Source organism: Bufo gargarizans, chromosome 2 (assembly GCF_014858855.1).
Source record: "Bufo gargarizans isolate SCDJY-AF-19 chromosome 2, ASM1485885v1, whole genome shotgun sequence".
Taxonomy (NCBI): domain Eukaryota; kingdom Metazoa; phylum Chordata; class Amphibia; order Anura; family Bufonidae; genus Bufo; species Bufo gargarizans.
The window spans coordinates 517,765,922-517,835,311 of NC_058081.1; the positions used below are offsets into that span (position 1 = coordinate 517,765,922).

The 69,390-nt window shown below is 45.1% G+C and overlaps 2 protein-coding genes across 3 annotated transcripts; one reads left to right on the forward strand and one right to left on the reverse strand.

Moving 5' to 3' along the window:
- The first annotated feature begins 1,682 nt into the window (after window positions 1-1,682).
- Window positions 1,683-12,706, forward strand: ATP6V1E1 (ATPase H+ transporting V1 subunit E1). The gene is made up of 9 exons (XM_044277988.1): window positions 1,683-1,840; window positions 8,150-8,215; window positions 9,112-9,221; window positions 9,301-9,367; window positions 9,814-9,903; window positions 9,982-10,050; window positions 10,590-10,684; window positions 11,601-11,688; window positions 12,118-12,706. Exons 1-9 carry the CDS (start codon window positions 1,808-1,810, stop codon window positions 12,178-12,180), a joined length of 681 nt encoding a protein of 226 aa, XP_044133923.1. The 5' UTR covers window positions 1,683-1,807; the 3' UTR covers window positions 12,181-12,706.
- A 5,034-nt stretch (window positions 12,707-17,740) lies between these two features.
- On the reverse strand, window positions 17,741-59,275 carry SLC25A18 (solute carrier family 25 member 18). Of its 2 annotated transcripts, none has more exons than XM_044281356.1 (10): window positions 59,048-59,275; window positions 40,274-40,338; window positions 39,925-40,047; window positions 36,085-36,140; window positions 28,269-28,359; window positions 27,965-28,083; window positions 27,255-27,408; window positions 26,820-26,974; window positions 18,691-18,766; window positions 17,741-18,612 (listed from the first exon to the last, which is right to left on the reverse strand). In XM_044281356.1, the coding sequence occupies exons 2-10, from the start codon at window positions 40,288-40,290 to the stop codon at window positions 18,471-18,473; spliced, it is 933 nt and encodes a 310-aa protein (XP_044137291.1). In that variant the 5' UTR covers window positions 40,291-40,338; window positions 59,048-59,275; the 3' UTR covers window positions 17,741-18,470. The 2 variants fall into 2 exon arrangements, with proteins under 2 accessions (XP_044137291.1, XP_044137292.1); XM_044281357.1 differs by lacking the exon at window positions 59,048-59,275 and adding an exon at window positions 45,506-45,587.
- Window positions 59,276-69,390: the final 10,115 nt, after the last annotated feature.

Genomic DNA, 69,390 nt, shown 5'->3' on the forward strand with positions numbered 1-69,390 from the left:
GGGGAACTATGGGGGCATTATTACTTCTGGGGGCAAAATGAGGAACATTATTACTATTGGGTGCACTCTGGTAGAGAATTGTTACTATTGGTGGGACTTTTGGGCTTACATTGGGTTACATTGGGAGGCACCCTGGTACAGTATCAGGTTAGCACAATTATTTTTGTTTACGGCACTATAAGTTTTAGAGACATTATTTGCTGGGCACAGTTATTTTTTAGAGCACTGTGTGTCAATAATTATTGAAGGTGAATATGGGGCTTCTTGTATAAATACCGGGGTGACTGATGTATATGGGCTCCTTGTAGAAGGACTGGGTGACTGATGTATATGGGGCTCCTTGTAGAAGGACTGAGGGACTGATGTATATGGGGCTCCTTGTAGAAGGACTGGGTGACTGATGTATATGGTCTCCTTGTAGAAGGACTGGGTGACTGATGCGTATGGGGCTCCTTGTAGAAGGACTGGGTGACTGATGTATATGGTCTCCTTGTAGAAGGACTGGGTGACTGATGTATATGGGGCTCCTTGTAGAAGGACTGGGTGACTGATGTATATGGGGCTCCCTGTATAAGGACTGGGTGACTGATGTATATGGTCTCCTTGTAGAAGGACTGGGTGACTGATGTATATGGGGCTCCTTGTATAAGAACTGGATGACTGATGTATTTGGAGCTCCTTGTAGAAGGACTGGGTGACTGATGTATATGGGGCTCCTTGTATAAGGACTGGGTGACTGATGTATGGGGCTCCTTGTATAAGGACTGAGTGACTGATGTATTTGGGGCTCCTTATAGAAGGACTGGGTGACTGATGTATATGGGGCTCCTTGTATAGGGACTGGGTGACTGATATATATGGGGCTCCTTGTAGAAGGACTGGGTGACTGATGTATATGGGGCTCCTTATAGAAGGACTGGGTGACTGATGTATATGGGGCTCCTTGTAGAAGGACTGGGTGACTGATGTATATGGTCTCCTTGTAGAAGGACTGGGTGACTGATGTATATGGGGCTCCTTGTATAAGGACTGGGTAACTGATGTATATGGGTTCCTTGTAGAAGGACTGGGTGACTGATGTATATGGGGCTCCTTGTAGAAGGACTGGGTGACTGATGTATATGGGGCTCCTTGTATAAGGACTGGGTGACTGATGTATATGGGGCTCCTTGTAGAAGGACTGGGTGACTGATGTATATGGGGCTCCTTGTATAAGGACTGGGTGACTGATGTATATGGGGCTCCTTGTATAAGGACTGGGTGACTGATGTATATGGGGCTCCTTGTAGAAGGACTGGGTGACTGATGTATATGGGGCTCCTTGTATAAGGACTGGGTGACTGATGTATATGGGGCTCCTTGTAGAAGGACTGGGTGACTGATGTATATGGGGCTCCTTGTATAAGGACTGGGTGACTGATGTATATGGGGCTCCTTGTATAAGGACTGGGTGACTGATGTATATGGGGCTCCTTGTAGAAGGACTGAGTGACTGATGTATATGGGGCTCCTTGTAGAAGGACTGGGTGACTGATGTATATGGGGCTCCTTGTATAGGGACTGGGTGACTGCTGTATATCGGCTCCTATGGACTACGTGCACAGAAGGGGCGTGTTCTTCATTATTTAGGGCGTAATTAATCCTTAGAAACAGTCACCTGACCCGGAAGTGGGCGGAGCGCTGCAGTTGTCAGGTGACTGTCGTATAAGAGGAAGCAGCCGGTGCTCGCTGTCATTTTGTCGCCGCCTCTTCTCTCCGTCCTCTGTGGTGTCATCCTTCTCATCCCGGCTCCTAGAACACCGGCACCATGGCCCTGAGCGATGCCGACGTCCAGAAGCAGGTGAGCGGGGGAGGAGTGGTGGCCGCAGCCAGTGCTCCACTGGCTCAAGTTTATAGAGGAGGGGGATTGGGGGCCCCAGTACTGGGCTCGGTGGGTGATGAACCCCTGGTGTAGATCGGTAGGGGGCCCCAGTACTAGGCTCTGTGGGTGATGTACCCCTGGTGTAGATGGATATGGGGCCCCACCACTAGGCTCTGTGGGTGATGTACCCCTTGGTGTAGATGGATGTGGGGCCCCAGTACTAGCCTCTGTGGGTGATCTGACCCCTGGTGTAGATGGGTATGGGGCCCCAGTACTAGGCTCTGTGAGTGATGTACCCTTTGGTGTAGATTGATACATGGCCCCTGTGTGTGATGTAAGGGTCTGTATCCCCTGGTGTGGAGGGGCCCCTGTGCCTCCATCTGGGGGTGTGGTTTTGCCCCCTTGTCACGCTGAGCGCCCTTGTCCCCCAAAATAAGGCCTGGACCACACTGCCACTTTTTGTAGCGCGACTGATTGATTTTAACTGTTAAAGGACCACTGCAGCCCACAAGATTGCATGTACCTGAATGCACCTGTAGTTCTATAGTTAAAATAAATCAGTCGTTCTACAAAGTCAGTGTAGCTGAGGCTTAATGCTCCCCCCCTTCCCCCCGATGAATGAGCTTCTCCTCTAAGACTTCATTGTATCTGGTGTCACCTGATGTCTCCAGTCACATGCTGCGCCGCCACAAATACAGGAACTACTATTCCCATCACCCTCTGCCCAATGGTGTGTGGAAATCTGGGAGTCGTTCGGGTGAAACACTCCATTCAGCTCTTTCTTAGCTCCATCTATTCCTGGGAAAGCTGGGTGACCCCTCAGGGGTTGTCACCTTGTTTCTTGCAGCTGGGCTTTCAATAGGTAGTGCTAATGGATAGTGTTGAGCGAATTTGTGTTTTAAGTTCGGCGTCTAAAGTTCGGGTTCAGGTTATCGAAATATCCCGTTATGGATTCCGGGACAGAGGCCCTGAACCGAGCCTCCAGCACAGATGTGACCATGGACCATAACGGAATTTAGAATCCATAACGGGATACTTCGATAACCCGAACTTTAGACGCCGAACTTAAAACACCAGTTCGCTCAACACTACTAATGGACAGATCTGCCATAATGGCTGCAGTGTCACCCAGCTTTCCTAGACACGGAGCTAAGAAAGGTCCTAGTAGGACAACTCAAGGACTTGTATTTACTGGGGAGGGGGGCGGTTGTTGACTGTAAACTATGACATTGCTGCCTCAGGAGTGGGCTGTTGGCGGCCAGTGCTGGGCTGGGGGCAGTTCCTGCAGGATTAGGCTGACAGTTTGTTTAGATGAAAACGCGGCTTGTACCTGATGTACACAGAACTGTCCCGTGTCCTGTGTACATATCATCACCTCCAGAGCAGGACAGCCCAGTGACCACAGGGTACACGCTACCAGCATCCGCAGCGTAAAGGTTGTCACCGAGCTTCCCACAGACCCAGAGCGGCTTGTACATCTCTATTGTGTATCCCAATCTCAGACTGTGTGTCAGTCTTAACTGTACTCTAGTCATTGTATTTATGAACCAGGCAGCTCAGGATGAGCAGTGCTAGACATCGATTCTGCAGTGTTTGAACGTACACAATGAATCTATTTCCTAAATATCTGTCATCCAGTCACAGATCGATTTTAATAATTCTCCTCTTACCATTTTTGAGGAGTATTTTCAGCCAAAGAGGAGTACAACAGTTGCAGTAATTCAAATATATAATACGTCGGCCTACATAATGTTAAGGACTTGTTCACATCTGTGCTGGAGGCTCGGTTCAGGGCCTCTGTCCCGGATTCTGTCAAAAAGACTGGAGAGAGAGTGGGAAAAAAAAAGCCTTGCATCCAGGACTTGTCTGGAAACTGAATGGCTCCCATTAGGGTCCATTTACACGTCCGAAAGCTGGGTCCGGATCCGTTCCGCATTTTGCAGAATTGGTGCGGACCCATTCATTTTCAATGGGACCGGAATGGATGCGGACAACACACTATGTGCTATACGGATCCGCACTTCCGTTCCCGAAAAAAATAATAGAACATGTCCTAAGGCATTTTCTATTATAGTGCCGGCGATGTGCGGTCCGCACATTTCCGGTGTTCGTGGTTTGTGGACCGCAAAACGCCTATGGACATGTGAATGGGCCCTTATAGTCAGTGGAGTCTGTTCAGTGCCGTTCGGGTCAATTTATGTGCCTGATCTGGCGCTTCCGTCTAACAGAACAACAACAGAAATAAATAGCGGCGGGGTGAACATGCACTAAGAGGTGGATATTTATGCAGGGGAACAATTACTAGTCTAAATACTATCTCTCTCCTCTCTGTTCATCCCCATCCAACACAGTCCCATGTAAATAACCCCACCTCCTCTCAGTTCAGTCCCCTCCAACAGACCGTCCCATTTAAACCCCTCTCCAACAGACAGTCCCGTGTAAATACCATCTCTCTTCTCTATTCAGCCCCAGTCCAACAGACAGTCCCATGTAAATACCATCTCTCTTCTCTATTCAGCCCCAGTCCAACAGATGTAAATACCATCTCTCCTCTCTATTTGGCCCCCTCTCAATGTACAGTCCCATGTATGTACCATCCCCCCTACCTCCAACCCCTCCACTATGAGATACGGGGAAGTGATACATTTCTCAGCACTGTGCCACTACTTGAAGGTCCCTACGTTGAGCTACAAAGAAATTTTGAGGGAATTGCATGTATAACAATTCCCCTGTGTATTATCAGAGTTGAGTATTATTATTCCCCCCCCCCCCCCCCCTTCTTGCTGCCCTGACTGCACCCAGTGATAGAGATTGTGATGGTAGGACAGCAGTCATAGGAAACTGCTTATAAAGTAATTCCACACATGACAGTAGTTTCAGTAAGATCTGTTGCTTTATCTGCCTGGAAATCTGGCGCTTTCTCTCTCTCTAGAGGGAATTTAAAGGGGTATTCCCATCTGGGATCCGAACCCATCAGACACTCATGGTATATATTAGCCATATGCCAGATGGGAACACCCCTTTTAAAGGGGGTATTGTAGTTTTCATAAAATTGAGGACCTATCCTCAGAATATCCGTTTCAGATTGGTGTATGTCCCCCTGGCGCCCCTTCTGATCAGATGTTTGACGGGCCTGTGGCGGTGGTGAGAGCAGTGTCCTCTTCAGTGATTACCCGTTCGCAGTCTAGTGGAGAGGCAGGGTAATTACAGCTGTTTGTCCCATTCAAGTGAATGGGAGAGGAAGCTGTAACTACCATGCATTACCACTACAATGTAGAGGGCGAGCAGGGGGACGCAGCTCTCACACTAGCACCACAGCCCCTTCAGACAGCTGATCGGTGGGGGTGCAGAAAGCAGACCTCCACCAGTCTGCAATATCTCCGAAGGTCTTCATAGATTTTGAACTATTTTACAGAATATCAGTTTTGACAAGTGGCTGTGATTAGCCTGCCGAGCTGACTTCAGCTAGATCTATCAAATGGGACTTTTTAAAAAGTTGCAAAAAATTGTGGCAATCTGACGCCAATAAGAGGTGGTGTAGTAACCTCTCAAGACAGAAGTGTTAGACTTCAGTGTGCTGTCTCATCTGAGACATTGGAGGCTGTTGCTAGAATACGCCACCCATCTCCAGAACGGGAAACCCAGAAGTGAGCGGAGAGCAGCCATGCATGCGTGGCCACCCTCCATTCATTTCTATGGGATTGCCAAACTAGCCAGGCGCTGGCATAGAAGGCAATGGAGCAGTGGCTGCGCTTGCACAGTGTGCTCACCATTCTTCTCTATGGAACTTCTGAGAATAGCCGAGCACTCTTTTCAGAACTGAGTGGAGAGCACACCAGTTCTGAGTGGTGCACTCTCCTTCACTTTTGGGGGCCCATTCTGGATGGATGCAGGTCCTGCACCCTTCTGACATAGTGCTAGAATATACCAGTCTCAGATGAGACAACCCCTTTAAAGATAGGAGGAAGCGTAGGCGAAACGCGTGTTGGGGTTGGTGTTCCTGCTGCACTCCAGCATTATGTTATACCGATATATGATTATTTGGTTGCTCCTTTTGGTTATGGTTATAACATTAGATATTGTATCATAAGTGTAAGATGTAGGTTCCTTTTGTGGACCTGGATCAGTTTGGATCAACCATATTATTGTGTATTAGCTGGGTCAGGACATTGTGGTGTTATTGTGGTATATTTGTGACGATATATGTCCCTGTTGTCATTTCTGACCTTGTGGGTTCAGGGGGAACATCTAGTGTAATAACACCTCTAATGTATATTCGCTTTATGTGTATTGTGAAATTTGTGCAATAAAATGTCATTATATTATATGTGTCTTCATTTTGGTGTTTATTGATTTAGTGTACACTTCTTACATTTAGTCCTAGACTACTGATTGCCTCATCTTGCCATGTGTTTTTTTTGTATAACTGTACTAAAACTTTTATTAATTATTTTATTTATCTAGTCTTATCTGACCTACATTCTTTAAAACTGTCATCATATATACAAACAACAGAAAGAGAAGAAAATTATGAACTCCCCAGATAATAAGGAAGTGTATAAGAAGATCCTAATAATACTAACAATCAGATCCCAAGCTCAAAGTACAGCCGCATGCGCATAGTGAACACCCGCTAAGAAAGATGGAACGAAATCTAAGTCCCCGAGCATGCACAAAAAAGGGGGGGCCATCGATGCCAGATGCATCAGAGTACGGAGACATGCGCGGGATGGCGCAGATCATCGCGACATAGGGAGTGAATGAAAACAACATCAGAAAAAGCAAACTATCACAAGATCCTCTAAAAATCGACACGAATGATCGAATGCGGCACCGAAAATGTCTAAGTGTGGAGACATGCGAGAGATATTAGCTAGGATCGTGAGATAAAGCGCGTCATCAAAAGAGGAGGAGTCAATTAAGAAGAATCCAATAAAGTAGTGTGTACCTAACAGGATGAAACAAGGACCAATACCATTGGTCAGAGTGTGATCGTGACAAACAATAGGAGGTATTAAATAGATCTCGCCACGCCGACTCAATGCACACTGCCCGATCCCCTGAAGACGCCAGGTAGCTGGCAAAACATGTCGGGGGGGGGGGGGGGGGGGGGGCGCGCGCGCGCGTGCGCGCTAAGAGAACAGTGACTAATAATAACCATACAGCACAGCAAAAAGGAACACCTGATGACAGTTTTAAAGAATGTAGGTTAGATAAGACTAGATAAATAAAATAATTAATAAAAGTTAAGTTTTAGTACAGTTATACAAAAAAACACATGGCAAGATGAGGAAATCGGTAATCTAGGACTAAATGTAAAGTGTATTTAAGCCTCTACATGTGTAGGGTATATATGTAAAGCGGTATTGATTTAGTGTCACACACATCCAATTATTATTGGTTGTTTAATTGTATTGGATCCACTTACAAATTAAGGTAACAAAGATTCCTGCAAAACCTACTTTAAAGGGCATCAGCAGATTTGTATCTGACACTGGCTGACCTGTTACATGTGCGCTTGGCAGCTGAAGACATCTGTGTTGGCCGCAGGTTTATTTGTGCCCGCATTGCTGATAAAAAATTATATTTTAACATATGCAAATGAGCCTCTAGGAGCAATGGGGGCGTGGCAGTTGCAGAGAGAGCAAAGCCTTTAGGAGTAACAAACGCCCCCATTGCTCCTAGAGGCTCATTTGCATATGTTAAAATATAATTTTTCATTGACAACGAATGGGGACAAAACGGAATTGTTTTCCCCCACTATTGAGATCCTATGACGGATCTCAATAGCAGAAAGAGAAAGCACAAGTGTGAAAGTGGCCTAATATTACCTTCACTACAGTTTACATCATATTCCTTTCTAACAGGTCAGAGAATAAAACATTTTAGTAGGGGTGCTACTTTAAATGGGTTTTCTGGGACTCGTATATTGATATCCTATCCCCAGGATATCAGTTTCTGATTGGTCGAGGTCAAACCTCTGGCACCCCCAGTGATCAGCTGTTTGAAGATGCTCCAGTGAGTGCTCCATCCCTCTCTCTAGGCTAACGATGTCATGTTCATCAGTCACGAGGCTGAGCTGCAATACCAAGTACAGCCACTATCCAATGGACAGCACTGTGCTTGGTGAGCGGCTAGGAGGCCACAGCTAAGACCGGAGCACCGTGGCCTCTTCAGACTACTGAGCTGGACCCTCACCGATCACTTATTGATGACCGATCCTGTGCATAGGTCATAAGTATAGAACACTTGGAAAACCCCGTTAAAAATTCCCTTCCTGTCTCGTAGATCAAGCACATGATGGCTTTCATCGAACAAGAAGCCAATGAGAAAGCCGAGGAGATTGACGCCAAGGTAAATGGAACAGAATGATGCTGGTACAGTCTGGCGAATCGCACTTTTTTTTTTTTTTTTTTCTGTTACGAAGTTCACCACATAGGAGATATATTTTAATAATAATTTGCACTTTTTTCGGGCGTGGCGATATGTAATGTTTGTTTTTTTATTGTTTATATAATTTGTCAAATTAGGAAAGAGGGCGATTTAAACTTTACGATTTTTTTTTAATAACTATTAGAACCTGGGATCTTTTTGTCCCTTTTTCCTATTCACCCTGATAGAGCTCTATTAGGGTGACTAGGACTTCACGCTCTCCCTGCTGCCCTGTGCATAGTACACACAGCAGCAGGGAGATTACCATGGCAGCCAGGGCTTCAGTAGCATCCTGGCTGCCATGGTAACCGATCAGAGCCCCAGGATTACACTGCTGGGACTCCAATGACTGCCACTGCACCACCAATGACTGGGAGGGGACACTGGCCACTGCCACCAATAAAGGGGGGGGGGGGACCTGTGGCCAATGTGCCACCAATGATTATAATTAACACATTAATTTAAGTGTAGGCAGCGGGTGCCGGCGGCGGTATCACATATCCGGCACCCGCCCTCTATGACATGGTGCTGCGCTCCCCAGCAATTAACTCTTCCCCCTCCCCTCTCGGCTGAACTCTAGTACAGTGTGCAGTGACCCACTGAAGGGTCATCTTACTTTTCATTTCTCTTAAAGGGGAACTTCTAGAATTCATGTTTATAAACTGTATCTGGTTATTATCTGATGTCTGCAGGTCAATTGTATGCATGAGAAGGAATCTATTTTAGCAGGGTTCCTATTCACTTGAATTTCACCTGCTCCCCTCTTTTCCAGTTTGGAGAAAATAACAGTCGCTCTTGTGTTTTCATTCTTCTGTCAGGCGGAGGAGGAATTTAACATTGAGAAGGGTCGTCTAGTGCAGACTCAGAGGCTGAAGATCATGGAGTACTATGAGAAGAAGGAGAAGCAGATTGAGCAGCAGAAGAAGATGTAAGCTGCTGACTACAGGAGCATGTGTGTACCTGTATGATTGGCGTCCTCTGACTTGTGCTCACTTCTGCCCCTACAGTCAGATGTCTAACCTGATGAACCAGGCCAGACTGAAGGTCCTGAAGGCTCGAGACGACCTCATCTCAGTGAGTATCAGACCCTACTTTTACTACAACAGTTGCTAGCAAAGATCAGCTACCGCTAGGATTCCTGGGGGTCCGATAGACTGGTTTCTTCTCACGGCGGACACCTTGGCCTTACGGAGGGTGTGGCTCTATTAAAATCCATATAGTCACTACAGGACCCACCTTTCACTAATATTATCCTACCACAGCACAGGGATGGCAGAGAATATGACTATTAAAGGGTAGCCAAATGCAGGGAAAGAAGTATCACTTCAAGAAACCCAAATGAAGGTGAAAGCCAGGTCTCCACACTCTGGTCCCAGCTCAAGGTGCAGGCATCTTCTGATGTTTCCTGCTCATTGAGCTGAGCCGAGGAAGTGGAGACCAGCGTGTACCAGGTACGTGGTGCTGCAGTGGGTGGTTCAGCGAGGTGTGGAATGCTAAATCCCTATTTTTCTTCCTACTAGGATTTACTGAATGAGGCTAAGCAGAGATTGGCGCGGGTGGTTAAGGACTCAGCACGGTACCAAGCTCTTCTGGACGGTCTCATCCTGCAGGTAGAGATCAGTCAGAATAAATCAGAACAACATTCATGCCTTCTTTCTTATAACCGCCATCTTCTCTCCTCCCTTCAGGGTCTCTACCAGCTACTGGAATCTAAAGTGGTGATCCGGTGTCGTAAGCAGGACCTGCCCCTCGTCAAGGTAAGTCAGAGGATTAAAAAAAAAAATCATTCTGCATAACTATATTATACAATATATCTGTAAAGGGATTCTCTGTTACATAGCGCCAAATCTCCTGGATAGAGGTAGTTAAAGCATTCTAGCTGCCTGCAGCCACCACTAGGGGGAGCTGACTACAGATTTATTAGGGAAGACTTACTATTGTGGTTGTGTCTAGAGCTAATGATAAAATCTTCAGCTTTAGACCTAATGAAGGAAGTGCAGCTGTATATAAGGGATGTGGTAATGGGCGCCAAAAAATTGCACCGAAAATTCCACAACGTTAACTAAGTTGCTGTAAAGCTAGGCATAAGGGGTGATTTATCTTGAAGGTAATACAATGTACAGCTCTGTTCTTGGTATGCAGGGAGAAGGTGGCCGCGGAACTCGCCGGAGCTCCTGTGCCTTTTCTCAAACTGCTGATCGGCGGTGGTGTCGGACCCACACCAATAAGATACTGATGACCTATCCTGAGGATGACCTCGGAAAGCCCCTTTTAATTTCTGCCCTCTTTATTCCAGGCTTCTGTACAGAAGTGTATCCCCATATACAAGGCGGCCACAAAGCGAGAGATACAGGTGATAGTTGACCAGGATAACCACCTCGTCCCAGAGATGTAAGTAACCACTTTGCAGAATACCGTTAATTCACGCGGGGAAAATACTTGTCGGAAAAATCCAATGGGAACTTGCAGTGGAAAGCGAAAGGGCTTCTGCCACGCGTTCTGCACTCAGGATTATTAGTGTGTGGCAACCTCCCGTGGTCTCAGTCTTTCCGACAAGGATTTATTTTTATTTTTTGTTCCCGGCTCATCAAAAAACAGACGCTGGTCAATTCCTTCTATTGAAAACAATGGGAGACAAATTTCAAATTTTAAGCAGTTTTTCCCAGTGATTCTGACATTCCGACTCTGAATCGGCATCAAAAAGTATTGTGTGAGCAAGGCCTTAAGGCCTCGTTCACACTTCAGTGTTTAGTCAGTGATTTCCATCAGTGATTTGTGAGCCAAAACCAGGTGCAACTCTAAACACAGAACAGGAGCAGATCTTTCCCTTCTACCTCATGTCTGTGGAGGCTCCACTTCTGGTTTTGGCTCACAAATCACTGACCAAACACTGAAGTGTGAACGAGGCCTAAGGCTGTATTACACTGGTTGATAATCGCTAATGAGTGTTTGCATCTTGCAGTGTAATACTGCCACTGATTGCCTGACAAACGCTTATTCATCGGGCAATTCAGATTATTATTTTTTTTATATATATATTATAAATTTTTTTAGAAGCATGCTTAAAAATCTGAGTTTGCAGGCTGCAGATCGTGCTGTCTAATAGCGATCTTCCGCAAGTATGGGGACGAGCGATGACAGTGACTGCTCCTCCCCATGCAGCGGTCTCCTCCGCTAGCTAGCAAGCGATTTTGCCGGGAGTGAATGCTTCCCTCCAGACAATCACTTGCTGACATGCCTGTCTAATACAGGCTTTACAATGGTCCTGAGTACTAACCATAGAAATGGTTGAATCTGTTTCCCATAGCTCTGGAGGGATCGAAGTCTATAATGGAGATGGAAAGATCAAAGTAGCGAATACTCTGGAGAGCAGATTGGACCTGATGGCTCAGCAGGTGAGGCCTGATAGCATCTCATCCGCACACTACATAAAAAATAAAATAAAAAGCAGAAAGTAACCTGCGCTGCAGATTTCTGCTGTGGATTTCACCATTTGCAATGCATAGGATAAAATCCATGGCAAATCTACAGCAAAATCCATAACAAATATGCAGTGGAATCGCTGCAGTATTTTCACAATGTGGCTGTACCCCCTATTCTGTTCCAATCCTTGTGGAAAGGTGTAGAAATACTATAATGCCCACTGTGTAAATGGTATAACTGCTAGAATATTGCCGCCAACACTAGAGTTCATTGTGCGCTCTATAGGGGATTGGTTCTGTGTCAGGTGTGTGTGTGTGTATATAATATATTTCTCCTCACTGTAAATTCTACTTTTGTCCACTATAGATCTATATATGCACTTTTTTTCCCTCCCCTTTTAGATGATGCCAGAAATTAGAGTTGCTTTATTTGGAGTCAACACAAACCGCAAGTTCATGGACTGAGCGCCTCCTCACCACTGCCATATGCTGTACAGAGAAGAGAGAATATTCTGAATACTTTACGTTCCAGTGTTGTCATCCCATCTGTTGCCCTTCTTTATGTGCTAGATATGTGTCTTAGGAGTTGACGGCAGAGGGGTCTGGGGTAGTGGTGAGGATGGAGGCTTCGGGTGCTGGGCTGGTCTATGAGCCTTCACAGTAACGGTGCCTATTTCTTCACTACCGCTGAGACCGCCGGCTCCATAGCAGAATCTTTAGGTCTGCTCTACTCAGAATGATCTTCTAGGGTCTCTAATGGAAAGACCTGGGAGCATCAGGTGTATTCTTGTGTCAGAAGGGAAGAATTTCTGCCGCACACTGCTACCACCATCATTCCGCCTCAGCCCAGACCTGTGTTTGGTATGAGTCTCCTGTATGACCATGGCAGCCATTGTGAAGTTGTCTTTTATTTATTACAGTAAAAAAAAAAAAAAAGTCTTGGCCTCTTTTTTGTCAATATAAACGGGGTTAAATATTGAAATATATGGGTGACGGGGAAACAGCATGGCTGGCCTTAAAGCCTCCACCCACTCGGTTACATTTGAGTGGGGGAAGGGAGGGGTTCACCATGAGGCATATATGCTTTTGTGAGTCTGAAAACGGTCAGTGATAATATCCGTTGTGGGAGAAAAATAGACTGCGGCATCAAGATCACATGGAGATGTAAAGTCTAGTTGTAGAAACCACTTTATTAACCCCCTACTGTCGTGATGCTGATATCTATATTGTGTTTATGTATTTACCTGTATGTCATAAACCTAAATCTACAGTTATGGCCAAAAGTTCTGGTTTCATGGCTGTGTTCTTGGGAAGAATTGTGAGTGAGACGAGGACGTTCTACTGTTGGCATGACACAGGACTCGTGGTAGTGCTCGACCGTCTGACGGGGCTTCATCAGAGAAACTATCTAGACCCCAGTCCGCTCCCTCTACTTCCTGCAGACTGTCAGTCTGTCCTTGATGTTTTTCGAGGAGAGAAGTGAGATCTTTGCTGCTCTTCTTGACACCAGACCATCCTCCAAAAGCCTTTGCCTCACTGTTCATGCCAGTGCACTCGCAGCTGCCTGCTGCCATTCCTGAGCAAGCTCTGCCCTGGTGGTGAGCTGATCCCGTAGATCAGGCATGCTCAACCTGCGGCCCTCCAGCTGTTGCAAAACTACAACTCCCATAATTCCAGCGCCCGTTTGAAATGAATTGGTCCGCAACTGACCCACAAAAATGCTGATCAAATGCGGACAAAAATAATACATTCTTGTGTATGTGCCCTAAGGCAATGGATAGTCAGATGGAGTCAGTAACTTCTGCCACTAGGTGGTGACCTTGACATGCAACTGGATATTCAACTTCGGCAACTGATTCAAACAACTGCAGTCACTTCAGACCACCCACAAGATGGCGCTGCTACAAAACAAATACTTGTTTACCTAAGTGACTGGATAATCACACAACTGCAGTAACTTCTATCTTTCACTAGATGGTGCTTTTGCCCCGCAAGTACATTTCACGGTACAGGACGTTTCTAATTTGGAGTGCAGTGTGCACAATGTTTTTTTTTTCTTTTTCTTCGAGGGCCGCAAAAACCTAAAGAGGTGTTACATTCTATGACATATCAAAAGCCTGCCTGCTGGCTCCAGTTTCTGGACTTATAATGGAGTCCCCTTCTTCCCAGTTGGCACTTCAGAAAGTGTGTCTCTCTCCATTGTAGTTTATGTGAGATTCTCAAACAGCCAAATGTTTCACTACTACAATAAACTGCAATTAATAGAAAGCCAAATGCACACATGGCCAACTCTCCACTTCATATCCTATCCTGGGAGTGTCACACAGCGGAGCAGATTAGAAAGTTACAGGACTTTTCATGGTACAGTGATGATGCCTCATGCACACAATCATAGCCATTTTGGGGCCCACAAAACACGGGCGATATTGTGACGACTGTTGCATCCATAATTTTGCAAACTCATTGATTAAATGAGTCGGTGGTCGGCATTTTGTGGCCAAGAATAGGACTTTCTTGCTCGTATCATTGGGGGATACAGAAGACCATGGGTATAACTGCTGCCACTAGGAGGCGACACTAAGCAAAAAAAAAAAAAAAAAGTGTTAGCTCCTCCTCTCAGCTATATCCCTCCTGCAGACACTGAGCTAATCAGTTTTAGCTTAGTGTCTGTAGGAGGCAGACCTGCCGATTTATTTTTCTTCTCATTTTTTTCTCTTTTTCTGTCCTTTAGCTGGGCTGATGTCAGTCTCCAAGGTGCCTGTGTTCCCACCCAAGAGACGGGAGTCCAGGGGGTCCCAAAGCCCGCCGCTCGTTCCCGGTCTCCAGAAGACAAGGAGGACCAGAGGTTCCTAAAGCTTCTGTATCCCGCCAGCTTTTAGGTCACCAGGCCCGGCCTCTGTAGCTACCCTCACCAAGGGGTGTGAGGGATACCACCCCTCGTGCCCGCTTGTATGTGACTAATACCATACCCCGACTGATGTCAACTACGTAGAGCAATATACGGTATGGTCACGATTTACCAAGGTGTGACGTTACGCCCTCCTGGAGGAGCGGGTAAGGTCAGTCTTGGTACTGTTTTCACAGACTCCTCCTGTCCACACGGGCACAGAGAGGCAACACGCTGAGTGAGCCTTTTCACTGCCCCAGTGAAACAGCGCGTTCTCAGCCCGGGAAGACTGCCACCGTTTTCTTGTTTGATATAAACCCAGTCTGCTAACGGGATTATATAGGGTAAGAAACCAACCCGCGGTAGCATATTACTAGGCCGAAACATGGACGTGGGCATTCGTAATCGGGATACAAGACAGCACAATATTCAATTATATATTTTATCGCCTCAAGGGCTAACTATAACTAACACTTTACACACAAAGAATATATACAGTGGTCTGAGGTTACAAATACAGGTAATATGGTACAAACAAAATTAAACAGAGCAAAAGTCAGTTTACCAGATGGATGAAGTCCTTTTGGGTTGTCATGAGCCTTTTGCGGTAGTCACATGGAGGGCAGTGATGTCAGCAGGTTGCAGGTCCCTCTAAACACATGGCACGATGTGACCCTCCTTCAGAGATAAGACACGCCCACTTGCTGGCACAAGCCTTTTAAACTGTAGTCGGCCCCTCCTCTTCCCACCTCTGGGAAGGGTCCCGCCCTCCCTGCTGATACTGGCAGCCCAACGACCCACCAAACCCTTTAGGGCTCATAGCTCCAGACCAGAAGGTCACAGGGAGATGGTTCTGGGACCAACAGACCTGCCAGTTCCGGCTACAAGTAGAGTCCAAGCATGGTACCGTTATTTGGTTTCTGTGGGGAAATATGTGTATCTCCCCCTCCCTGGCATCCCACCGCCAAGCTATGTCAGGCCACCTTCTGCTTACTCCCAGAGATGCAGCATAAGTGCGTGAGCGTCTTCTGAGGGCTTGGTCCAACCCCTTGGTATGGAGAGGAAGGACTTTAAAAGCCATTGGAGTAGCTGTAGGAAAATGGCTACTCAGCTGAAACATTGCACATGCATTAAGATCCACCTTGTGGATATTTTGTGTGCTCTCCGCTTCTTCTGAAGTCTCCTAAGCTGTGACTTATATTCTCTGGACTGTTCTTTCTTCTGCCCAGCCGGAGCCTCTGCGTATTCAGCCGCTCTCTGGCTGGCCTTCCAGGGAATTGGTCTTCTGGTCCCTTTTCAGGGTTCCTGGTGTGTCTTTCCCCCGCATTTCTGTGCCTTGGATTCGTTCTGTTCTTGTTCCATCCCCATGGTACTGCTCTTTAACGTCCCATGGTCTTCTGTGTCCCCCAATGATCCAAGCAATAAAAAATTTGATTTTTTTGTGCTTACCTGTAAAATCCTCTTCTCGCTGAGTTCATTGGGGGACACAGCACCCACCCTGTATGTACATTGCTGGTTCTCCTAGATGGGTCCTTCTGGTTCTCGATGATGACCCATCTCCGGTTTTCTTCCTTTTTATTATTGGCTTCTCCTGGCTGCTCTTACTGCTTTTGTACAAACTGATTAGCTCAGTGTCTGCAGGAGGGATAGAGCTGAGAGGAGGAATGTCGCCTCCTAGTCACAGCAGCTGTACCCCATGGTCTTCTGTGTCCCCCAATGAACTCAGCGAGAAAAGGATTTTACAGGTAAGCACAAAAAATCCTATTATCTCTTTGCAGAACAGGCACGAGTAACAGTGACATCCATGTGTGTTCTTTTATTTATTTTTTTGCGGACCCATAGAAATGTATGGGTCAGTGTGCCGTCTGCAAAAAATGTAGATTGAACATGGATGCAAAATACGGTCGTGTGCATGAGGCCTAAGACATTGGCTGCCTTTCATTTGTATAAAGACATTACAGGAATAAATCACTTATAAAGCAATAACATTTATTGTTGATACTAGCAGTGCTGAAAGAAGATAGTCCCATAGTCTGAGCCTGGCTGTATTCACGAGCAGAACACAAGCTATCGCCCACTGGGTCAGTGATTGACTGCTAGCAGTATGGACCTGCAGATATTATACCGCCCTGTGTGAGAGCAACATATTATAAGTTGACAGATCAGCTATAAAAATAAAAAGCGTGACATTTACTGGGTCCTAATCACCAGTCTTTGCTCCACTTATTCTGTAGTAGGCTGGGGCTACACAGTGACGTGTCACAAGCAAGTTACATTGAAGTCGACAGAGTAAAAGTTGCATATGACTTGTGACATCAGGCCTGGATTTCTGCGACTGTCGCAATATGGCTTATCTCACATTGCGACACCATTGACAATCATTAGATGTGAAGCTGCCGTTTAACCCTAGCTTTATACTACAGTCAAATCCAGAGTAGCACCTACAGTTTTACTGGATGTAGCTTGGAGCTATAACAGCCCATAATGCACTGCTCTTTCTACATCAGATATTCAGTACCAGTTTGGGAGAAGATCAGAAATTATATCAGAAAATATCATTTTACTGAAATAGTAGTAGATGATGGAACAAACGTCAAGCAGATGTTTTGTTAGGAAATCAACACTGTGAAACCTAGAAGAAACATATTATTTCCTTTTTTAAGATAGATATCTAAGGACAGACTAGATGAACCAAGGAGGTCATTTATTAAACAGAAATACGCCTAAATTAGGTGTATTTCTGGCGCAGATTGCGGTGAAAAGGTCCTTTGTGCCACAATCTGTGACTTTTCCCTGCTCACGCCAGGTCTAAAAAAAGAGGACGGGAGGCCCGTCTCATTTACCATTTTCTACGCCTGTTTTAGGAGTAGAAAATGGTCTAAATGTAAGCCAGCTAGGAAGTTGTCTTACATTTAGAAGCCACGGTGGATCCGCCAAAGTTATGAAGAGGTCTGCGCCTCTACACAACTGTGGCATATCCACCGCCAGGTATACGGCTTATTAAGATCGGCTTCTAAAACCGCGGTCTTAATAAATGTTCCCCCAAGTGTTTGGTGTACAGACACTGAACCAGCAGGGGGCAGCAATGAGTTCTGAGCAGCCTCAGAATTATGACTGCGGCATAAGACATAATGCAACTCAGGATAAGTAAAACAAAGTGTGCCCTGTAATAGAGATTTAAAGGGGTTTTCCCATATCTCATCTTTTCCATGGCGGGATAGGACTAAGTGCTGGCCCCAGGTGGCTAGGGTTATGGAAATAGTGGTGTGGGCTTGTTCTGCTACGTTGCTTGCAAACCTCCCATTCACTACAGTGGCACTTGCGGAAACAGCAGAGCACCTGCCCGTTTCTGTAAGCCGAATCATTTGGGGCCAGCACTAAGTCTCATCTGGTCGTGGAAACAGTGAGATAGGACAACTCTTTTAACCTGATCATTCCTGTGCCCCCAGCCAGTAGATCTCTTTACTGAGCACCACTAGCCTCCAGTACTCAATTACTGCAGCTCTGAATGATACAAGAACTGAAGCCCACAGATCACACGCCTGTGTTAGGTGACTCATGGGTGATGCTGTCGGGGTTGGTTTAAAGAATATTTCCCCTATCCTGCCATATAAGTCCCGGAGGCACTATCTTCTGTGAAGTTGTTAAACATTCTGTTCCTCCAGTTGTAGGGAAGCTAGGTAACAACCAAGATGGCTACGGTTTCAGTTATGTTGTGTTCTCACAGTGGTTCTCAGAGGAAAATTCAGTTTTGGGGGGAGTAAAGATTCTTCTTTTCCAGAAAAGTTAGTGATGATTTTGCATCAAGTTGTTTTTGAGGTCTTCGGATCCTTTGTTGCCACCTGTCCAGCTGCTTTTCTCCTTGTTCTTACTTAAAATAGCCAAGGACATATTCTCCGATACCGATAAAATATACAACTTGGGCTATTCCAAAGAGAGGAGCGATGACCAGAGCCCGGCACCAGGCCCCCTTCATGAAAGCTGTGGGACCCTCATTCCGCCAAATCTTCCTGTTAGAGGTAAAGAAAACCCAGTGATCAACTCAGAGTCTGTTTTCAGATAACTGGTAACCGTCACTATATGCTCACCTGGCGCAGTCAACAATCCCATTATATGTGTCTTCCCCAAGGCCTTTCTTCAATGTCTGGATCCGAGTCTTCAGCACTAAACCAAGACACACAGTTAATGAATTCAAACCTCAAGTAGATTATTTGAGGCATAGTCCACCCAAAGTGATCTTAGACATCAAAAGGTGGGAGTCTATAAACTCATTCTCCCAAGTACCACAGGAGTTGTGGGTGCCTGAAAACATTCGGAAGTTAGCACCTCACAAGCAAAGAAGCTCTTTAGGTTTAGGAATAAGAAGTGGTCTGAGCTTAAATTAATGTGGCACTGTACTTTTGGAGAACCTTTGATATGTCTGTGCCGAATACCGTACTCCGACTGACGTCAGACATCAAATACGTAGAGCCAGCGAGTTACGGTATGATCACTGGTTACCAACGCGTGACGTTACGCCCTTCTGGATGAGCGGGTAAGGTCAGCTTGATACAGTTTACACAGACACCTCCTGTCCACGCGGGCACAGAGAGGCAACAAGCTGAGAGAGCCTTTTCACTGCCCCAGTGAAACAGCACTTTCTCAGCCCGGGTATACTGCCACCAGCTTCTCGTTTGATATAACCCCAGTCCGCTAACAGAATTATATAGGGTGAGAAACCAACCCGCAATAGCGTATAACTAGGCCGAAACACGGACGCGGGGATTCGTGATCGAGATACAAGACAGCACAAGATTACATTATATATTTAATCGCCTTAAGGGCTCACTAGAAATAACACTATACACACAGAAAATATATACAGTGTTCTGAGGTTACAAATACAGATGATAGGGTACAACAGGGTTGAGCAGAACAATAAGTCAGTTTACCAGGTATATGAGTCCTGTGGGTTGTGATGAGTTCTTAGCTGGAGTCACATGGGGGGCAGTGATGTCAGCAAGTTGCAGGTCCCTCTAAACACATGGCACGATGTAACCCCCTTTAGAGAAAAGACCTGCCCGCTTGCTGGCACAAGCCTTTTAACCTGTAGCCGGCCCTACCCCTTGCGGCCTCTGGGAGAGGTCCACTCCCCTCTGCTGGGCTGGCAGCACATGAGCAACAAAACCGATTAGGGCTCATGACTCCAGACCAGAATGTCTCAGGGAGGTGGTTCTGAGACCAATGGATCCGTCTGGGTTACGGCTACCAGTAGAGTCCAAGCATGGTACCGCTATTTGGTTTCTGTGGGGAGATATGTATATCTCCCCTCTCTAGCATCCCACCACCAAACTATGACCACGGGCCTGTTCATCGTGGCCACAGGGAAACAAATATGCATCTGGTTTATGTCTGTGCTGGACGGGCGATTCATAATTCCTTATGAATTGCCGGTTCCATGATGTCTGATAATGTTCATTGAACTGGGGAATGGCCTAGACCCCTGCAAAGAGGTTTTTCCTGTTCCATTAGCTGGGTTCCTGGCTGGCTGACTGGAGGTGAGAAACAACGGTGGCCTGCTAGAGGTTCTTTGCCATTTGGTTGGGGTTTGAAGCAAGGCCCCCCCTGTGGAGTTCACTACCTCTGCTATCTGACAGCTGATGTTGGAACATGGCTGACATAAAATAATAATCCATATTCCTTACAATGTCATAGTGTTAATCAAAAGTTTTGATTGGTGGGGTTTAAGCTCCGTCTTTTCTCACTATAGAAGATGGAATCAAGACGAGCTAATAAACTTCCCAATGAGTCTGTCTCGCTTCTACAGTGAGGATTTGTGAAAACTTCTCTCTCCTCGTTCTAGCAATGGACTAGAATCAAAATTTTTGTTTGAAATCTCTTTTTATTGAACAAACAAAGATCATCAGTTAAGTACACGCATACACGTAGAGTGTTACATATCACATTACAGCAAAGTAAAAATCTTCAAAGGCAGTGCCTGACAATACATGCTAGGATATGATAACCACTCGGCTAGAGCTAAAAAGCCCTTGGGTGAATGATCATATATGAAACAAGGACATACAGTTAACAAACCCAACATTGTGCCAACCTATTACCCAATCATAGTTCGCTTGATAGTGTCAAGATTAGTGTCAAGAGTACCAGCAATGTCTGCATCAGCTAAGACATGGTATGAGTGAAACATGAACAGAGTACATTTCTGGCGAAAAGTAAGTAAGCAAAAAGCAAAAAGATGAGGAGCGGGAGTGGAGAGGATGGGTATAAGGCAAAGGAAAGGTAGAGGAGTGCAGAACTCATCAGCAGTTGTTGGAAGCATTCGTCAGATCACTGAGGAAGGCTCGCCCTGTAATCCAACCACGGCTGCCAGAGCTTCAGGAAATTCTCCCTACAGTGGTACGTCCATCCTATCAGCTCTTCCATGTGACACATCTGATGGACCCTGTCCCTCCACATTTCTAACGTTGGTGGGTCAACTGATCTCCATTTCACTGGGATCAGTAGCTTTGCCGCCATAAGTAGATGTGTGATGAGGGTATGTTTACTTGGGCGAAAACAGGGTGTGGGTAACCAAAGCATCACCAACTGCACTGTGAGCTTTAGATTCGTGGCACATATCATATTTATGACCCTTTCAACATCATCCCAGAAAGCACGTACAATCGGACAGGACCACCAGATGTGTGAGAGGGAACCAGTATCAGCCTTGCATCTCCAGCAAAGATCAGTGGGGAGGAGCTTGATTTTAAAAAGGTACTCCGGGGTTCTGTACCACCTTAACGCTATTTTAACAGAATTCTCTTGTATCTTTATACATTTGGAGAAACCATGTGAGCATTTTTGGATCCATTTTCTGTCAGCATCATTCACTACAAGGCGGAGTTCTCTTTCCCATTCCACTACCCACGGTGGCGCATTAGCGTCCCTTGCATCCAGAATATGCCTATAAATGAGGGTAACACACTTAGCGGGCAACTTCGGCAGGAGAATAAAATTCTCCAGCCAAGTCGGATCGTGTCGTGGAGCGAAATCAGAGGCCAGAAACTGTTTGCAAATAGACTCGAAGTCATTCCTCTGGATGAAGTCTTGTCCAGGTATATCATCACCTGACAAGGCTGGATAAAAGCCAGGAGACGTCTGGACCCTCTTTAGATCCCCTACCCTACAGCGAGATAATGAGAGCCAAATGCCCGAAGGAAATTGAATCTGTGGATGCATCACTATGGGGACCACCGGCAAGGGTGCCAAAGGAGAAATCCTGGTGTGGCCAGAGGAGAGCTCCCCAGACCCATGGCAAACATTAATCAAACCTTTGGTGAGCTCACTGTCAACTCTAGCCCTCATCCCTGTCTTCCCAGGAATCCACAGGCTGCGAAATACTGCCCTACCTAATAGGGCTAACTCCAGGTCTATGTACATACAGTGGGTCTCCTGTCTGGCTAACCTGACCCACCTCTCTAGGCTAATAGCCTGGATGTAGGTTGTTATATCCGGGAGGGATATTCCTCCTTGCTTTTTCCTACGCGAAAGGAGTCGAAGGGAAACTCTAGGACGACCCTTATCCCAAAGGTATTTGCTCATGACAGCCTGCAATTTGTTGATAAAAGTGCCTGGGATTGATATGGGAAGAGCTCTCAATGTATACATAATCAGTGGCAGAATGTATGTGGTTAAAACATTCTTTCTACCCAACCAGGAGAGGAAAGGCGAATGACTGTTTGAGAGAATGGAAGTGACCTTGGAGAGTAATGGGGGATAATTAAGGCTGAATAAGAGTTTGGGTTCCATCGGGATCATAACCCCTAAATATTTAATTGCCTGCACGGGCCATTTAAATGGTGAGAGAGCCTTAACTCTGGTACGCAGGGCTGGTGGCAGTGATATACCCAAGGCCTCCGACTTATCAAAGTTAATTTTAAAATTTGAAACCTCCCCAAAAGTCTCAAAAATCTGCATGATCTCTGGTAAAGCCGTCTCAGGGTTCGTCATCCAAAGCAACAAATCATCCGCAAAGGCAGCCATTCTGTGATTGTAACCTCCTAATTTTACCCCATTAATCTTGGGAGATTGGCGAAATTTAAGTAAAAGCGTCTCAAGAGCAAGGATAAATAGGGTGGGGGATAGCGGACAACCCTGACGGGTACCATTTCTGATTTGGAAGGCATTCGATAGGGTACCGTTGACCAAAACTCTCGCTGACGGAGCAGAATATAAAGTAAAAATGGCTTTTATGAAGTCTGCTGGGAAACCGAAGGCACTCAAGACTTTCCCCATGAAGTTCCAACTAACCCTATCGAATGCCTTCTCAGCGTCCGTTCCTAATAATACAAGGGGGGTACTAGTTTTAATGGCGTGGGTGATCATATGGATTACTCTGCTAATATTATGTCTGCCTTCTCTGCCTGCTACGAAGCCTGCCTGTTCTTCTCCAATAAGCCCAGGAAGCAACTCCGAAATTCTACTGTTTAGCAGTTTGGCCCACCACTTTAGATCAGTGTTTAGCAGCGAGATCGGTCTGTAGCTACCACAAATCTCTTTATCTTTACCATCTTTGTGAATAATCGTGATATGTGCTTCCTGGGCCTGTGGAGTCAAGGAGCCACCAGTGAGAAGAAGGTTACAGACATCAGTGAAATGAGGGAGAAGTATATCCTTAAACTTTTTATAATAGGATATTGGGAACCCATCCGGCCCCGGACTCTTGCCAGAAGGAATAGAGGCAAGGACCTTACCTACTTCCTCCACTGTGAATGGCAGGAGTAGCTTATGCCTATCTTCCGCCGGCAGTTTGGGGATAGCAATGGAATCAAGGAACTCCAGTGTACGATCATCAAGCTGCTGGCTAGAGAGGGGGACAGGGAGGTTATACAGGGATGAGTAAAAGGAACAGAATTCCCGGGCTATTGCTGGTGTATCAATAAATCGAGAGCCTGAGGGAGATTTAATAGCCTGGATGAAAGACTTGTTCCTCTGGCCCTTAAGGAGACTGGAGACCAACTTGGAGCCTCTGTTTCCATGTAAGTACTGTTTAAAGCGCAGTACCTTAATCGCCCTCGCGGAACGCACGTTTAACAGATCAACTACCTCAAGTCTCAGTTTCTTGAGTGACCCTAGGACTTCATCTGATTTCGATCTCTTGTGGAGGATTTCAAGCGTGGAAATCTGCTGAAGGAGGGAGTCTAGCTGTTTCTGTCTATTTCTCTTGGCTCTGGAGCCCAAACTGATGAGCTCTCCCCTGACCACAACCTTATGCGCCTCCCACAGTGATGTCCCACTGGAAAGGCCTCCAGTATTTTCTTTGAAATAATTAATTAGGCATTTCTCCACATCCTGCCTGAGGGGTTCCTCCTCCAAAAGCGTCTCGTTTAGTCTCCAGACCCAGGACCTCGGAGGCAGACCATGAAACTTAATCCTCACACTCACAGGCGCATGATCCGAAATTACAATATTTCCAATGCAAGCCTCAGTAACCGAGGGCAGCAGATGATTAGATATAAGTATATAATCCAAACGTTGATAGGTATCATGCGACTGCGAGTGGAAGGTATAATCATTGTCCTCAGGGTGCAGAAGACGCCAAGCATCCGAGATCCCTAAGTCCCTGAAGGAGAGGAGGAGTCTCCTCATCTGCCCCTTGGAGTGCGGCCTATTTTTAGAAGTCGAGTCTCTGGAGGGATCAAGCGTGAGGTTAAGGTCACCCCCTATAATGAGATAACCTTCTTTAAAGGTTTTGAGAACCTCCAGAGTACTAATCAGCCAGGAGATCTGTTTGCTGTTCGGTGCATACAGGTTCACCAGAGTGTACGTGACATTTGCTACTTTACCTTTCAAAAATAGGTATCGCCCAGCAGGATCAGTCAGTTTAGACATCAGTGTGAAAGGAAAGTTCTGACCCAACGCTATTGAGACCCCTCTTGCCGCGGAGGAGTAGGAGGCATGGTACCATTCAGGGAAGCATTTGCTCATAGTTTTAGGTATGTGCAAATGCTTAAAGTGGGTCTCCTGTATAAGTACCACGTCAGCCCCCTCCTTCCTAAGCAATTGGTAGATCTGGCTCCTTTTCTGCGGAGTGTTCATACCATTCACATTACAAGATATAACTTTCAAGTCAGACATGGTAATGTCTTGTTAGTCTGCGCAAGTATGCTAGGGGATCAGGTAAGGGTTGACATAGGGCAACAACATAAAGGAACATAGTATAAACAGCACTAATGGATTGAACAAAAGACATTGTGATGAAAGGGTAGTATCTACCCGATGGGTTACAGAACCCTGTGTGGAGGATCAGTGTAAAAGCACCCGAAGGCCAGGTCTCACTCACTAGACCCAGCAACCTTGCTATTGACGGTAGATAAGTATTATGGAGAAGAACATCTAAACAGAGAGAAACCCTCTAGGGCACCTCGCAATACACACTTGCGATTCTCTTGGTAGAGACAGAGCAGCGACAGAATGAAATGACAAATGGAGGGATGGAAAGATGCGGGAAAAAGGCGGGAAAGGGTAGTAATGAAGGAGGCATAAATAGTATCAAGACAGGTATAACCTGCACATGGGAGCGGTAAAGAGCAAAACAGCGCATGAAACCTGAAAGACAGACACATGGCGTCTGCCTCAATCACCGTGGTCGGGATGTCACAAGTCCCGATCCGGAGAGTCCTCAGTAATCTTTGAGAGGATCAGATCAGGGGATCCTTTTCTTCGGAGACCTCTTCTTCTGTGAAAGCTGCCAGCCATCCGCCTGCGGCAAGCGTGGTAGATCCATCACCGGATTACAGGGAAGCCATGACGGAATGTCCAGGGCTTCTGATCCCAAGGCCTCCCATACAGGTGGTAAGTCCTCTGGAAACCTGATAGTGAACTGCTTCCCTCCTATCGCAGTGCTAAGGCCAAAAGGGAACAACCAGCGGATCGGCAGTTTCTTGTTCCTAAGCAGCGTGGTTAATGGGCGCAAGTTTCTTCTTTTGGCCAGCGTACTTGCAGCTAAATCTTGAAACAGAAGGACTTTGTGGCCATCAATCAAGATGTCTTCCTTCTCTCTGGCAGCACGCAAAACGGCTGCGGTGTCCAGAAAGTTCATAAGGGCACACACCACGTCCCTAGGCGGCTCCCCAGTCGCTGGTTTGGGCCGGAGAGCTCTATGAGCCCTTTCAATAATAATGGCGGCGGCCTGTTCTTCTCCTACTAAAGTGGAAAACAAGCGGCGTACGGTGTCAGTCAGGTCTTCCGCCGACACCGATTCGGGTATTCCCCGCAGGCGGACATTCTTTCTACGTCCCCTGTTCTCCTGGTCTTCCAGGTTCAGGTATGCCGTATTAACCATCTTGGACATGGCTGATAGGTGGTGTTGTACACCCGTGCCGTGGCGGACAAGGAGGTCTTGGTTATCCTCCAGGGCCTCTACCCTGAGGCCCAGTTGCTGGAATTCGGCTTTGATGTCCGACAGCTCTCTCATCACGGGCGTAAGGGCCTGAGCCAGCGACTGCTGGAGAAAGCTTCGGGTCAGGGGAAGAGAGTCTTGCTCACCTCTATTGTATGCTTCAGTGTCGGAGCTGTCAGCATCCGACTCCGCGCCCTCCCGCTCTGAGTTGTTTCGCGCCTCGCGCGCCATCTTGCCACTCTCCGGGTGAGACGAAGATCTCCTATTAAGGAATTTGTTCAGGTCTCCCTGAGTCTTCTTTGTCTTTGAGGAGATCCCCGAAGCTCCATCTTTGTCTCTGAGGGTTTTCCCCATCTTGGGGTCTTTATCTACTGGTTAAATGCTGAAAAGCTGGGCTAGTGGTGAGGAGCTCTGGTGAAGACGTCCTACACCATCGCTTGCTGGCTCCGCCCCCCCTCGAATCAAAATTTTTGATATGTCGCTATGACATATTGAAAGCTTTCCCAAAGTACAGTGACAATTCAAAGACTTCCACAAAAAGTTCTTAGACACCTTGGTTTACCATTTGTAGTGGTCAGGGCTCCCAGACCCACACATATACCATATTCTCACATATTGTTTTTTTTTTTAAAAGCCATTTGGTTGTGTTTCTCCTTTAAATGTTAGGTCCACCTGCAGATCAATTTAGTTTATTGGCTTCTATGTGGCAATTTTTAGTATATATCAGAACGGGGCCTTATAAGATGTGGAATCACTCAGTACCCCTAGATTTGCAGATAAATATTTCCCCCAGTTCACATAAGTAGATTGATCAAAAGAGAGTATTAGAAGTCTTACCATCCAGAGGGGTCACTGCTACAGCTGCCATTGCGCCAGCAAAGCATCCAGCCAGGAATGAATGGTAAAATGGAGCCTTCTCCTGGGGAGACTTTTGGCCAAGCTTGTTAATGTTGGCGAAAAGGGGGAAATAGATGATGGAGAATGGAACATCCCTGCGAGGATAGAGCCAGGATCATAGTAGTGAATACATGCATAGAATGTGAATACATGCAAATTCATACAGAAAAATTCTGATAACGTAGCATGCTCTCCTGTTTGGCAACCTAATGTTAGACCGCTGACACTAACACACAGGCTATCAGTGCTGGATGTGATGGACCTGTGTGAAAAGCTGGGTTATCAGTTAAATTACCAAAAATCGGGAAAAGATTTTTGCTTTACGGTGAAAAGTGTCAGGATAATGTATTTAAGTAGCTTTATATTAATTCTTGCCTGAGCAGTGTGGCCCCCAAACCCTTATAGACGCCTGAAATTCCCTGGGTACGGAGCAGGTCTCTTGCTATCAGTAGGGCGGATGGTCTCTGAGGGGTTGTCGGGTGAGGAACGGAGGCGGCTGCTCCCTCTCCTGCTACAATTTTCTGTGTCGCTAAAGAAAAAAAAACAATAACAAAAAAAAAATGATTTAGCATTTTGTAACAAATTTTAATATTGGTAAACACATGGGTCTGCATTGTAGCTGTATACACAAAATGATAGGAGACTTTTAATAAAGGCTAAGCAACAGTTGATTCATTTGCAATCAAAAGGCTGCAGTTCTGTAATAGCCTTTAAAGACCGACAACAGAAACAAAGTAAAATCTCAGAATCGAAAAAAAGATAGGAAGGATTCTTTACAGTAAGATTAAGTTGTGGAATTCTCTAATTAACAGTAAGTAATGGTAAAATCCATGCCACCTAGTGGCATTACATTCTCTTGCAGCCCACAAGCAAAGCATTGCACATATCTATAAATTAGGGCACTGCACAATGATAACACATAGTAAAACTCAAGGTCATGTGGCTGACATTATAACATTAGCCTAAGTAAAAAATGTCAGTGACTGGTGCATTATTCATGAGTTCCACTCTACAAAATATTTTAGTGGCTGCCTAATTTGTACAGGCAGCATCACAGAACTGCCTCCAATACCTCCCCAAATTACCCAGGCGTCCTGCATCCTGCAGTTGGATTTTCAACATCTCCATGGGTGACGTTACGACCACCTGGCAAGTTCCTGCACCACAGCCAGCCAACATCTCCCGAATGAGGGTAAGCTCCTTGCTGCAACCAGAAACTAAGAAACTAATCTTTTCAAATACAACGGGAAACATTATAGTGTCCACAGGACCTTGTTCATATAGGATCTATACCATAGTGAAGACAAGTCAAGAAAGACATCTCCTTAATTTGCAGGAACTTTATCACAGTGTTCCTGCCTAGAATACACTCATATTGGAATGACCTACCCCTCCTGGGACAAAATGTTTCGGAAGAAGTCATTGGCTGCCAGTTTGATGGCCTTCTCTGGAGTGACCAAGGTGAGATTTACAGCAGCCCCTGTAAAAGATGGAGCACAATATTATGTACTAGGCACCAAGACTAAAATATACTACTCACAAAAAGTTAGGGATAATTGTCTTGAGAGTGAAAGTTCAGGATGAACCTATAACCTTTACAGGTGAACGTAATGTGCCCTTGTGTAAGCGTTTCAATGAACATGTCCAACTATTCAATGTTTCAGTACTTTTTACACAACCTGCCGTTCTCTAACAAGGAGCTTAACGGCAAAATTCACAACAGGTGTTTGATCCATGAGTCACCCAATACATTTCCTGGTTCAATTAGAATTGGTATTTAAACAGTCCTCCACATTATGCTGTTCACATTTTGACATCATGAGACCAAGACGACACTGAACAACTGATCAACAGTACCTCCAGTGGCGGATCCAGGGGGGGGGGGGGGGCAACGGGGCAATTGCCCCCCCCGAGCTGGCGGCGGGCGGCGGCGGCTGGGCACAGGGAGATGAGCGCTTCCATTGTGGAAGCGCTCATCTCCAGTCATCTGTATCGCCGTCCTCAGGACAGCGATACAGATGCCTGCCTGTGCTGCAGCAGGGAAGGGAGAGGCGTGTCCCTTTCCCTTCCTCTGATAGGCTGCCGGCCTAGTGCCTGGAGCCTATCAGAGGCCGGCGCAGGCGGCGCGATGACGTCATCGCGCTGCCTGAGCCATACAGCGTGGGACACAGGCCAGAAGAGGCCTGCATCGCATCGCTGACATGGAGGTAAGTATGTGTGTGTTTTTTTTTTCATTATATACAATACTTTTACTGGCACCTAGTGGCGGTTATTACTGGCAAAGGGGGGGCTATTACTGGCAAAGGGGGGGCTATTACTGGCAAAGGGGGGCTATTACTGGCAAAGGGGGGCTATTACTGGCAAAGGGGGGCTATTACTGGCAAAGGGGGGGCTATTACTGGCAAAGGGGGGGCTATTACTGGCAAAGGGGGGGCTATTACTGGCAAAGGGGGGGCTATTACTGGCAAAGGGGGGGCTATTACTGGCAAAGGGGGGCTATTACTGGCAAAGGGGGGCTATTACTGGCAAAGGGGGGCTATTGCTGGCAAAGGGGGGCTATTGCTGGCAAAGGGGGGGCTATTACTGGCAAAGGGGGGCTATTACTGGCAAAGGGGGGCTCTTATTATTGGCAAAGGGGGGCTCTTATTATTGGCAAAGGGGGGCTCTTATTTCTGGCAAAGGGGGTCTCATTACTGGCAAAGGGGGGGCTGTTATTACTGGCAAAGGGGGCCTGTTATTACTGGCAAAGGGGGGCTGTTATTACTGGCAAAGGGGGGCTGTTATTAATGGCAAAGGGGGGCTGTTATTACTGGCACAGAGGGGCTCTTATTACTGGGGGCTGTTATTACTGGCACAGAGGGGCTCTTATTACTGGGGGCTGTTATTACTGGCACAGGGGGGCTGTTATTACTGGCACAGGGGGGCTGTTATTACTGGGGGCTGCTATTACTGGCACAGGGGGGCTACTATTACTGGCACAGGGGGGCAATTATTACTGGCACAGGGGGGCTGTTATTACTGGGGGCTGCTATTACTGGCACAGGGGGGCTGCTATTACTGGCACAGGGGGGCTATTATTACTGGCACATGATTGGGGGCACTATAGGGGCATCTACTGAGGCCACAAAGAAGGGGTATTTTATATGGGCTCTCTGTACAGTACAATTTTATACTGGGACACATTATAGTGGGTACTATGGGGAAGGGGGGAGAGGAGTACTATGGGGTCATCTACGGGGGGCACTAAGAAGGGGTATTTTATACTTGCAAATTATGGGGGACACTGAGGGCATCTACTGGAGCATTTTACACTGGTACATTATGGGGGGCACTAGGAGGAAGGAGGGTGTGGAGCACTATGGGGTCATTTACTAGGGGCACTATATAGGGGTATTTTATACTGGCACATTATGGGGGCACTATGGGGACATTAGCTCAACTGGGGGCATTACAAGGGGGTATTTTTTGCACTGTCACATTATAAGGAGAATTATTACTACTGGGGGGGGGGGCATTATGGTGGGCTTTATTACTCCCCCATAGTATGACCCCCTAGTAGCAGCACCAGCCTCTCCCTGCTCTGCTGTTCCTCTGCCCCTTCTCCAAATACTTATTATGAAATCTTTCTCATTAGGATAAAACACATCAGCTCCGCCGAGCCCCCGGCCAAAGTGTGGAAGTGGCGTCCGAGATCCCCAAGGGCCAAGTGACTGTAAGTGTTCATGTGGAATATGTTTGTTATACACATATAGCCTACACTGTGTAGTCTGTTCTATAAGCACCATTGTTTTGTGGCGGCTGACAGAAAATAATCTGAAAGTGCCCCTCCCGAGACCAGGCTCTGGATCCGCCACTGAGTACCTCGCTATTGCGAGGTGGCCACTGAGCTTAGAGTGTCACAGAGTATTATCAGCAGGTTGCAACAGAGATACAGAGATACAGAGATACTGGAAGAGTAATGGAAAGGCATAGAAGTGGACATCCTTTGGTCACAGCCCACACTGATGACGCCTTCATTGTGAACAATGACCTGTTGAACTGGATGATGATTGCTACACGACTCCAGGCACATTTAAGGTAGGTAAGAGGCACCCAAGTGTCATGTCAGACTATCAGAAACTGTTCACATCAGCATGGTTTGCGTGCTAGATGACCTGCAAGGGTACCTGACCACACCACCAGGCACAGGCATCATCGTCTTGCATGCACCAGGGAGCATCTATGCTGGATAAGGGACCAGTGGATCTCAGTGCTGTTCACTGATGAAAGTGGATTCACGCTGAGCAGAAATTATGGACGTCAAAGATGTTGGAGACGTCAAGGAGAGCGCTATCCATCAGCCACTGACAAACCTTTGGTGGTGGGGTTACAGTGTGGGCAGGTGTGTCTAGTTAATACAGAACGGCCCTACACTTTGTGAATGATACGGTGACAAGCCCATACTACTTGATTAACATCAGTAAGCCAGTCATTGTGCCTCTGCATGAACAACACAGGCCTAATTTCATCTTTATAGACGACAATACTCCAGCTCATTGAGGTTGCATCATTAGGGAACGGCTGCTGAAGACTGGGGTACCTCAAATGGAGTGGCCTGCACTTTCTTCCAGACCTGAATCCCATTGAAAACCTATGGGATCAGCTAAGTCGCTGTGCAGAACCTCGTAACTCTATACCCCAGAACCTCAATGACCTGAGGGACTCCCTTCAAGAAGAGTGGGATGCCATGCCTCAGCAGACAATAAGGTGACTTGTGAACAGCATGAAACGTTGTTGTCAAGCTGTAATTGATGCTCAAGGCCACATAACAAGTTATTGAGACATTGACATTTTTGTGGGGGTATACCCACCACTGGGGTTGGCTTTTTTTCCATTAAATTGTTTGAGATGAATAAATCACCAGGGCCTGCTTCTACTTGAATGACCTACTTTCATGATATAATATCACTGTAGTGTGAACCTTTTACCTTTTCCATAAATTTCACCCAATAGCCAAATATCCCAAACTTTTTTTATGAGTAGTATATACAGACGTGGACAAAATTGTTGGTACCCTTTGGTCAATGAAAGAAAAAGTCACAATGGTCACAGAAATAACTTTAATCTGACAAAAGTAATAATAAATTAAAATTCTATAAATGTTAACCAATGAAAGTCAGACATTGTTTTTCAACCATGCTTCAACAGAATTATGTAAAAAAATAAACTCATGAAACAGGCATGGACAAAAATGATGGTACCCCTAGAAAACACAGAACATAATGTGACCAAAGGGACATGTTAATTCAAGGTGTGTCCACTAATTAGCATCACAGGTGTCTACAACCTTGTAATCAGCCATTGGGCCTATATATATGGCTCCAGGTAATCACTGTGTTGTTTGGTGATATGGTGTGTACCACACTCGACATGGACCAGAGGAAGCAAAGGAAAGAGCTGTCTCAAGAGATCAGAAAGAAAATTATAGACAAGCATGTTAAAGGTAAAGGCTATAAGACCATCTCCAAGCAACTAGATGTTCCTGTGAGTACAGTTGCACATATTATTCATAAGTTTAAGATCCATGGGACTGTAGCCAACCTCCCTGGACATGGCCGCAGGAGGAAAATTGATGACAAATCTAAGAGACGGATAATCCGAATGGTAACAAAAGAGCCTAGAAAGACTTCTAAAGAGATTCAAGGTGAACTTCATGCTCAAGGAACATCAGTGTCAGATCGCACCATCCGTCGTTGTTTGAGCCAAAGTGGACTACATGGGAGACGACCAAGGAGGACACCATTGTTGAAAACGAATCATAAAAAAGCAAGACTGGAATATGCCAAACTACATGTTGACAAGCCACAAAGCTTCTGGGAGAATGTCCTGTGGACAGATGAGACAAAAATCGAAGTTTTTGCCAAGGCACATCAGCTGTATGTTCACAGACGAAAAAATGAAGCATATCAAGAAAAGAACACTGTCCCTACTGTGAAACATGGAGGAGGCTCTGTTATGTTCTGGGGCTGCTTTGCTGCGTCTGGCACAGGGTGTCTTGAATCTGTGCAGGGTACAATGAAATCTCAAGACTATCAAGGAATTCTAGAGAGAAATGTACTAGCCAGTGTCAGAAAGCTTGGTCTCAGTCGCAGGTCATGGGTCTTGCAACAGGACAATGACCCAAAACACACCGCTAAAAACACCCAAGAATGGCTAAGAGGAAAAAATTGGACTATTCTAAAGTGGCCTTCTATGAGCCCTGACCTCAATCCTATTGAGCATCTTTGGAAGGAGCTGAAACATGCAGTCTGGAAAAGGCACCCTTCAAACCGGACACAACTGGAGCAGTTTGCTCATGAGGAGTGGGCCAAAATACCTGCTGAGAGGTGCAGATGTCTCATTGACAGTTACAGGAAGCGTTTGATTGCAGTGATTGCCTCAAAAGGTTGCGCAACAAAATATTAAGTTAGGGGTACCATCATTTTTGTCCATGCCTGTTTCATGAGTTTATTTTTTTACATAATTCTGTTGAAGCATGGTTGAAAAACAATGTCTGACTTTCATTGGTTAACATTTATAGAATTTTAATTTATTATTACTTTTGTCAGATTAAAGTTATTTCTGTGACCATTGTGACTTTTTCTTTCATTGACCAAAGGGTACCAACAATTTTGTCCACGTCTGTATATGAGAATATAATTACTATAATACTGTCTCCCATGTACAATCCCCATGCACAAAAATATAACTTCTATAATACTGTCCCCTATGTACAAGAATGTAACTGCTATAATACTGCCCCCTATGTACTAGAATATAACTACTACAAAGCTGCCTCCTATATTTAAGAATATAACTACAATGATACTGTTCCCTACAGTGCCTTGCGAAAAAGTATTTATACCCCTTAAACATTTCTAAATTTTTTCACATTACACCTGCAAACTTAAATGTATTTTATTGCTATTTTATGTGATAGACCAACATAAAGTAGCAAATATGTGTGAAGTTAAAAGAAAATGATACATGATTTTCAAAATGTTTAATAAATAAAAATCTGAAAAGTGTGACATGCATTTGTATTTATAGAGACTCTATTATTAAGGGTGCTATAAGCATGTACCTGAAACGCGTCAGAGAGATGTGAGGCCTGTTTTGTATTTATCTTTTGTAACTGCTTTTAATGGAGAAAAAATAAAATTGAATGGATTTTACCAATACCGGTGGCTGGAAATCGCTTATATTTATCGCTGTTGGAGTGCAGTCCTGCACCATCCGTGCCCCGGAGGTTCCAAGCAGGAGCTGGCGTTCGTTACTTTACTATAATACTGTCTGCCACAACATATGTTCATGTGTTGCATTGTGTGGTGGTGTGTATCTAGGGCCATGTGTAGTGTGGCGCTGCACATCTGCCTCTGTCTCGTGCGTACTGGCCACGGATACTTGTGGTGTCCCATTGTTTCTGTGTTGGTTGCCATATACTGGTGGATATGTATCTAGGGCCATGTGTAGGTGTTGCAGTACATATTCGTTTCAGTGTTGTGCTTACTAGCACAGATGCTTTGTGGTGTGAACATGACCATCGTGTATGTCTCTTTTTTCTGTTCAACAGGTCAGGGGTAATTGCCCTTGCTTGCTGTGTCTTTTGTGTTCCATGTAGAGGTTAATTCTTCTGTTTGTGAGCACCCGTCGGTGTTTTTGGCTAATGAGCTCCGCTCTCTGTTCTGTCTGTGTATCCCGCCCCTTTACTGAGCAACAGTAATAGTCCCTGTATCTGATTTTGTTGCTCTGTTCTCTCTCTAGTCGTTGCCTGTCTATATGTCTGACCTGTGTCCGTTGTCATGTCTGACTTTTCCCTGCTTGTTTGGTCACTGTTCATGTTTTGTCATCCAGTCTGGTGTTTCTGCTCTTGTTCCAGAGACTTGTATTTTAGTCTTGTGTTCCTGTCCAGACAGTGCCTGTGGGTTTGTGCTCTGCCTAATCCTGCCTGGGTTCCAAGTTTGAGTCAACTGCCGGGACCATCGAAAGATGTAGCAGTCTGGTCGTCCACATCCCTGTATAGGGGTTAAAGGGTGAACATCGGAGAGGCGCTAGAATAACACCCTCACAAGGAATTGCTTTCATCCTCCCTCCCTGAACTGCACTTTCTTAATTCTTGGGAGGTAGAACTCTCCATCTGCCTTTCGGACCCTGAAAAAGCATTTATCCTCTCCCACTCCCACGGTTTTAGTCGTTGTATCAGAATTCAGGAGAATTCGTATAAGCTACTCACCAGATGGTACAAGTCCCCCCAAATTTCTGCATAGGCTTAACCCTGAGATTTCGAGCATGTGTTGGAGGTGTGGAAAGGGTATAGGTTCTCTTTCACACATTTGGTGGTTTTGTGAGAAAATCAGTTTGTTCTGGACACACATTGAACAGCTGATAAATGAAGTCTGTGCTACTCAGGTTAAATTGGATCCTAAACTAATCCTTCTTTGGTGTCCCAATGACTCGCTTACTCCTTCTGGATCTGACCTCCCCACTATGCTTATCGAGATTGCTTATCCCGCTGCTTTGGAAAAATACTGAACCTCCATCTAAAATTGATGTGGAGAGACAAGGTTGATCAGATCTACAGATTTGAGGAGCTGGCTCATTGGGAAACCTATACACGCCCCTACTTTCTCAAGATCTGGTTACCTTGGAAAAACTATAGAAAGTTCATCTAAAGAGTAGAAGGCCTATACTATAATACTGCCTCCTATGTACAAGAATATAACTACTATAATACTGCCTTCTATGTACAAGAATATAACTACTATAATACTGCCTCCTATGTACAAGAATATAACTACTATAATACTGCCTTCTATGTACAAGAATATAACTACTATAATACTGCCTCCTATGTACAAGAATATAACTACTATAATACATCCTCCTATGTACAAGAATATAACTACTATAATACTGCCCCCTATGTACAAGAATATAACTACTATAATACTGCCTTCTATGTACAAGAATATAACTACTATAATACTGCTCCTTATGAATGAAAATCTAACTACATTGCAGTTTGGTAATCTGTCTGCTGCACCAGTTCAGGCTCAGACAGGCATTTCTCTCAGCTGAAGAATGCCCTGGATGGGTTACTGTTGTTCTTTTCTGCAAGGCATCCTGGGATTTTTCTGTATAATTAGATCTTTTAGTAGCAGTGCGTGGTACGTTTTTAAGTCCTTACCTCTGTACATTCCGAAAAATCCTTCTGAGCGCACAGTCTTTATCAGGCAATCAAACCTGAGGACAAATACACAGAGATGCCTTAGTATATGCCATAGTAGGGCCTGTGAAAAGTTAGGTGGAAATTCCTTTGGGCATAGTAATGTGGACACCAATAGTTGTCACCTTGTCTTGTTACCAGATGTAGCAGGGTTAGCACTCAAATGCTTTACTCAAATTTCTTAAATCATTGTGTTATCTTGAAACAAAAGCCATTGAAAAGCAATTGAAGGTGTTTGCTTAGTATAGATAACACATCTCAGAAAGAATAGAAGAGTGTTTACTCTACTACATCTGTACAGTATGTCACAACTCACAGACTGGTATTTCCTGGTATTGTTTTGATTTTAATGAGAGATGTGTGCCAGAAAGGGGTATTTTTTTTTAACTCAATATCCATAAAAAAAAACATTTGCCTATTTCTTTTTGGCTGCACTACACCATTAAAGGGGTTGTCCAGGTTAAGAGCTGAACCCAGACATATCCCCATTTTCGCCCCTCTAACATGAGCATCGGAGCATTTGATGTTCTGATGCTCTCCCTTGCCCAGCTCTGAATCCAGACAACCACTTTTACAATTAGATACAAAATATAGTCCTTCTGTAACAGCACAGAGAGATACAACTCCTGCAATATATAGATAGGGATCCCATTGTAGGTTTACTACTGCTGCATGGGAAAGATGTTATTTGTTAGCATACTTACCAACACTGTAGTTGGTAAATTCAGGATATGTAAGGAAATGCCCCCAACTTGTTGGGAACATCCATTTATGAGAGAGCCCTGCTTGGTGTTGGCTCAGGACTCCCCAAATTTGCAGGGACTGTCTCGTAAAATTAGGGACAGTCCCTGCAAATTCGGGACTCTTGTCAACTATCACAAGCACAGCGCGGCAGGATCTCAGGAGCAGCGGCGGTGGCATCCGGAGCAGGAGAGGTAGGTTGATTTTATTTTTTTTGTCTCTGATCTGAGGTCTGATTAACATGGTGGTCTGATTGGAGGGGGGTCTTCTAAACATTGGAAGTCTGATCTGAGGTCTGTTGGGAGCCTTATTAAGGGTCCATTCACACATCCGCAAAATGGGTCCGCATCCATTAGGTGCGGACCCATTCATTTTCAATAGGGCCTGAATGTGCTGTCCGCATCCGCATTTGCGGATCCGCACTTCCGTTACGAAAAAATATATAGAACATGTCCTATTCTTGTCCGCAATTGCGGACAAGAAAAGGTATTTTCTATGAGAGTGCTGGCGATGTGCGGTCCGCAAAATGCGGAACGGACATTGCAGGTGTCAGTGTTTTGCTGATCCACAAAACACATACGGACGTGTGAATGGGCCCTAACACTGGGAGTCTGTCCTGAGGTCTGCTTGGGGGTCATAAACATTGGGGGTCTGATCTGAGGTCTGAATAGGGGTCTTATTAAGATTGGAGGTCTGATCTGAGGTCTGTTTGGGGGACTTATAAACATAAGGAGTTTGATTAGGGGTCTTATTAACATTGGGGGTCTGAACTGACGTCTGACTAGGGGTCTGCTCTGAGTAATGAGCTGACGTCTGATTAACATTGTGGCTCTGAGCCACCTTCTTTCAGTTTGGACCTGCCGACAACATGGGGCTACTTTTATTATTCTTTTTTCCTAGGGCCACTTTAAGTCTGCCCCTGCCTCGGGTATATCTTCTGATCTGCCTATGATGTACAGACATCTGCTTAACTTCTGAATGCTTTCCTCAAGACTTCTCCTATGCTGCAACTTCACACATTACTTCCCTCATTGCTGTCTACCACTGTATCTCACCCCCCGATCCTTTTCTTGACCTATCACCACCGTCATCCTTCGTCCTCATCACACCCCACAATTCCTGGCTTCTCCTGTGCTGCACTTATACTCTTGTATGTTCTTCCTCAGACTAACCTCCTACATGTTTGATCATACATGCTCTCACTGGTATTGTATAGTATAGAAACTGGGTAAGTGTAAAAAGAATAATATTATTACCCTTAAAACTTAACATTTATTAGTGATGTCTTAAAAAATATAATATAAGAATATCCCCACATATAAAAATAAATTAAACAAAACATAGATAAATAGAGGTCATTATCGGCATATGGGACATGTGCATAAATTCAATAGTATTCAACTGTTACCACATGTGTGGTTACTTACGATACTGAAGACCCGTGTGGTAAAGGGATTGCCTTCACCTGATCACTCAATGAGGATTACTTAGATACTTGCTGCAGAAATTTGTGGTCTGGAATCCTCCGGGTAGTTAGGGAGGGGCATATAAACCGATGCACAAAGTCCACTTATAGGCATCAGGGAAACTATCCCTAAATATCTGTACTGTCCCTGCCTAAAAGCAAAGTAATCGCCCCGAAAGGGGCGGCCCCACTTATCAGTGGCTGTATCCTTACTAGGAGTCCCAATCTGTCCAGTAGTTCCCAATCACAATGATGCCAATACTTTCCTTCAGTTGTCCCATGCAGTATCTGATCTCCAGTTATCAAATGTCCCGACGTGTTTCCCCTATTAAATATGCTGGTTCATCAGGGGACCAATATGAAAAGCACGGTGGCATAAAATGATGAAAGGCCAATGGATATTACTGACCTGCGGCTCAGATGGTTTCCCGCTGCAAGTTTAAATACCCTTTGTGTTGGTGGCTTTTGGCGTCCGTCAGAGCCAAGTGCGCAGGCGCTGTGTTTAGCGCACAAGACAGGTGCAATCTGCAGACTTACTAAACCCTCAAACTGATGATAAAATTGAGAGATTAGCCAACCTGTCCTACTAGGAGGACTACTTGAGAAACCTTGGCGCGGTGCTCAGGCTTAGACATGTCCTCCTAGTAGGACATGTTGGCTAATCTCTTAATTTTATCATCAGTTTGAGGGTTTAGTAAGACCGCAGAGTGCACCTGTCTTTGCTATTATTATATTGTTATATTGATTATCACATCCACCTAATTGCTATCTTGTGTAGGATGTCTATTGTGCTACTTATGGTCCGCCGCAGGCATCCTCCACTGTATGCCTTTTTGCTGGGGATCGTCATTAGCAATAGGCCACAAGTGCAGGATTTGCTCCCCTGTTTATATATACACAACTGCATATGGGTTTGCGCACTTCCTGCCTGTTTAGCACCACGCAATTTTTTTCATTTGTTTGCGCACGTGGTAACAGTTGAACACTATTGAATTTATGCACATGTCCCATATGCTGATAATGACCATTTATCTATGTTTTGTTTGATGATACATGCCAGCAAGGACATAACTGTATCCAGCTTCCTGATGCATACAAAGCACTGATTGCTAGCAGAGTCCGCCGGAGGGGTGCGGCCACCAGGCGCTCTAATAATAAACAGATTTTGTAACATTTTGGATGTGGTGAAGCATGAATCATTACTGGGAGGTGGAGGATGGGCAGACACTAAATTCCACTGAAGGAAATTTGACATGTTTGCCAGTGTGTGAGTCAGAGAAGATGTGAACTAAAGCTAAACGAGGAATGTTTGATTGCACGGCTTCTCAAATCTAGCTTTGGTCACAGGACCGCCACAGATTCTGCAACTTAATGGGCCTGTTATAAAATGTAGTGACTTTAGTGCTCACTCAAGTGAGATAGAATGTTACAACTTCTTTTTCCAGTCTAAAGTAATAAAACGCATCAAAAAAAAAAAAAAAAAAAAGAAGCAATAACCATTTTGAGTAAAAAAAGAAAAAGATACTAGTCAAAGCTATGTGTTTCCATGGTAACAAGCCAAGTCATGGTATGGATATCAGGGATGTATTACTTACATGCCTCTGTAGATCCCCTGACCCTGCTGGTTCTGTAATCGGGTCTTGGCAAGATCTATGGGAAAAACACAGGTGACTCCCACCAATCCGGCTATTCCTCCATTGATAAGTTTAGCGGGTAAGCTGAAACAGAGAAATTCCATTATCACCAGATGGACATGAGAAACATTATCCTGACTACCCCTCCCCCATATGTGATCCATATCTCTGGCCCCCATTACACAATCCCAGTGCCCTATTTTTATGTTAGCGAACTGGACCCTATAAGAGTCTCAGATTCAAGAGAGAGAATTAGAAATATCACATTTTATTTTATATAACATACAGTATGTAGAATGTTATCACTTACCTGATCTTTTCAGGCATATTTCTGTTTTGTGGTGGTCTCCGTCAGCTCCAGTTCTGGTAGTCGGCCTGCAGAGAGGGAGAGCAGTTATAATACTGTGCGGGAATTTTCACTCATTGCCCAAAAAAATAATACACCCAGATAGAAATGTTGGATTATTGCAAAACTCTACATGTAGTTACGTCTCAGGTGTGTGGTCTGATTAGCAACTGGGTGTTGCTACAAGAGGGCATAAGAGTGCTTCCCCGGCTGCCCTATCAAAAGGCTCTCAGTGGCTACTTTTGGGGAGTGTACCCCTTTATGATGCATTCAAAGACATTGTGCCCAGATGACAGACTTTGAGAGGAGGCACATCATTGGACTGATGGATTGAGAGAAGCAGGATGGTTGGTTTGACAAAATGCCTGCCATCTAGGCCATTCCGACCAAGCTGTTAGGAGGTGTTGGCAGCAGTGGTTATGTAGAAGCAGGCACACATGGTGAACAGGCTCCAGACGGCCCAGACAGACCCCCAGTAGAAAGGATCTTTTTTGACCACGGACAAGCATGAGCAGCCGCCACAGTTTCATTGTCCACCGTCCAGACACAGGTGCCACCTTCATTACACACCCCTGTTCCTGCCCAGATCAGAAATTTGATGTCACTGCACCCACTACGTATACTGCCATTGTCAGCCAGCCACCGTGTCCCCTTTACTTGCAATGGTGTCATGAACAAGAAACTTGGACCGGAATAGTATAATGAAATCCAGGTTAATTTTATACAGAGACAGTCAGGTCACAGTATTGAGGCCTTGTGGTCTGCGCTTCAATCCTGCCTTTGGTGTGGAGCGACACACTACCCCAAGGAGGCAGCGCATATGACAGGCGGTCACCCCTAGTAGTGATACGAGGGACACTAACAGCTCAGTGATCTGTTTAGGACTGAACATCCTGCAGCCACATGTGTTCTCTCTCATGGCAGGGCTTCCAGCTGGCATTTTTTAGCAAGATAATGTTCGTCCACACACAGCAAGGGTTTCCCAGGATTGTCTCCACCAGATTACACTTCCTTGGCTTGTCTGGTGGCCAGTTTATCGCCAATCAAGCATTTATGGGAAGGAACAGCTGAACACCAGCTTTGGCAGCAAACGAGTGTGCAGGATCTACAGAGCAAAAGTGCCACAGGATAACATACAGAACCTGTATGCCTCTATGCCCAACTATACAGGTCCTTCTAAAAAAATTAGCATATTGTGATAAAGTTCATTATTTTCTGTAATGTACTGATAAACATTAGACTTTCATATATTTTAGATTCATTACACACAACTGAAGTAGTTCAAGCCTTTTATTGTTTTAATATTGATGATTTTGGCATACAGCTCATGAAAACCCAAAATTCCTATCTAAAAAAATTAGCATATTTCATCCGACCAATAAAAGAAAAGTGTTTTTAATACAAAAAAAGTCAACCTTCAAATAATTATGTTCAGTTCTGCACTCAATACTTGGTCGGGAATCCTTTTGCAGAAATGACTGCTTCAATGCGGCGTGGCATTTAGGCAATCAGCCTGTGGCACTGCTGAGGTGTTAAGCTCATCCAGAGTGTTGGGTCTTGTGTCTTTCTCTTCCCAATATCCCACAGATTCTCTATTGGGTTCAGGTCAGGAGAGTTGGCAGGCCAATTGAGCACAGTAATACCATGGTCAGTAAACCATTTACCAGTGGTTTTGGCACTGTGAGCAGGTGCCAGGTCGTGCTGAAAAATGAAATCTTCATCTCCATAAATCTTTTCAGCAGATGGAAGCATGAAGTGCTCCAAAATCTACTGATAGCTAGCTGCATTGACCCTGCCCTTGATAAAACACAGTGGACCAACACCAGCAGCTGACATGGCACCCCAGACCATCACTGACTGTGGGTACTTGACACTGGACTTCAGGCATTTTGGCATTTCCCTCTCCCCAGTCTTCCTCCAGACTCTGGCACCTTGATTTCCGAATGACATGCAAAATTTGCTTTCATCCGAAAAAAGTACTTTGGACCACTGAGCAACAGTCCAGTGCTGCTTCTCTGTAGCCCAGGTCAGGCGCTTCTGCCGCTGTTTCTGGTTCAAAAGTGGCTTGACCTGGGGAATGCGGCACCTGTAGCCCATTTCCTGCACACGCCTGTACACGGTGGCTCTGGATGTTTCTACTCCAGACTCAGTCCACTGCTTCCGCAGGTCCCCCAAGGTCTGGAATCGGTCCTTCTCCACAATCTTCCTCAGGGTCCGGTCACCTCTTCTCGTTGTGCAGCATTTTCGGCCACACTTTTTCCTTCCCACAGACTTCCCACTGAGGTGCCTTGATACAGCACTCTGGGAACAGCCTATTCGTTCAGAAATTTCTTTGCGTCTTACCCTCTTGCTTGAGGGTGTCAATGATGGCCTTCTGGACAGCAGTCAGGTCGGCAGTCTTACCCATGATTGCGGTTTTGAGTAATGAACCAGGCTGGGAGTTTTTAAAAGCCTCAGGAATCTTTTGCAGGTGTTTAGAGTTAATTAGTTGATTCAGATGATTAGGTTAATAGCTCGTTTAGAGAACCTTTTCATGATATGCTAATTTTTTTAGATAGGAATTTTGGGTTTTCATGAGCTGTATGCCAAAATCATCAATATTAAAACAATAAAAGGCTTGAACTACTTCAGTTGTGTGTAATGAATCTAAAATATATGAAAGTCTAGTGTTTATCAGTACATTACAGAAAATAATGAACTTTATCACAATATGCGAATTTTTTTAGAAGGACCTGTACCTCATCTTGTATCCAGGCTAGAGGTGGCACAACAGGACACTACAGCAGGGGCATTGCTAGCTTCAAACATTCGGGGCCTGGGCCCCTGATGTTTTGTCCCAGGCCCCGAATGTCCTGCCTGCCAGATAGATACAACTGTATTGCCCTCCTCAGGAGGGCAATGCAATTGAATCAGAACTGAAGGACCTGTGATGACATCACAGGTCATGTGATCTGTTCTTAATGCAGTAGCTGAAAAGGACCTGCAATTAAGTCACCATCATGTGACAAGTGCAGGAGAGGAGGGCTCAGCAGTGAAGAGAAGCCCTGGGTAGAAGCTGAGGTGATGTCTGCTACATGAGGAGATGTAAGTAAAGGGGTAGATTACTCAGTGTGAAAGGCACAGCAATGTTGGGAGTTGCAGTTATTTAACTGGGACTGTATGTTAGGGCTGAAGGGAGGGAAGTTATTAACATGGACAGTGGGGTGGAGTGATGTTATTTACATTGGACTGAAAGTTAAGGGGGTGATGTTATATACATGGGAATGCATGTTGGAGGTGGCTGGGGAGGGGGTGATTTTATTTACATGGGACTGTATGTTAAATGCGTCTGGGGGAGGGAGTGATATTATTTAAATGGGAAAGAATATTGAGGGGTAACGTTATTTACATGGGACTGTATGTTGAAGGCTGCTGGGGAGGGAGTGATGTTATGTACCTGGGACTGTATTTTGGAGGGGGCTGTAGATAGAGAGGGATGTTATTTACATGGGACTGTATATTGGAGGGGGCTGGAGAGATGGTGTGATGGTATTTACATGGAACTCTATGGCGGAGGGAGGGAAATAATGTTATTTACATGGGACTGTATGGTGGAGGGGCTGAGGAATTATAATTTCTGAGGACACTAAACAGAGAAATATAACTACAGGGGGCACTCTAACAGTAGGGGGTCAGTATTAATACTGGGGGCACTGTAGGGCTATTATAAATCCAGAGCACATTAGGAGTTCTTATTACTACAGAGAGCTCTATAGGAGGGAATTATAGATCCGCATTATTTCTACTAAGAGCATTATGGGGGCCTTATTACTAATGATGGGTCTGTAGAGAGGTTTATTTTACCACTAGGAGAACAATAGGGGGCCTTATTTCTATTGGGGGCTCTGTGAGGGTATTATTAATACTGGAGGGCTCTTCTACTAATGGGGTCACTCTGGGAGCGTTATCACGGTTGGGGGCACTGTAGGGGCAGTATTACTAATGAGGGCATTCTAGAAGGTAATTACTATCGGTGGGACTATGAGGAGCACTATTACTATTGGGGGCACACATTTTTCTTCAGGATAGGATTTGGGGGTATTGGGGGGCACAGCGAGCATCAGGATAACACTGTGGGGGCTCCAGGTTGGGGGATAATGATAGAAATGAGAGGAAACTAAGATGTGTGTGTGTCACACTCTGCAGAGACCAGGCGACTGAGAGAAGTCCAGAATGGAGAAGTCTGGAATCATCGAATGGAGAAGACGATGAGAAGATCTACATCAGAGGAGACATCACCTGGAGGCGCTGGATGTGACCGGTATGTGCTGCTGTATGGCGAGTACAGGAAAATGTCCTCAGAGGTCTTTTGGTCAACTTAGAGTATTGGGCCATATGCATTGGATCTTTTGAGACCCTAGCAACGCCCCTGCACTATAGCCCCCTTTCTATTGTACCGTTTTCCCCAATAAACATATAATTTTGCGCTAATATTCTAATCACTTACATATATCATCATACATAGAAAGTTTAATTTGATTTCAACAACTCCTCCTTGGCATGTTATTTTTTTCTCTATGAGTACAAATTATTTGTCATTTTGAACATTCATGTCACCTGGTGGTGATTTATGCTCAGTTTTCCTGGTGTGCAGTACTCCATCACTGCCGGCAGGTGACCCTATATTACCTGGATTTGACAATAACAACAAAAATGACACAGACAGGTAGGAGTATTACATCTACAAAATATGTTTCACTAGTAAAATAGTCTCCAATCTGTGGCTTTCCAGCCGTTATGAAACTACAATCCCCAGCAGGCCATGACAGCCGCAGACGGGAGGCCATGTAGTCTTGCTGGAGACCTACAGGTTGGAGACTATTGCACTGGACATCCTACACAACCTTGCAGGCTAGAATATCTGTTTCATATTTGCAATGGAAAATGTTTCTACCTTTTTGCCCCCAAATTGTTAACAAATTCTACTTAGTTACATCAATTTCCAGAACAGCTGAGTAACAGCCAATATGGTTTTCATGGCATCTCCCACATGGGTTGTCACTCAGATACCTGTATAGTAATTGTAACAAGATATGCAGTCATATGTTGCCGGGTCCTATACTACCACATAACTAGTACCCCAGAAAGCTGGGGCGGTCACAGCGGCAGTCACCCCACTTACTTCTAAAACCTAATATGGTGCAGTCATAGACTTACCTCAAAGTGAAATAATTGTGTGAGCTCCTCAGTGTCTGGGATGCCAGTGAAATCTTCTATTCTCACAATGTCTAACCACGAGTGAGCACATGTGATCACTGCAAACAATGTTGTATACACAGTGTGGCCCTTTCATCCCTTGACAAGAGAAGCCAACTTAAGAGATAGCTGCCAATGTCCCCAATACTGAGGCTAAATACCTGCTAAATATCTCGTGACCGCTCCATCCCTAAATTCGTCACCACTGTGAACCTTTGTACCTATAACCCAGTACAACATAAGATCACACTGTTACACTAGCGGTTGTCAAGGTAAAGCTGTGTACAGTGGCGTAGCTATAGGGGTCGCAGCGGTCGCAATTGCGACCGGGCCCCTGAGTCAGGGGGGCCCACAGGGCCCCCTCACGCCAGGAGAGCGCAGCCGCAGCTGAATAACTAAAATACGATTTACAGGGGGCGGAGCGGAGGCCGAGAGGAGAGGCCCTGCGTGACACGCACTGTGCAGGGCAGCTGAAGTGAGGAGGGGCCATTATATTAATAATAAAGAGGGGGCCATTATATTAATAACAAAGAGGGGGCCATTATATTAATAACAAAGAGGGGGCCATTATATTAATAACAAAGGGGGGGCCATTATATTAATAACAAAGGGGGGGCCATTATATTAATAATAAAGAGGGGGCCATTATATTAATAACAAAGGGGGGGCCATTATATTAATAACAAAGGGGGGGCCATTATATTAATAACAAAGAGGGGGCCATTATATTAATAATAAAGAGGGGGCCATTATATTAATAATAAAGAGGGGGCCATTATATTAATAACAAAGAGGGGGCCATTATATTAATAACAAAGAGGGGGCCATTATATTAATAACAAAGAGGGGGCCATTATATTAATAACAAAGAGGGGGCCATTATATTAATAACAAAGAGGGGGCCATTATATTAATAACAAAGAGGGGGCCATTATATTAATAACAAAGAGCGGGCCATTATATTAATAACAAAGTGGGGGCCATTATATTAATAACAAAGAGGGGGCCATTATAATATACAGGGGGAATAATATTATGGGGAATGGGGGACTATCTGTCTGGCTCTAGCACAATATTGGGGGGCAGCAGGATGAGTTGTTGAGACACCAGGAAGGAGAGGTTTATAGTAAAGTGAGGAACCTAAATTTTTTTCTGTGAAACTCTGCAGAGACGAGAAGCGGCAGAAAGAAGGTATCATGGCGGTCTTATCTCTGGATGAAGACGTTGAGAAAAGGAGACGTCACTGGATGTAACAGGTATGGTGCGACATTCTCCTGTAATAATATTATCCATGCACATATCTGTTTCTCGGTAGGGTAAGGGGTATATAGAATTTGACCCACACTGCCTCAGCCCGGCCCCAGACTTCAGGTCACACGGTGCGTGTTCTGAATTCTGGGGCCTCACACCCATCTACAACATTATCTGTACTCAGAGAGTTATCACTGTGTTACATAGGACTTCTAGTGATCTAATACAGTATTTGTTAAAAGGGGCGTGCCCGGGGTAGGGGGGGGGCACCATTTTTGGCTTGCCCCAGGTGCAGGCAACCCACGCTACGCCACTGCTCTCCTATCCTGCGAGTGCGACTGCGAGACACACTGACTGACCTGACTGACTTACTGAGGTGAGCGTCCGACCGACCGGGGTCCTGGTCCGGTCGGTCCAGTGAGTGAGTGACTGCGACTTTGTGTCTGTCCTGAGTGAATCCGGGCTCTGACCCGCCTGGTGGGAGCGCCGGTGAGATCGTGATAATAAGCCCAGACCAGACCAGTCAATACACCCTTTAGGAAATCTCAGTATTCTCATCATGAATCATGTGACTGCAGCAGGCAGCGATCGATCAGCCAGGATTAATGTGCACAGCCTGGGAGGCCCCCCTTAGGCAAGTGACAAACTGCCCCCCCTCAGTCTTGGGCAAGTGACAAACTGCCCCCCCCCCCCCCCTCAGTCTTGGGCAAGTGACAAACTGCCCCCCCCCCCCTCAATCTTAGGCAAGTGACAAACTCATCTCTGCTACATCTACAATGCACAACTACAACAAATGTAATGCCAAACAGCAGTTCCTTGTGATGCCTTGGATAGCTTCCAATGGACCCACACAGCCTATATTAACTGACCAATAACATGGAGATCCCAGTGCCAGCTGCCTTGCTGGTGGACGATTGGCATATACTTCTGCTGTGGGGTAGGGGGGGCCCAAATTGAACTCTTGCACCAGGGCCCATGAGCCTATAGCTACGCCCCTGGCTGTGTAGGTATCGGAGCTTGGCAAACGCTGACACATGTGCCTATACAGCAATCTTGGCTACAACACCTGACGTGCAACCAAATATCGCTGTGTGGCAGTGGAACCATTGGAGTGAATGGGGTCTCGACAACTTGCCACAGAATCACAGAAAAAAAATAAAAAAATCAACAATGGTGGATTTTTTGGGATTCTGGGTTCACATTTTGCAAGTCACGCTTTGGCCCCATTCACTTCAATGGCTGCACTGCTACACGTATATAATGAAGAAAATACAGCACCCACTAAGGATAAAGTCCTGAGAACCTAGATGCGCACCTCCAGAGCCATATCCCAAAGTTGATCCGTAAATCCAACGTAGAAGAAGAGGCAGCATCCAACAATTTGAATATTGGTGCTCTTAATTTAAGACAAGGCAGTACATGCAACTCAGGAGTGCGAAGTTTCGGCTATACCTTGAGGAAGGCTAAAGGTATAACTGGAACATCACATTTCTGGGTTGTTTTACTGCTTTGTTTTAGATTAAAAGCACCATTATTTAAATTGTTGAATGCTGCCTCTTCTTCTACATTGCACTGCTACACAGTGACCTAGACTGCAGTGTAGTCCCAGTCTTAGCTACACAACTCAACAGACAGTATCACACATGATACACTTAGATACACTCGCTCAACAGACAGCATCATATGTGACAGTCTTAGATGCATCAGTTTAGCAAACCGTATCACACAGGAGGCTTAGAAAAAGAAGCTCAACAGACAGTATCACATATGATAGGCTTATATACAGCAGCTCAGCAGACAGTATCACAGAGCTGTCAACTCTCCCAGTTTTCCCAGGAGTCACCCTGAGAGGGCCAAAAAAAACTACCGTAAATATTTTTTTTTAGATATATAAAATATATATATATATATATATATATATATATATATACACGCACACACACACACACACACAATATATAAGGAATCTTCACAGGACCATGTTCAAACCTTGATAATGGTCCTGCAAAGAACTGAAACATGGCATTAGTTCACATGCATGAATATAGTTATTATGCTTTTTCATCATCCAGAAGTGCTGCAGATTACTTTATTAGATAAATAACGGATCATACATCATACATTTTTTTGCCAATACGTTTTTATTTATTGAAAAGCAGGAAATACCAGTTACAGGTTGTCAACCGCAGTGGTGGTACACAGGCCTATGCATTCCAGGATATCATCCTTGCATATCCACTTCATTTGTTGACAGGAATGAGCAAAGAGGCACTCTTCCTGTAAACATATATAACGATAAAAGGAAAAACATTGGGAGAAGCCCTTGTACGTTAATTATGGAGGTAGGTTGCCCTTCACTGTATAAATTATCATAGAGAAAGGAAGGAGGCAAATCTTCAATCACATTCCACTTTCAGAGGGTTTCATGAAATACTCAGAAGACAGCCAGGGAGTGAAGCCTCCCCACTTAGCAGGCATTTCAACGCTCATAGACATGCAGGAAAAGGCCTCTCTATTGCGTACCAAGCCCTAGGTCCACACCTAGAGGACAAGTCAGGCTTTATGGTGAAGTGGGAGGAGGAACTTGTATATGAATGGACCATTTATGAATGGCGCGGTGGCTGGATCCAATTGTATTACCATGCAGAGCAAAATCTTAAAATCCAACTTCATTGGTATCTAACCCTGGCCCGTATAGCACACATTAATCCTACATACAGCCTATATCGCTGGCGGGGATGTGGAGAAAAGGGAACGCTGTCACACATGTAGTGGAATTGTCCTACCATATCTCCCTTCTGGAAGGAAGAGTATGACGTTTTATCTAAAGTGGCTGGCTTTCCCTCCCCCTGTCACCGGCACTAGCTATACTCTCCATTGGGTTTGAGACCCTCCCATACACATATCGGTGGGTAGTGGCGGGGATACTAACAGCGGCACGAAAGCTAATTGCTACTTACTGGAAATTGCCTATCACCCAGAGTCTCTTGGAATTGGTGCCCCTAGTTAATAAATATATGCAACATGAATTAATATATGCCGCTTCACATAAAAATAGATTGCAGGTGGTACAAAGATGGGAATTATGGCGTACATCTTCTTGTGCTTCCCACATTCCACAGAGTCTTGTGAATATGTATTACAGGACTACCTATCTCCGGGAAAACTATTGAAGAGTGTTTGGGGGAGAGTTAGATGGGCGGCTCTGGCATATCACGATCACTGGTATTGTTCTTTAGTTGTCATGCTTCCACGCACATTACGAGGTTTACTATTTCTTAAGGATCACATTGTTCTATTGAACAGTAACAATATTAATTGTTTTACTATCGCATCATTATAGATTGTACAAACTACAAGAAGGCTGAATGCTTTCTTTTAAACTCAATGTAATATTTGAACAGCATCTCATTGATTGTTATTTTGACATATTGATTTGTACTGGAAAACCAAATAAAAATCAGGAAGTAAAAAAAATAAAAAAAAAATAAAGAAAAAAGACCAGGGAGACCAGATTATCAAGAAGACTGCCCTTTGGTTTTCCCAACCCACTAGTTCCTCCATTCTACAAATCTACTGCACTCTCTCTATCCACATGCTCAAGGTAGGAGGATCCGTGCTCCGTAAGGAGATGGGTGGTCAAATCCCTAGCCCCTGGAGAAAGACCTCCCCAAGGAAGCCAATGGAAGATGTGCTCAGGAGCCAGTTGTAAACTGGTATAACACACTATTAATAGCAGAATTGATTGTTTGACAAAAAAGTTAAATTTTATGGCAGTCCACCAAATCTGCTTAGAAATTGGGGTGTTTGTACCACCTTGTAAGGATTTTCTTGTATGTAAAGGGGCCAGAGTGTGTGGCACTACATAAAGGGGCAAATAGTATAAGTTACTGTCTATAGGGGACACTGCCATTACCTGCTTAGTTAGCTTGGTTCTGGGGCCGTATTTATGTAATTACTTTGATTCTGGTGCTGTATTTATGTACTGTGCTTTGTTCTGGCACTGTATATATGTTCTCAACTTGATTCTGGAGCTGTATGTATGTGCTGAGCTTTGTTCTGGTGCTCTATTTATATGCTAAGCTTGGTCCTGGGGCTGTATTTACGCATGAGCTTAGTTCTGGTGCTGTATATACAGTCATGAGTAAAGCAAATATATGTGTTTTACATATTATATAAAACATCTAGTCCTTAGAAGGTTTTAAAATTAGATAAATATGACCTCAAATGAACAACACACACACCATATTCCACCATATTATTATTTAACAACAAAGAAGCTAAAATGGAAAAGCTAAAAATTGAAAAACCGTATGTGAAACACCACATGAATGAATAGTTTGTAGAACCACCTTTATCAGCAATAGCTTGATGAAATTGTTTTCTGCATGATTATCAGTCTCTCACGTAGTTCTGGCCCATTCTTCTTTACAATGTTGCTTTAGTTCATTGAGGTTTGTGGAGAGTTCTCTTAAAGTCCCACCACAGCATTTCAAATGGGTTGAGGTCTGGACTTTGACTGGGCCTTTGCAACACCTCGATTCTTTTCTTTTCCAGCTATTCTGTGATAAATTTGCTGGTGTGCTTGGGATCAGGGTCCTATTGCATGACCCATTTTCGGGCCAAGCTGTTGGATAGATGGCCTCACATTTGACTCTAGAATACTTTGGCATACAGAGTTCATGGTCGACTCAAGGACTGCGAGGTGCCATATCCTGTGACTGTAAAACAAGCCCAAATCTTTTCTAGGGGTACCATCATTTTTGTCCAGGCCAGTTTCACTAGTTTTAACCATAATTCAAAAGCAATGTCTGATTTTCATTAGCCGATTTTCAAATATTCACTTATTATTGCTTTTGTCAGTTCCAAGTTATTTCAGTGACCATTGTTTTTTTTCCTTTAACCCCTTAAGGACCGAGGACGTACCGGTACGCCCTATTTCCCGAGTCCTTAAGGACCGAGGACGTACCGGTACGTCCTGACTTAAAATCTGAATTCCGGCGCCGCGGGGGTTAATCGAAACGGGATTTCGACTGAAATCATTCAGCCGGCATCCCGTAACAACGCAGGGGGGGGTCATTGGACCCCCCCGTATCGGCGATCGCAGAAAACCGCAGGTCAATTCAGACCTGCGGTTTTCTGCGTTTCCGGTCCATTCGGGTGTCCTGTGACCCGATGAACCGGAAAAAGACTGCGATCGGTGGCGTAATTTTACACCACCAATCGCAGTCCGAGGATTTGCAGAGGCGGAGCTGGCCCTGGTGCTGAACGCCGCTGTCCAGGGTGCTGATTGGTGCAGGGGAGAGAGGCGCGAGATTCAAACTTCCTGCGCTCCTCTCTCCCCTCCTCTTCCTGTCCAGCACCCTGACCGTGCAGCATCGTCCAGCACCAGCTCCTGTGTCCCCCTAAATCGGCATCCATCACCCTCCTGCACCCATCGCCACCCAGGTAGGTTAGGGTCAGTGAGGGAGAGGCACCTTTAGGCAGGGATAGAAGGGAAAAGTTAGAAAAGAAAAAAAAAAAAAAAAGCACATTTATTCCAAACTTTTTTTTTTTCAACTTTCAGACCCCAGACCCCCCCTGCCACTTGCCCCCACCACCAGCCCCCCCCCCCCCACCAACCCCCTCCCCCCCACCACCAGACCCTTCCCCCACCACCACTTTTTTTTTTTTTCTGCGTGCGCTGACTGGCCGGCACTTTTTAGCGTCCGTCCACTGTTAGCGCATCGCCCGCCCCACCACCCCACCGACCGCTGATCAGCGTTGAACCGCAGATCAGCAAGTTTGAACTTTTTTTTTTCCTAACACTTTTTTTTGCCTGGACTTTTTAGTACGTGAACACCCGTGCCCCCACACACACGCACATAGAATAAAGGTTTACACGCACGCACATACACACGCACACACACACACCCATGGCCCGCCGGGTGTTCTCGGCCGAGGAGGCATATGCCCAGATTGCCTCCGACTCTGAGAGCCCCAGTGAGGATGAGGATGACCCCACGTTCCTTTTGTCATCCGCATCCTCCTCATCATCATCGGATGACGATGAGCCACCAAGGCAGCGGAGACGCCGCCAGGCGGAGCCAGGGGCCACACATGCTAGGGATCCTGTGGCCCACCCTAGTACGAGCCGCCCTGGGGTTCGTACTGGTTTCCCGGCCCACCAAATAAGTTCACCGGAGCCCCCTGCCGATGAACTTAGCTGGTGTCCCCCAGTGGACTTTGAGCCTGAGATTCCGGATTTCGCTGGCAATCCTGGAATCCAGATTCCCACAGTGGGGTTTACTGAAATAGACTTTTTTAGTTTTTTTTTCAGTAACCCACTGGTGAATTTGATGGTGGAGCAGACGAATCTGTACGCCCAACAGTTCGTCGCTCAAAACCCAGGCTCAGTTTTGGCTAGACCCGGTGGCTGGACGCCGGTCAGTGCAGCCGAAATGAGGACATTTTGGGGCCTCGTGCTGCATATGGGTCTAGTCCAAAAACCCAGTGTCAGGCAATACTGGAGTGGGGACGTCCTGTACCAGACCACACTGTACAGTATGGTCATGATACGTCACCGGTTTGAGGCCATCCGGAAATGTCTGCATTATTCCGATAATGCAGCATGTCCACCCCGAGGTGATCCTGCCTATGACCGGCTGTACAAGATACGGCCGGTCATCGATCACTTTGGGGCCACATTTCAGCAGGCCTACGTACCTGGAAGGGAGGTCGCGGTTGATGAGTCTCTCGTTGCGTTCAAGGGGAGACTCAGTTTCCGCCAATACATTCCCACAAAGCGGGCGAGGTATGGCGTGAAGCTATACAAAATTTGTGAGAGTACCTCAGGGTACACTTACAAATTTCGTGTGTACGAGGGGCGAGATTCCCGGATTCAACCACCAGAATGTCCCCCCACTCTGGGTGTTACCGGGAAACTCGTGTGGGACCTTATGTACCCACTGCTGGATAAGGGTTACCACTTGTACGTGGACAACTTTTATACCAGCATTCCCTTGTTCAGGTCCCTTGCCGCCAGATCCACGTTCGCTTGTGGGACCGTGCGGAAAAATCAACGCGGCCTCCCTGCCTACCCCCTCCAGGTACCTATCCCCAGGGGTGAGACCCGTGCACTTACCAGTGGAAACCTGTTGCTGGTCAGGTATAAGGACAAGAGGGATGTCCTTATGCTGTCCACAATCCACGGTAACAGCACCACCCCAGTCCCTGTGCGAGGTACCGCGGCAACGGTCCTCAAGCCCGATTGTATCGTCGACTACAATCGGTATATGGGAGGAGTTGATCTCTCTGATCAAGTCCTCACGCCATATAACGCCATGCGCAAAACCCGGGCATGGTACAAAAAAGTTGCGGTCTACATGGTGCAGGTTGCCATGTACAACTCTTTTGTACTATCCCGAAGCGCTGGCAACACAGGGACATTCCTCCAATTCTATGAGGCAGTCCTCAAAGACCTGATCTTTTCGGACCGGGAAAGAGCAGGCCGGAGTACCTCGGGAACTGGAGGCGCCCGGATCGTCCCTGGCCAACACTTTCCAGGTGTGGTCCCCCATACTGGAAAGAAGGGACGAACCCAAAAAAAGTGCAGAGTGTGTCACAAGAGGGGGATACGGAAGGACACCACAACTCAATTTGACACGTGCCCCGATCATCCGGGCCTCTGCATTATCGATTGCTTCAGGGAGTATCACACTTCCATGGAGTACTAAATTTTTATAATCCCCAACAGTTCACTAGAGAACATAAAACACTATGGCTCTCAGACTTTGGAGACACGAAAACAATTTTTCTTTCCCCAAAAAATATTAGTTTTAGTGCAGGCATCCTCAAACTGCGGCCCTCCAGATGTTGTAAAACTATAACTCCCAGCATGCCCAGACAACCTACAGCCATCATCAGGGCATGGTGGGAATTGTAGTTTTACAACATCTGGAGGGCCGCAGTTTTAGGATGCCTGCTTAGTGTCTCCAAAGTCTGAGAGCCATACATATTGGGCATCGTCGCGTGCGTAAAAGTCGTCGCTATAAAAATAACTTTTTACCAAACGCCTCGGATGAACGGTGTTAAAAATATAAAATAAAAACGGTGCCAAAACACCTATTTTTGGGCAAAATTTAAATTTAAATCCATTTTGCCGGTAATAAAGCAAGGGTTAACAGCCAAACAAAACTAAACATTTATTGCCCCAATTCTGTAGTTTGCAGAAACACCCCATATGTGGTCGTAAATGGCTATATAGCCGCACGGCAGGGCATAGAACGAAGGGAACTCCATACGGTTTCTGGAAGGCAGATTTTGATGGACAGTTTTTTTTTTTTACACCATGTCCCATTAGAAGCCCCCCCTGATGTAGCCTAGACTAGAAACTCCAAAAAAGTGACCCCATCTAAGAAACTACACCCCTCAAGGTATTCAAAAATTACTTTACAAACTATGTTAACCCTTTAGGTGTTCCACAAAACTAAATAGCGAATGTAGAAACAATTTTAGAATTAAATTTTTTTGTTACATTGCCTCAAAAAAGAGTAATATAGAGCAACCAAAAATCTAATTTACCCCAAAAATTGTCCCAAAACAACAACCACCTTATCCCGTAGTTTCCTAGATGGGGTCACTTTTATGGAGTTTCTACTCTAGGGGTGCATCAGGGGGCTTGAAAGGGTACATGGTGTAAATAAACCAGTCCAGCAAAATCTGCCTTCCAAAAACCGTATGGCGTTCCCCTTCTTCTATGTCCTGCCGTTTAGCCAAACAGTAGTTTACGACCACATTTGGGGTGTTTTTGCAAACTACAGAATCAGGGCAACCCATTTTGAGTTTTGTTTGGCAGTTAACCCTTGTTTTACTCCTGGAAAAAACTGATTATATTGGAAAATTTTCCAAAAAATAGAAATTTCTAAATTGTTTCTCCATCTGCCATTAACTCTTGTGGAACACCTAAAGGGTTAACAAAGTTTGTAAACCCAGTTTTGAATACCTTGAGGGGTGTACTTTCTTAGATGGAGTCACTTTTTTGAAATTTCTATTCTAGGGGTGCAACAGGGGGCTTCAAATGGGACATGGTATAAACAAAACCAGTCCAGCAAAATCTGCCTTCCAAAACCCATATGGTGTTCCCCTCCTTCTATGTGCTCCCGTTCGGCCAAATAGTTTACGACCACATATGGGGTGTTTCTGTAAACTACAGAATCAGGGCAACCCATTTTGAGTGTTGTTTGGCAGTTAACCCTTGTTTTACTCCTGGAAAAAATTGATTATATTGGAAAATTTTCCAAAAAATAGAAATTTCAAAATTGTTTCTCCATCTGCCATTAACTCTTGTGGAACACCTAAAGGGTTAACAAAGTTTGTAAACCCAGTTTTGAATACCTTGAGGGGTGTACTTTCTTAGATGGAGTCACTTTTTTGAAATTTCTATTCTAGGGGTGCAACAGGGGGCTTCAAATGGGACATGGTATAAACAAAACCAGTCCTGCAAAATCTGCCTTCCAAAACCCATATGGTGTTCCCCTCCTTCTATGTGCTACCGTTCGGCCAAACAGTAGTTTACGACCACATATGGGGTGTTTCTGCAAACTACAGAATCAGGGCAACCCATTTTGAGTGTTGTTTGGCAGTTAACCCTTGTTTTACTCCTGGAAAAAATTGATTATATTGGAAAATTTTCCAAAAAATAGAAATTTCAAAATTGTTTCTCCATCTGCCATCAACTCTTGTGGAAGACCTAAAGGGTTAATAAAGTTTGAAAAAACAGTTTTGAATACCTTGAGGGGTGTAGTTTCTAGAATGGGGTCATTTTTGGGAGGTTTCTATTATCTAAGCCTCACAATATGACTGCAAACCTGAACTGGTCCATAAAAAGTGGGATTTTGAAGATTTCTCAAAAATTTCAAAATTTGCTTCTAAACTTCTAAGCCTTGTAACATCCCCAAAAAATAAAATATCATTCCCAAAATGCTACAAACATGAAGTAGACATATGGGGAATGTAAAGTCATCACAATTTTTGGGGGTATTACTATGTATTACAGAAGTAGAGAAACTGAAACTTTGAAATTTGCTAATTTTTCAAAATTTTTGGTAAACAATTAATTTTTTTATGCAAAAAAATTAACTTTTTTGACCCAATTTTAGCAGTGTCATGAAGTACAATATGTGACGAAAAAACAATCTCAGAACGGCCTGGGTAAGTCGAAGCGTTTTAAAGTTATGAGCACTTAAAGTGACACTGGTCAGATTTGCAAAAAATGGCCTGGTCCTTAAGGTGAAAATGAGCCTGGTCCTTAAGGGGTTAACAGAAGGGTACCAACACTTTTGTCCATGTGTCCATGTGCCATACTTGGTTCTGGTGCTGTATCCACGTAGTGAGCTTGGTATAGCACCACCACTATTGTATTCTAAATGGCAGAATAGCCATGTACTATTGTGTCAGCCAATAGGCCACTCCTACTTGTGCCACCACGTCAGGGCTCTCCCAGCTTGACATCTCTTGTATCACACATTATTCATTTACATCCAGAAGCAGAAAACATGAGGGAAAAAAAGTTTACTAGTAAGTTTCATACTACAATTATTCGGTATTTAGATAACTAAACCTTCACCTGAGATCCTCAGAGAATACATGAAGGGGTTAATCTGCAGTGTCCCCCCCACTATGTGTCGCCCCCTATTAGATGCTTCAGGGTCAAACGCTTATCCCTGAACAAAACCTGCTGCCATGGTGACCTTTGGTGCTGTGCCCATCGCCATGGAGACAATTTGGCTGCAGCATCAACCTAAATCTAGGCCAGGCCTGAGGACTTTGTGAGTCAGTGGTAGCAAAGACCTGAAAACGTTAACCCAGTCTTGTCTGCAGGCTACGTTTCTGGAGGAATATGGGACACCTCCCAATGTTCTAGGACAGAGCCGTCCTGTCATTACAGGATCATTTGCTTTTATGTGGATTTGCCTGGAATTACATTGCTCAATGCCATTGTTTGGTAGTTCAGATCTTTGCACTGTTGTCTCTGTCCTCACTGCTGGCAGCGTTCCCCTCATTTTAATTATTACACAGGTACACAACCTGATACCAAGCCAAGTAAAAGCATAAGTAAATGTCCACTGCCATCATCAGACAATAAAAGTTCTCAGGCATAAGTTTACTAGACTAGCCATGCCGCCACATAGTCACCGCAGAGTCACACAGTGGTCTCCCCCAAACTGTCCCCACAGCAATGCTAGACCCTTCACGTTGAGATGTGGTACAGGAGATATTCTGATGACAACATGCTCTGTTCTACATTTTTGTTAGATGTTCTGTGTCAGCATCCACATCAACGTGCACACATATCTACCATACTCCGATCAGGCAAGATGTAGATATTGGTGTGTAAGCACCTCACAGGAACCAGGATGGAACATGTAGTCATTAGGGTCTCTCAGAAGTGCAGCCTTAGGCTTTGGGCCTGCATCTTTAACAAACTTTTTTTTTTAACGTACATCAAAGGGCCCGTTTGTCATTAATGGTTTACCCGACCTGATAAGAAGACTAAAAAGATGGCTCATTATCTCCAAGTCCATCCCCCATTCAGAGGATTAGGCTCAACTCTATAACTAGCTTTACTGGTATTCAATCCACAATTGTGTTTCCTTTGAGCTACGTGCTTAACTAAGAGTGGAGGAGTACGTAACTTTTATAAATACTAATTAAACGTTATGCGCCGATATGATGATTAGAGTAATTTTTGGCGTCCAATGTGCATCACTCATATTGTTCCATCTGATGCATGTCACAATTAAGATGAGGCTCTTTTGTGACATGCATCAGAGTGAGTGAATATGTTTTAAGTTCCCCTCACTTTACCCAGCCGAGAGTGTCACATCAAGTGACATCACCATGACGGGCTTCATTAGGTGGTGAAGGGTCCAAATGGTCTCCAAATTCTATCCACTGTCCCAAAAATGGCGCGGATGCTGAAACCATTTACACTTCGTTCAGATTCCATTCACAGTATTTCTCAATCAAAACAGACCCAACAAAGGCCCATAGTAAAATTGCGCCTGACTTCTAAATAAGACCACCACAAGTCAGATCAAAACCAGGGCTGATCTATGGAGCTGACAATCCTCTGGTCACAGCAGCAGATGCGCTCTCTCCTCTCATTTCAATTTCTAGCAATATGTGATTCTGCTCAGTTTAGCTTCTCTCTGCAACTTCTGTCATAAGCAAATGAAAAAACGGTATTTTACAAAGAGATGACTGACTTACTTTTCTGGGCTTGTGTTACTGCAGTGATAGATTTTCTTGCATAGAAGTAATTTCACTTCTTTCCAGTTAGTACTGGAGCAGGACTCCTGTGCTCTACAGTCTGGGGGTAGTTAGGACATGTAGCAGAGCTTGTTAGAGAACTGCACCAGGACACGGACCAGGTATTACACCTCAGACAGCTGTCTGCTCCACTAGAAGTAGCTGGGATTCTCTTGTGCAGGATACAGGGCTTGGCCTCTGGGAGGGACAGGAAGAGAAGGAGGAGGACTCGCACTCAGTGCAGAATTCAAAGGACTTGTTACAATTAGATGGAATTTTACTACCCAGCAACGTGGTAAATGTCCAAAATGCTTTACGTTGTTTGTGAATTTGTCAAAAAGAGTGTAAAGTCACATAACAGGCAAGGATCAATCTAAAGTCTCCTAATACAGTGGAAATACTGGGGCTGAACACAGATCATTATGTCTCATACAACTACTCCAAATCATAAAGAAATCTGATAACAAAACACCCAGAGTGATAGCACAGTTGTTTACGACCAATGGAAATCTGTCCAGTTAGGGTCCATTCACACGTCCGTGTGTGTTTTGCGGATCCGCAAAACACGGACATTGGCAATGTGCGTTCCGCATTTTGCGGACCGCACATCACTGGCACTTAATAGAAAATGCCTAATCTTGTCCGCAATTGCGGACAAGAATAGGACATGTTCTATATTTTTCGGGATCGGAATTGCGGACGCGTGAATGGAGCCTTAATCTGAAATTTTCTCATACATGGTTCCAAATATATATGAATATAGTTGCTCAGCTAACAAGAGAAATAAGCTGTAAAGAGGGAATAACAAGTACTCTACACATAATTCTGATCAGAAATGTTTAATTCAGTTGTCATGACAAACTAAACATGTTACCTTCACACTTCCCATATAAACAAGAATATAACTGCTATAATACTGCCTCCTATGTACAAGAATATAACTGCTATAACACAGCCTCCTATGTACAAGAATATAACCGCTATAATACTACCTCCTATGTACATGAATATAACCACTATAATACTGTCTCCTATGTACAAGAATATAACTACTATAACACTGCCTATGTACAAGAATATAACGAATATATTTTTGTCCTTATGTACAAGAATATAACTTCCATAATATTGCCTCCTGTATATAAGAATATTACTACCATAATACTGCCTTCTATACACAAAAGTATAACTTCTATAATACTGCATCCAATGTGCAAGACTATAACTACTATAATACTGCCTCCTATGTATAAGAACTACTATAATACTGCCCTCTTTGTACAAGAATATAACTACTATAATACTGCCTCCTATGTACAAGAATATAACTTCTATAATACTGCCTCCTATGTACAAGAATATAACTACTATAATACTGCCTCCTATGTATAAGAACTACTATAATACTGCCCTCTTTGTACAAGAATATAACTACTATAATACTGCCTCCTATGTACAAGAATATAACTTCTATAATACTGCCTCCTATGTACAAGAATATAACTACTATAATACTGCCTTCTATGTTCAAGAATATAACTACTATAATACTGCCTTCTATGTACAAGACTATAACTACTATAATACTGCCTCCTATGTATAAGAACTACTATAATACTGCTCCTATGTATAAGAATATAACTACTATGGCGGAGCTTGACCTTGAAGCTGAATGGCAGCAGCTTCCTGAGCTCCTCACTTCTGCTGGTGATTAAACCCCTTTATATGCTATAAAAGCGCTCACTAATGGGGAAAACAGGCAAAGACCGACCCAGGGAACATCTGGAGCTGACACCCGCTCGTTCGAAGCAACCTGATATGGAGCAGTACCTCACAAAGCAGGCGAAACTGCGTCCCGCCGAAAGCTCCAAAATGGCGCCGCGAGCGCCGCAGCCATCAGACGCTGAAGACCCGTCTGAAGCGGGAAGCGCATCGGAGGCATCGGTTTGCAGACTGCCGCGGAGGCGTTCAAATTTATCTAAGGAGGTTCTTAAGGAGCTACTGGACGCGGCTCTGGCTCCCCTGAAGAGGGATTTAGAGGACATTAAAGAGGACCTCCGGGGCCTAGGCCACAGAGTGTTGGCGCTGGAGACCTCACAAGAAGCGATCCTCCTGCATGAAGGAAAGACCTGCCAGGCTCTACAGGCGCACCGAGATATGATTAACGAGGCCTTACTTCGGATAGAAGACCAGGAAAACCGGAGCAGACGCCGGAACCTGAGAATCAGAGGCCTGCCGGAATCCATTGCGCACGAGGCCCTTCGCAAGGTGGCGTCTGAACTTTTCGCCCAGCTACTAGGCCCGGACCGGGCCGCCACAGTGGTGGTGGAGCGCATCCACCGCGCTCTACGGCCTAAGCCGAAACCATCGGACCCACCGCGCGATGTGATCTGCGGTCTGCTAAGTTTTGTGGATACCGCGGACATACTCCGATCCGGCAGGGAAGCTGAAGACCTGAGGTATGCGGATTCTGCCATATTGTTCTTCCAAGACCTAGCGCCCACCACGCTGGCTAAGCGGCGCATACTCAAGCCACTACTAGAGGCCTTGAAAGCATCTGCCACACAGTTCCGGTGGCTATACCCATTTGGCCTAGCCATTTTGAAGAATGGCAGGCAGCTCACGGTCCGCACACCGGCGGATCTGAAGACCATCTGGGGTCCGCTGGGCCTGACGCCTATTGATGTCCCGTCTTGGATGCCCGCTGACCAGGGGGATCCCATACCTGCCCCTCCAAGCGTTGAGACCTGGTCGGAAGTCTCCCCAGGGAAAGCGGAGAGAAGCAAGAAAAGCCGCCACGTTACCTGATCTGCAAGTCTTAGCCTCTTGCTATCCGCATGAGGTTTTTCATCTCTCCTCGTACAGCAGAGGCTGCTGTGCAGCTTGATATTGGGCTGTATGCCCTTGTCTCCAGCTCCTTTGTCCGTTTTTGACTGGAGAAGTTTTGCTCTGAGTTATGGACGCTATCCTGCCCTGCGGTGCAAAGTGGCCGAGCTCGCTGGCTGAAGATCACAGCTAACTGTGTGGCCTTTCGTCCACTTGTATCCGTGCAGCCATGCCCTGGCTCGGACGGTTTGTGCGGCTATGTTTTGTTCTACCCCAGTTAGTTCAGTTATGGGGTTTCACCGGCTCCTCACCACATGAGGTTCATCCCCCTCCTGACAGCCTCTCAGCGGCTTTCAGTTGTCCCATGGAAGCCCCCCTCTGATGTTAGATCCCGGCTTATTGTCGCACTGAAAAAGGGCCTAGCCAGCATCAGATGTCTCATGGGACTCCCACAATGCGAGCTTGATTGCTCGGTTCATTTGCTTGTTTATTTGTCTTTAATTTGCTTTATCATCTGTTTGTTGTCTCCCCCAGTCTGTTCGTCTGTCTCCTTTCCTCTTGTCCTCCTTCCATGCTCTTCCGCGTGTTATTGTGTAATTGCATTATGTGATTCTCAGGTGGCATATGCTTTTTCTCCATTCTATATTAGGTTGTCATGACTACCTTTGTCGTATCCTCACTGAATGCCCGGGGTCTGAACGAGCCATGTAAGAGATCTCAGGTGCTGTCGCTTTTGCAAAAAGATAAAACTTCTATAGCTTACTTGCAGGAAACACATTTTAAAACTGGGAAGGTCCCAAAATTATCTACTGCAAAATTCTCTCAGTGGTTTCACAGCACCCATTCCTCGGCTAGCAGGGGGGTCAGCATTGCAGTGCACAAAAATCTTCCGTTTCAGGTTACTGCGACTTCCACGGATCCTGAGGGGCGTTTTTTGTTCCTCAAGGGCCTGATTGCTGGCTCCTCTGTTACCCTGGCGAATGTTTATGCCCCTAATAGGGGTCAGGTCCCATGGCTCGTTCAGACCCTCAAGCAGTTGAGTGCCTTTAAAGAGGGAATGCTTATTTTAGGGGGGGATTTTAATGTGGCCCTTGAACCGTCTCTAGACTCATCCGCAGGCAGGTCATCCATTACGCACAGACTCTTGAGGCGTCTCAAGATTTCTTTGAGGAGGCTGGGAGTAATGGATGTGTGGCGCACATTGAATCCCTCTGGAAGGGATTATTCCTTCTATTCTCCTGCCAAAACATCGTACCATAGGATTGATTACCTTTTTCTTTCATCAGCTAATGCCTCGCTGGTTTCTGGTGCTAAAATTGGGAACATTGTATTGTCTGATCATGCTCCAATCTCCCTGACCTTATATCTGACCGACCTCCCAAAGAAAGACTGGACATGGCGACTGAATGACACACTTATTCAGGACCCTGACAGTGTTTCCAAATTGTCAGCTTTACTGGCAGAGTTTTTTAAGATAAATGCATCCGGCCCATCTGCTCCAACTATCCCCATTATTTGGGAGACGCACAAGGCTGTGATTAGGGGGGAACTGATTGCACTTGGCTCTCATATCAGGAAGAAGCGTTCCCAGGCCCAAAACCTGTTAGTGTCCCGTATTTCGGCCCTTGAACTCTCACACAAGCAGTCTCAGGCCTCCCGAGTAGCTGCGGAATTGTGTGACGCTAGAAATGATTTAAAGGATCTTTTAAATGTCACCTCTGCCAAATTACTGTTCAGAGCGAAGTTTAAAGCCTACGCCCATGGCGACAAAGGAAATAAGCTAATGACAGCGCTCAGTAAGAAGCAGCAGACAGACTCCTTTATTCCTGCCATTAATGACGCAGCAGGTATCAAATGTAAAACCACTCCTGAAATAGCGAAAGCTTTTTGCGCCTTTTATTCCGGTTTATATAACTTACCCCCCCCGAACCAGGCTACTCCTGATATGATTGCCAAGGCTTCAGACGCTTTCCTTAACTCCATTAATCTCCCATCACTGAACCCCTCTCAGGTTTCCCAACTCACCTCCCCGATTACAGATGAAGAGATATTGAAAGTCTTATCTTCTATCCCATCTGGTAAAAGTCCCGGCCCCGATGGCCTAAACATTGCATACTATAAAACCTTTAAGGACACACTCCTTCCCTACTTTAACTCCTTATGCAACTATCTACTACAGGGTGGTTCTTTACCCTCACAATCCCTGATGGCACATGTAACCATTCTCCCTAAAGAGAATAAAGATCCCCTTGAATGCGGCAGCTACAGGCCCATCTCACTATTGAATGTGGATGTCAAATGGTGGGCGAAAATATTGGCTCAGCGTCTTCAACAGATACTCCCAGATATAATCTATGGTGAGCAGGTTGGCTTTGTTCCTGGCAGACGGGGCACGGAGAACACCATCCGTCTATTGCATCTGATGTCTTGGGCGAGGGCTAAGGCGGTGCCGGTAGCGTTATTGAGCACTGATGCGGAAAAAGCTTTTGACAGGGTGAGCTGGCCCTTCATGTCTAAAACAATGGCTAAATTTGGAATACCGGAGCAATTTATTTCTGCTGTGTTCTCACTATATTTGGCCCCCTCTGCCAGGGTCAAAGTCAACGGGACCCTTTCCCCATCATTTGGCATCACAAATGGCACACGCCAGGGATGCCCACTCTCTCCTGCACTATTTGTAATGGTGATGGAGACGCTTTTGAGCAAAATTCGCCAATCGTCTGGGATTGAGGGAATTACCATAGGATCTCAGAGACACCTGACTGCTGCCTTTGCGGACGATCTACTGGTGATGACCTCAAACCCTAAGACGTCTTTTCCCATATTACTTGCTATTTTTGAAGAGTTTGGGTTTGTTTCCAATTTTAAGATTAATTACTCCAAATCCATGGCCCTTAATATTTCCTGCCCTTCTAATGTGGTGCAACACCTGAAAAACTCCACCCCCTTCAAGTGGGCCCCGAAAGAAATCCCATTTCTTGGCATTCGTGTCACAGCGGATCCCAAGGAGCTGTTCCCGTCCAACTACCTGCATTTACTGAAGTCTGTCAGGACGCAATTACAATCCTTAAACATGCCATTTATCTCCTGGATAGGAAGGAAAAACTATCTAAAAACTTATATAATTCCTAGGTTCTTGTACCTTATACAGACATTACCCATATGGATTCCGCAGTCCTACTTCATAGAGGTTCGCCGGATGTTGTCCCTCTTTCTTTGGAGAGGTCGGTCCCCTAGAATAGCCTACACCATCCTGACTAGGGAGAGGAGGTTTGGGGGATTTGGATTACCTGATGTTCATGGGTACTATAAAGCAAATCTTATGTGCAGAGGCTTGGACCTTCTTTCAGACCGCTCTGGAAGTATTTGTTCGCGTTTGGAACGAGTTTTGCTTACAGACCGTGAAAGGTTAATATTGTGGGGTGTTCGTTCCTGTCCCCCCACGGCTTCTAAATTACCATTATTGTGGAGAGGGGTGCTACTCACTTGGTCTTTGCTATATGGCTCTAAGACACTTAACTTCCCCAGCCCCGACCTTCCGCTACATCTCCTGCAGTCCTTTATCTATCCTAAGGTATCGAATGCTACGGGAGTATGGGCTTTGCTCAGAAATCATACTTTACAGGAGGTGGTGTCCACAGGGGGAGGGCTGGATTGGGAGGGGATACTCGGATTGCCCAGGGTTCAATCGATTGCATTTCTACATCTCCTTAGCTTTAAGAGAGACATTAAACTTTTGAAGTTGCAGACCTCCCACCTTGCTTCTCCCACCTGGTTGGAACAGAGGCTGAGGGCCGCTCGACCCTCCAGCAGACCCTTCTCAGTGATGTATAGAGAATTGCTATCTTCTACGTACTCTGAACCCCACTTTATAGGCTCCTGGGAGAAAGAATTATCCCTTAAACTGTCTGACCCAGAGAAAGCCTTTATACTGACCCACTCACACGGCTTTAGCCGTTGCATCAAAATTCAGGAGAACTCGTATAAATTGCTAACCCGCTGGTATAAAACACCAGAGTTCCTTCATAAACTTAATCCGGAAATTCCTGGGGTCTGCTGGAGGTGTGGAGCGGGCATCGGCTCTCTCTCGCACATATGGTGGAGTTGCCCTAGTATTCGCCCCTATTGGAAGCAGATAGAGAATGATTTGAACAAGATCTGTTCCACTTCCATTGTCTTGGATCACAAATTAATTTTACTCTGGTGCCCAAACGCGTCGATCACCCCAGCTAAGTCAGATTTGCCTACTATACTTATTACAGCGGCCAAGCTCTTAATCCCCCTTCTATGGCGACAAACCGAACCTCCTACTGTTATGAGGTGGATGGGAAAAATAGATCAGTTGTACAGGTTTGAGGAACTGGCCCATTGGGAGTCGCATACCCGTGCTAAATTCCTGAAAACATGGAGCCCCTGGGTAAACTTTAAACATCCTGCCGGATAGAGCATTACATTTCCCCCCCCCCCCTCTTCCCCTTTGTCTGTCTTCTAGTCCTTTTCATTTTCGTTTGTCTTAACTTCTGTCTACTGTGTTACACTCTTTGAGGGTATATTTGTTCATCTTTGCCATGTGCAGCTTGCTGAAAGTGCCTGAAAAGATGTATTTTACTTTTGCTGTTTTTGCAGCTCCCTGTCTGTGTATTGATGTAAAAGGGATCTTGTATCAGTACATTTTTGTTTGCACATGATATGACCAATAAAAAGAGATTTGGTTAAGAATATAACTACTATAATACTGCCTCCTATGTATAAGAATATAACTACTATAATACTGCCTTCTATGTATAAGAATATAACTACTATAATACTGCCTTCTATGTTCAAGACTATAACTACTATACTGCCTCCTATGTATAAGAACTACTATAATACTGCCCTCTTTGTACAAGAATATAACTATTATAATACTGCCTTCTATGTTCAAGAATATAACTACTATAATACTACCACATATAATACCATGTATAAGAGTATAACTGCTACACAAAACGTGTACGTCCTCTTTAACCATATGGCAATAAGGGTTAATTCACAAAGTGCTAGAGTCCTCTGTACAACTGAGGGGCTGCAAAGCGTAATGTAAACAGCTCTGTGTCTGAGGAGGTGTTCCTTCCACAGTGACTGGGAAGGAGGGGGCGATCACCACACCCACATCAGAAACCTCACTCCATGCTCCCATTACATAACAATTCTCAGAGCGTTCTCAGTGGAGGAGTGGAGGGGCAGCTGCACACAGGGCTGGCCTTAGGCTGGGTTCACACCTGATAAGCGCTGTTTACAAGCGTGTTTATCGGGCGTTAATATACGCGCGAGGAAACAAGCAAACGTCCATTGTCGCGCGTTCCCACTAAGTCTATGTGCGTAAAAAAACGAGCGAAAATACGCCCCAAAGGAGCTCCTTTACTTTTTGGGGCGTAGGGCGTTTTACAGCGCGTTCATACGCGCTGTAAAACGCTCAAACGAGAACCATGCCCATAGGGAATCATTGCCTGTTGAACGTTTTACAGCGCGTAGGAACGTGCTGTAAAACGCTCAGGTGTGAACCCAGCCTTAGGTGTTCAGGCGCCCTGTGCCAGCTAATCTTGTGCCCCCCAGCCCCACCCCCCCCCCCCCGCCCCCCAGTTAACCTAAACATACACAAAGAGGAAAACAATCTCTGTAACAAACATTTCTTTTTATTTTTTATTACAGATAATTTAAGTGCAAGTGCAAACAAGTACAATAATAAATAACTGGATTGACTGGTAACAATAATGTATATTAAATACATTAAATACAGAAAAAAAAAACTGCTAACTGCAATCTTTTTAACATTGTTTTTTAGAAATAATATAATGTGCAAATGCAATAATAACTGTGAACACTGGTAAACCAAATTTACACCTCCTGACAAGTAATATTAATCTGAAGCTCAAATTACAACTTTACGTGCTTTTGTCTTTGCAAACTCATCAATCACGTTGTTCATGTCCAACGTCTTCAAAACATCGCTTTCAATTGAGAATACTGATAAAGAGGTTAGTCTGTCATCAGTCATTGATGATCTCAGATATGTTTTAATGAGTTTTAACTTGGAAAAGCTGCGTTCTCCTGACGCTACAGAAACAGGGATTGTTAATATAATCTGAATAGATTCATACCCTGTCGCCTTTACCCAGTCCCCTGCCCCCCTTAATCATACCCAGTGTCTGTCATCCTTATCCAGTCCCCTGCCCCCCCTTAATCATACCCAGGGTCACCCTTATCCAGTCCCCTGCCCCCCCTTAATCATACCCAGGGTCACCCTTATCCAGTCCCCTGCCCCCTTAATCATACCCAGTGTCACCTTTACCCAGTCCCCTACCCCCTTAATAATATCTTGTCACCCTTATCCAGTCCCCTGCCCCCTTAATCATACCCAGTGTCACCTTTACCCAGTCCCCTACCCCCTTAATAATATCTTGTCACCCTTATCCAGTCCCCTGCCCCCCCTTAATTAGACCCTGCTCCCATTTAATGAAAGATATTTGGTAAAAAACAAAACAAAAAAACAATAAGAACAGGTACTCACTATTTGAAGTCTTCTGCTCCCTCCCTGTCTGCAGAGCACCGGCCGCCGCCCTCACACATTGAGCGGATCCTTCCGTGGCGGCTCTCTGTGAAGGCGGAGCACTTGGACGCTGCACCTGCGCCCCTAAGCTCCTTTCGGGGTATCGGATGCTTTTAAAAAGGGGGTATCGGATGCTTTTATTTGAGGATTTCTCTGCAGGGGTGACCAGAAGAAGAAGATAATTTTCCTCTATCTGCTCAGAGCTATATTGCTCACAAATCAAATTCGCATTGCTATATCCTGAAACCCTGCTGGCTCGTCTACTCTACTCCATGATCCGCAAAAGGCAAAGCAAGCTCTACAAGAGATTGGAGGTGTATCTGCAATCTGCTGATTAAGCCGTACGGATACAGATCATAAGAGACGCAGGCTCCAGCAAGGAAGGGAACAACAGACCAAATCAGCTGGTGATGGAGAACGACAGGATCAGATAGAACAGAAGAAAAAATTTGTATCTCAAGCAAATACTTGAACTTTCATCGCACTAAACCTGGTGTAGTATAAGGGGGTACATAATATTGCCTGATGGGATAGGTACTAAAAGAGAGATCAAAGAGAAAAAAATGGGGGGATTATATGAAGAAAACAGCAAAATGGGGAAAAAAAAGGGGGGTAGGGGAGAAGTCTAAAGAACAATAAGTTCAAAAGTATACGTTTTTGAAATGCCTTCTTGCCAATTTATATAAGTACAAAAGAGAGCGGGTTAGTCAGGAGCACTGTAGATACGTGTGTTCTTGGGAAAAGTCAGGAACTCATGTTGGAAAAAAGTGATGTCCGAATCATATATATCTTTTACAAATGTTTAGAATGTTAATCAAATTTTTAGTTCAATGTATTCTGTTGAAATGTTATAAGAGGGAGTTATAAACATCTCGGTTTAAACATATTT

Coding starts and splice junctions, on each gene's coding strand:
- SLC25A18 (XM_044281356.1), bottom strand. Junction 28,084..28,268: donor AACATTTTGTCCCAGGAGGG/GTAGGTCATTCC, acceptor TTCTGGTTGCAG/CAAGGAGCTTACCCTCATTC. Junction 18,613..18,690: donor GGGATTGTTGACTGCGCCAG/GTGAGCATATAG, acceptor TACCTCTAACAG/GAAGATTTGGCGGAATGAGG.
- ATP6V1E1 (XM_044277988.1), top strand. CDS start 1,808: ATGGCCCTGAGCGATGCCGACGTCCAGAAGCAG. Junction 9,904..9,981: donor TGGACGGTCTCATCCTGCAG/GTAGAGATCAGT, acceptor TCCTCCCTTCAG/GGTCTCTACCAGCTACTGGA. Junction 10,051..10,589: donor AGGACCTGCCCCTCGTCAAG/GTAAGTCAGAGG, acceptor TCTTTATTCCAG/GCTTCTGTACAGAAGTGTAT.